Source organism: Lolium perenne, chromosome 7 (genome assembly GCF_019359855.2).
Source record: "Lolium perenne isolate Kyuss_39 chromosome 7, Kyuss_2.0, whole genome shotgun sequence".
Lineage (NCBI taxonomy): Eukaryota > Viridiplantae > Streptophyta > Magnoliopsida > Poales > Poaceae > Lolium > Lolium perenne.
Window position 1 is genome coordinate 218,333,950 of NC_067250.2, and position 72,089 is coordinate 218,406,038.

Here is a 72,089-nt window from a genome sequence, read left to right on the forward strand (position 1 = left end):
CATCCATAGCAATCCTTTGAGCATGAGGTGGCATAGCTTGGAAAGCAAGTCATGTAGATATTTTCATCCCATGTGGTATGATGATTATCCTCTCATATGATTTATCTTTGGATAGCCAAGTGGCATTTGTTACTAAATATCTTGTGGATGGTTTTATTATTGTGGATGAGTCACTATATCATATTGGATTGGATTTATATTATAATATTGATCAAAAGATCAAGGTTGAAGGTTATTTCTCAAATTTGGATAGTTGGTGTTTGATTTCACCAAGGCATGATCATATAAGTTTCAAAATACTCATAGTCAATTTGATTCAAATAGTTTGAACTATAAATCGTAATGTAAATGGATTTAGTTTTATGATATTCCATATACTTAATAAGTTATGATTTAAATAAGAATGTGTGGCTTTTATGCACTTTAGACCCTGTGGTTTGCCTTATTTATAAGTGAATTAAATTACACACCAAAAGTAGTTGCTAACTTTTAAGTGTTATTAAGTTAGGGTTTGATTCTTAAAGAATGTGTTGTTGTAAATATAATTCCATTTGATCTAATCCATAGATCAAATCATCTCTACCCAAAACAAGGTTTTAACAAAGATCACAGTGAAGTTTATAGCGCTTGACTTGATGATCTACTTTAATTCCAGCAAGTCAAGTGAAACTTCAGTTACTGTGGTAAGTTTTATTTGAAAGCGCGAAAATTCCCCGGATTTTCTATGCATGGATGCAATGCACACTTTGGTGTTCTCTCATTTTATAGCCTCTAAACCTGGGATATTACAGCCTCTCCCCCTTAAACTGAACTTCGTCCCGAAGTTCGAACGCTCTCATGTTTCGGAATGTTGAAATGTCTTGAACAGATCACCATCCTTCAAACTCCCTAGTGATCTTATTGGATATAATTGAATATATCCCTTGTCCAGATCCTTCATGTAGTCTTCTGATGTCTGGCACTGATACTTTCTTTACTTCTATGATTTCTTCCAACACTCTAAGCTTATAGGCTTACTCTCCAAAGATTCTTGGATTAGGACATCTTATTGCGTTAATGAACTTTACTAATGGTTGTGGTGACATCTTCTTATTTGGGTACTCAAAGCTTGGTTCTACCATCTGCGGCAATCCAGCTGCGGTGTAATATGGCACTAGGGTGTACCAGTTGTGGTGTCCAAACCTTAAGTCTAAAGGATTTGTTTAAAGTAAGGTATTGTTTTCCCTTACTACCATAACGAAAGTAATGGTACTTCGTAAGGTATTTACAATAGGCATGGTCCTGGTAGTTTAGTCCTACGAATGGATTAGACTCATTTAGTCCATCCAATCATGGCTTCTAGTTTGTACTAGTTATCTTCCTTTTGGTTTCTTTAGGTTCCATGAAAGGAATCTTTCTAATAATCATTAGTTTTGGTATGGTCAAACTCCTTCGGTCTTAAGCCTTCTTAAGCTTTGATTGTCCTCCGACATCTTCTTCATCCAACTTCATTATTTTAGACTTACTTGAGCTCTTTTTACTTCTGAGTAATTATGAATTACCCACTCAAGTTAGAATCTGCTCTTACTTCCTCGAGATATGAACCTCGGCTTCTGGTCTGACAACCTCCTGAGAGTACTTTTATATGGGTAGTTCCCAACAACCTTATAAAAATAAGATCGGACTTCCTCTCAGTTCAGACCTTCTTCTTGGTCATTCATACTTCAAATCATGTCCTAATACTTCTCCTTCAGCCTTCCTCTCCCCCTTGGAGTTTACTAATGATCTTCAAACTTCCTTTCTTCTAAACATCAAACTCCAAGGTTAGAAGATTAGTTTTGGTTTGGCTTAAAGTTTGTACTTTTCAAGAGTCTCACGAAGAATTCTTTGTGGTGTATCCACACAATTGTGGATATCCGATGTGAATCTTCCAACTAAATATTTACCAGCTACGGAATACCAGCTGAGGAATCCCTCTTTCCTTTAAAGTGAAAGAACGATTAAGTTGTGGACTATCTGTTACCAGCTGTAGACTATCTAGTACTAGATGTGGCTTATTGAATACCAGCTGTGGGCTATGTTATGGTTCTAGTCAACATCTACCTACCAACTGTGGCTACTTACATAGTTTTAGTTAAGATTTACCTCACTTCACATACTTTCTCTTCATAATTATCCTATATCAGCTGCGGTCTTATTATATCAGCTGTGGTCTTATGATACCAGCTACGACTTCACTTGTCTATTTTCCTTCTTCCAGGGTTTGTTTTGCAAGAAAACCACTTGTTGACACCATGAAAATAGTATTGTAAGTTACTTCACTTGCATTCCCTGCTTCCATAATGAATACGGCTCCACTTCTACTACTCCATATTCACTATTTTTCTCACTTTCATGGTACTTCTATATTGAAGTACTCCTTGTTTAAGGATAAAAGTGAGTTCGATTGGTCATTCCTTTAGAGTATTGTGGTTGCTTCCCACAACTGTACTTCCTTCTTCCAGTGAACCTTCATCTTGTCTCTAAAATCTTCAGAATTCGTCACTTCCTTACACGAATACCTTTACCCTCTAGACCTATAACATCAAGTAAGAGCTTGATATTGCAACATGCATTTGCATATCAAAGTCAAACTTCATGTATGGATCTAGTCAATCAATGAAGATTCAAGAAAATCCAAGAAAATCCAGCTTTGTGCTTATAATACACATCCTTATATGCCTGAATATAATAGTTGGGTAAGACATCCCTAAACATCAGACTCAGATGTGTAATATATAACACCACATAAGATAGGTTTTGTTTGTGATACTTAGCACAAATACGTGAATTTCTACTATTTGTCTCAACATTTATCTTAATTGCACATTTGCAATCAAATAAACTTGAGCAAATTGGGCTAGGACAGTTGTGATTGATCTAATTTCCTTGGGAAGTGCTAACTTAACTTTAATTCAATTGAAACTAAACTCACATGATCTCTCGAAAATATAACATGGCTACTCTAAACACATGATTGTTTAGAATATACCACCTATAACTCTAGGATTTCTCTATGTGATATGCTCTAAATAAGCCTTCTTTAAATTAAGGACTATGGTTCTAACCTACTTGGTACAGCTATTAGGATTTTAAGGCCTAAGCTTTCGAACTATTCCTTAAATCCTACTCCTCATCATACTTCTGTTAATTCACTTATGATGTTCTACTCCCTCACATCATGATTCTCCAGTGAATCATATATGATGACCAACTTTACCATGAAAAGTAGACTTAAATACTCCTATCACTCTTCCTTACCTCCTATGATTGACTCATCATAGACATATACTATCTCATACTACTTATCTACATTACTTAACATCAGTCATTTGACACTTTAAATGACTCTTACTTAATCATAACATGACTTGGTATACATCTTCCAATAGGATATCTTCCTTATGGTGGTATCCTCTCTTTGGACTACCATGTGTTGTATACCAACTGTGTTCTACTACCACCCATTATCTTAAGCTCCAATGGTGTTCTATGAATTTGGAATGAAGCAAGATAACTAATTAACTTTACTTAAAAAAGATAGATAAGAAAGATTGACTCAAGTGTGTCAGGATTATTCTCAAGTGAATACCCATCTCAAGTCAAAAGAATAGTTGGTTTAGCATAGTTGACTTAGCTAAGAAACTTCCTATAGACACTACCAAAACCTATAGGTCTCCTTTAAAGGGTTTTAATCCTAGTGTCAAAGCATTTGCTCTGATACCAGCTGCGGTGACCCAGCGTACCACTGCATGGTGTAGTACACAAGTCGTTGACATAACACAAGTGAAACACCGTTCCACTCATATTACATCCCTCAGAGTGGTACAACAGAAACATATGCGAGTCCAAGGTATGTCTATAGAAGTACACACGAACTGTTTACATAAGATCAACATAGCCTCCTACTTTACAGTGAGGTAAAACTTCAAATAAGCTCCAGAAGAACGACTCGTAATCTATCTTATTGCTAACTCAAGTTCAAGAGCTACTTGGCTTGCTATAGAAATCTAGCTACTTAGGTGCTATGATTAGGGAAAGGTTCCCTTCTATTACTAGTCTAGGTTTCCACTCTAGCTGATGCAGAAGTTGACTCCATTGACTTCTTTGACTGGATTCTCCATCTTGGTGCAGTTGACTCCTTTGTCTTCGAGTTCCACGGTAGTTTCTCCTTCGGTGCCTTGATCTAAGAAGGGGGTTCAAATGGGATAGAATGAGTACGAGCGTACTCAGCAAGTTCATATTAGGAAATAGGTGTATCATGCACTAGCTACAGCCATAGACCAGAAAGTCATAGGCCAATGCAAGTTTTTGTAATCATTTCTTCAAAAGGTTTATTTTATTCTGAAAACTATGCCCGTCAGTCTTCACAGGTTGACTAGGACTTCGTGGAGTTCCTTTCCTGCCGCGTTCGCAGTTCCCTTCCCGGAACAGGGAGTGACAGTCACAATTCTTGATACCCTCTGCAGAGGTGCGTTACTTTACCCCACAAGAGATCTTAACTTTGTTGCCGGCCGAGAGTATGTCCCCGTCCACACTTCCTTTGGTGTGAGGCCCAGTATAAGATCCAAGCCAATCACTGCCTTCTCCGCGACCCTGCAAACCCACCCTTTTGTCCAACCGTACACCCCCAGTAGACTTCTCCCGATAATACGGCTTTACTCACGGTGTACTCCGGACAATCCATCATAAATCGTAGAGCTTATCATCACTAATGGATGGGGATTTAAAAGGCTATCCCAACCTATTGCGGCAGTGCCTCCAGCACCCCACCGGCTCTACAGATCCGTTGGCGTGCAGAAGGGAAAAGATACAGCTGACTTCCCAGAGCCATTATAGATCTTATGGATAACGCGATATGTACGGCGCTAGAATCACTGGACGGCATTGGTACTTAGTCCTAGATGAGTAGTACCCATGCAATGGAACCTCCACCATATCAACACATACCATGGTTCCATTGCCCACCACATAGTCATATTCATAATTGTAAAATAATACTTTGCTTTTCAATGCATGAGTGATAAGTATAGTACTTTGCATATAGTTTGATACAAATAATCAAATGACATGAGCAAGCGATGAACTTGCCTTTCTTGACTGCAAGATTATGCAGACAAAAGCTTCGATACATGATAACTCCAAATTCTGAAATACCATTATCGTCTGGTAAGGACAATGTTTAAAGAACTGGCAAAGATGCTATAATGCATAGTTTGAGATGCAATCGTCCCGAGCGTAACCTAACCTCGATGATTTAGGATGGATGAGTTGTAAAGATTTCTTTAGGGTGTGTTGCACTTTTAGGATGGTTCTCAAACAAGGTTCTTATTAGGGTTTGGTTATATTAGCATCATAACCAAGTGATATAAGACATCATAACAATCATACACATAAAGAATAGTGGTGGAACAATATGTAAAGAACAATTGCCAATTTTAAGTTCACCGGAACATGGTTGATGATTACTTATACTATACTTCAAAAGAATAACTTTTGAAGAACATGTTGTTTAAGAATTAAGAAGTATTTCAAATAAGAACTATGGCTTCTATGGTTTGATTGAAATTTGTACTTCAAAAGAATAACTTTTGAAGAACAGGTTAAATAAGAATATGAACTACTATACATAGGAGCTATGTAACTCTAGGGTTTACTATTGAGTTCATTTAGTTGCACTAATAGGAACTAGTTGGTTCTTAACTTGGAATGGTTTCTATATAGCAAGTATTGGTAGGTTTATTGCTATGGTTTCTCATATACATCATATCAAAGGATGGTTATTAAGATGGTTCCATAGGTTTGCTATTAGGTTTACTATGGCTTCACATTTGCTTTCCTAAATAATCTCTAATTGCTTCTAAACTAGATGGTTTATTATTTCTGTAATAGGGTTTAGTTGAATAGGAGCATGTGATGTGATTTGCTACACAAGGTTGGTACTAGGGTTTATCATTATGGTTCTACTAGGGTTTGATGATTGAGGTTGATTTTAATGGTGTGGTATATAGAAATAGTGATCAATGGTACTAATTCCATTAACAAGTTAGGGTTTATACCTAGGTGACATTAGTGGATCATATAGGTTTTAATTAAGAATAGGAACATGAAATGATAATCTCATGTGACTTGGTTTATGTTAGTGGATCATAAGCATGCATTCATTGGTCACATAGTACGGTTCTCTATGTAAGGTGAAATTCACATAATCACATGTGATAAGAAACTAGGGTTTTAGGTTTGCACTAATTTAGGTTGATCACATGAAATAATAAAGTTGGGTTTCTATTTATTTTAGAACTAGGTTCCTAAATTGTGGTATTATTCTTATAATAATAATTGTGCTAGGGTTTAATGTGATTAAGTACTTGAAATAAAGTTATTAATAATTTTAACATGCTATTAATTTTTAAAGGGTTTAAGAATTAAAATAATTACTAGTTAGGGTTTAATTAGAAATCAGGGTTTCCTAATTATTGTTAGGTTTTACAATAATTACTTGTTATCTAAAAAAATGCTTAAGTACATAATTGTTGGGCTACTAAAATAATATTGGCTTTTAATATTTTCTTGAGTTATTACTATTTAAAGAAAAATAGAAAATAGTAATTTGCAAATTAGGGTTTATGAATTACCACCAATAATTAAGTTAATGCAAATATGATAAATAAAATTAATCTTAACATTTTAATTAGTTACTGAATAGCTAAAATTTAAATTTAAAACCTCACTAATTATTGAATTAAAATTGTATTTTAAATAATTGAAATGGCATACTTAATAAGATTAAAAATAAGTGAATTTTTATTTTGACACACATTTTTGTTTTATATTTTATTTGAATAGAGTTTATTTTTGTGAGCATTTTGATATATTATTCATAATTTTCTGAGTTGATATGAATTTTATATGATTTTGCAAAGTTGCAGCAATTTACTGGTTTTTAAATTAAACAGAAAATGCTAAACATACCGATTCGTAACCTAGCTATGGTCACTGACCAGTGGGACCTATGGCCACGTCGACTGCCACGCAAGCAAGGACCGGTCAAATTTGACTGAGGCTGTTGACCTCACCGACGTTTAAACGCCGGCGGTCAGCTGAAGGCAGCGCCGCCGATTTACTGCCTCCCGGGACGCGCGACTAGGTGCATTCGAACGAGTACTGCAAGGCGAAACGAATGGTGGTGGTGGTTTCCGCGGGGACTCATCGGAACTACGCCGCCGATGAGCTCTGCGGCGGTGCTACTCCGGCGAGAATCAAATCAGAGGCTACAAGCGATGCTAGGAAGCGAGAGTATGTGCTATAGACGCGTATGCTCACCCTGAAGCTCAAGGTGTGGTCGGATCCGGCGATGGTTGACGGAGACGACGGCGATTGGAGATCTCCCGGTGATGTGCTGCAGAAGGGAACGAGGAAATTGATCCTCCACATGGCTCCCCTGGATGCTGGGCTCCTCCCAGATGCTCCTTGAGTCCAGGCGCTCCTCCTGGACCACGCACCGGAGGCTGGGGTGGCCTCCTTCATCTGCTTCGTCTTCGACTCCGGCAAACAGATGAGGATGAATGTGTGACATAGAGGCTGTCTGAGAAGAAATGGAGTGGCGGAGGCGAACAAGGCGTGCACGGCGATGCCCTCCACCTATTTATAGACCAAGGGAAGCCCTGTGGCCTCGACACGGCGACGGCCATGGTCGGGAGGTGGCGGTCTCTGGAAGCTTCTAGCTGGCAAGGATCTCCTCGTCCACGGATAAGCTCGAACGCGAGAGAGGTTGGTCGTGGTTCTGAGTGTCTGGCAACGTCCGGGGTAAGCTTATCGACGATGAGATCGTGGCCTACTGGCTCCGCCGCGCTGTCGAGCTCGGAGACGACGACGACGAAGTGTTTTCTCCTCTCGCACGATTTTTGATGCACGCGAAACGGTATTTGGACGTGGGCTGGACTGCTCCTGGGCTAACTGTTGGGCTGCTGTGGTGGGCTTTGGGCTGCTGCGGTCCAGGTAAGTCAGGTAAGTTTCTTTCTTTTCTCTTTTTCTTCTTTTCTATTTCTGTTTTCAATTTGATTTGAATTCAGATTTGAATTCTGTTTTGTTTTGCAGGTTTTAAATTATTTGAATAGCAAAACAATTTGATAACCATACTCACTGCCTAGTTTGATTGTTGTAACAGGTATTGAAATATGGATTAGATGGATATTTTGTGAGGTCATTCTAAATTGAAAATATATAGGGTTTATGTGTTTATTTCAATTCTTTTTATTTAAGAACCAAGCCTATTTTGAATGAGTTGAAATTTATAACCAGTGCATGGTAAACATGTTATTAGGTTTTGTTATAACTTAACAATATTAATTGTTCCCATATATTTTATTTATAGCTAAAGTTTAGAATGAATAGTAATGAGGAATGGAATTGAATCATGATTTCATGTGAAGAACTATTTCTAAGGGTTTTAAGAAAATGGTTAGGAAATTCCTATAATCACTAATCTGGTTTTAGTAAACTTTAGCTGGAACTAATTAAGATGGAACCCATGTTTATAATTAGCAATGCATTTGCTAATGATGATTTAATTTTATAGAACACTACTTCATTTGGTCTACTAGGATGGAAAAGTAAGGTTTAATATTTTCTGTGAAGTGATTCCTAGGTGAAAGGTTTAGGGTTTTGGTGATGCTTCACTAATTGAAGTATAAAATAGGCATGAGGCATGGCAGGGTTATAATTATAATCCAAAGTAATCCATGGGTTGGAATTCAAATGTAGTTTAGGGTTTAAGTAGTGATCACCAATATGATACACAACTAGAATTAGGATATGGGCATAAGCTTTGGTTATGTATCACTAATGGAACATGGCTCTCACCTTCAAGATTAAAGGTTGGTTTGAACAAGTAGAATTTAATACTACTCTAATATTCTCTAGGATAGACATGGATATGGTTAGCATCTATAACCTCTCTCACTTCTAAATGTCTTGTAATAGCCTAAGGTTCTACTCAGGAGATGATGATATGATCCTCTAAATATATGGTTTGCCTAGGAATTCTACCTTGGTATCTTCTGTAGCTTGTTGTTCAGGAAATCTAGTAAACCTGCATCTTGTGGTATGCCTCCACCTCCTAGCTTCTTCATCTTGATCCTAGCTAATTCACATGGAGTGGCTCTATGTGTTTGTTCCAATGTATCATGGTACTTGATGAGCAAATGGATGAAGGGTGTGGCTCTATTTATAGGCTTGGGCAAGCTCTAGTATCATGACACCTAGGTGGTGACTCTTATGTTGGTTAGATGACTAAGGTGCTTGGTTGTCATGCCCTCATCCATAGCAATCCTTTGAGCATGAGGTGGCATAGCTTGGAAAGCAAGTCATGTAGATATTTTCATCCCATGTGGTATGATGATTATCCTCTCATATGATTTATCTTTGGATAGCCAAGTGACATTTGTTACTAAATATCTTGTGGATGGTTTTATTATTGTGGATGAGTCACTATATCATATTGGATTAGATTTATATTATAATATTGATCAAAAGATCAAGGTTGAAGGTTATTCCTCAAATTTGGATAGTTGGTGTTTGATTTCACCAAGGCATGATCATATAAGTTTCAAAATACTCATAGTCAGTTTGATTCAAATAGTTTGAACTATAAATCGTAATGTAAATGGATTTAGTTTTATGATATTCCATATACTTAATAAGTTATGATTTAAATAAGAATGTGTGGCTTTTATGCACTTTAGACCCTGTGATTTGCCTTATTTATAAGTGAATTAAATTACACACCAAAAGTAGTTGCTAACTTTTAAGTGTTATTAAGTTAGGGTTTGATTCTTAAAGAATGTGTTGTTGTAAATATAATTCCATTTGATCTAATCCATAGATCAAATCATCTCTACCCAAAACAAGGTTTTAACAAAGATCACAGTGAAGTTTATAGCGCTTGACTTGATGATCTACTTTAATTCCAGCAAGTCAAGTGAAACTTCAGTTACTGTGGTAAGTTTTATTTGAAAGCGCGAAAATTTCCCCGGATTTTCTATGCATGGATGCAATGCACACTTTGGTGTTCTCTCATTTTATAGCCTCTAAACCTGGGATATTACATAGGTTATAGGCACAGAGTTACCACCGGTGCACCAAATAATGGTAAGCCCACGCTATTACCCACAAGCCGTTGGCAGAGCTAGGTTTTAACTAATGGGTGTAAAGTGCTTGAAAAAAGGGTCAAACTTTCAATATTAGGTATGGTGTGTCGTCATGTATGTCATGTATATGCTTATAATACATTGGCAAAGCTTTCCCCTAAAAATACTGGGTGTACATTTGTACACCCAAGTACCCAGCTGGCTCCGCCCATGCCGCTAGCGTACCAATTGGTGCGTCGGTGATGCCCTGATACCTCCGACATACCACTAGATAAGCGCGTCGAGGGTAAGTCTCGACCAGGTCCGGGTTGTGCCCCTAGTACCGTCGGCGCACCAACATAGTGGTACGCTCCTGCCGACGCCCTACGGGATCTCATCGTCGCATCCCATCCTCTCTGCCCCGATGGCTCGCACACGCTGCGGGAGACGACGCTGCCACCTTGAGCCCACTCTCGTCAACACCACAAGGAGGCGCCATGGACAACAACCTACTGCTGGTCCTCTGCTCTCGTCAACGAAGGAAGGAGGCGCCATGGGCTCGAATTTTGTTTTTTGTTTTTAGGCTTTTTTTTTATAAAATCACGTGAACTGCTGGACGCTGGTCCCAACTTTTTTTTGTTTGCAAAAAATGGTAGTGCCGATGTATCAAACCCGGTGTGCCGGTAGTATATCCATATACCGCCAGCGTGTTACCGCTGGCGTGCGCAGGTACATCGACAGTAGCCAATGTTAGTCCAGTGACAGTAGGGTGTTTCCTAGTAGCGAAAGTGTATAGAAGAATTGGGCGGTGATGTACGAGAGGGAGTTTTTGTTTTTTAGATCTGTGCGAGACAAGTTCTTAGTTGCTTTGAGACACGTGCAAGAAGTGTTATTAGTCACTTCGAGATGCGTGTGAGTGACGTGGAGCAATCGGGTGATGATGGGCCCGAGCCGGTATAGCACCAGATGACAGAATATTCATTGCCTGCGACCTGAAGCTGCCATTGTGGAAGATTGCTGCAATCTGAAAATTCTGAACTCGCCTGGTGTCCTTCAGTTACTTTTCCTTGAAGTGAAAGTGTGCTTTGGGTAGAGGTAGTACCACACTACTACCAGCCTGTACCGAATACTTGGCGACTCGCCAAATGTTATCTGTCTGAACATTTGCCAGCAAGTGAACCGTGAATATTATCTGTCTGAACATTTGCCGAAATCAATGGCAATCCGTCAGCAAGTTCGCATCAGATTAGTGTCTGGTCATCGCCCCACATGCAGTTGACATATTCTCTTAAATTTAAGAACCAGAGAACCTTGTTCTATTCTACGTACTATGCCTCGTTAGCCATTTGACAGCTCGCTATGATTATCGTCAACCGCCTAACCAACGTTGTCCATTGTGCTTTCGGTCCAAACTACGCTACCGTGCTAATGGGTTTGTTCCTAATTGGCCGCAACCATGGAAGATGAGTAATCTCTTAATTCGCCCGTCTTAATCGTCGCAGATGAATGGTCGATGCCAGAGGACTCCAGTTCCGCCTAATTCCGCCCGTTTCGTCCAAGAAACGCCTAAGCTGTACAACTTAAATTGCCAGTATACATCGCAATCTCAGGACCTTCTAGCTGTAATTTTCAAATTGTAGAGGATCTGCAGCTTACAGAATTCTTCAGTACAGTATACCAGAAACAGAATTACATATATCCCAGGCCAAAAGCACAAGTAAATCAAATAAGAAAAACTTTGAACACAGTGCCCCAACAGTGAGCAAAAGAAAAGCAGTATCCAACTGTATGTAAAACCATGTACTCTGAATCTCTGATCTAAGTGAAACACTGCCGGTACATATTGATCTTACAAAATAGATATAACTATACACAATAATACACAGCAGCATCACACAACTATGATGCTCATCATTTGTGCATACCTCTGAATCAAAAATCAACGCTTGATATGTTCGCTATTTTATCGCAGAGTACCCAGCTTCTTTTACTGTAATTTACTCATTTCTTTACCGAATTGCCGGAAGCAGAAGAAGCAGAGGCGGAGCTCTGATCGTCGACCTTGTGCACCCTGCTCCTGCTCTTGTGCGCGACGAACAACTTCTTCACCGCGCGCATCATCACCACCAGCCCCGGCGATCTCCGCCGGGAGCTCCTCGACGCCCCAAGGACCGCCTCGCGCTCCTTTGTTGTGGGCATCGGCATCTTCACCTCGACGGGGCGGCCCGGGCCACCGACGGATCGCCGGCGCGACACGTCGAGTGAGGCAACGAAAAGATCGGTCTTCCCTCCGCTCGGCGCCTCGTCGTCGTTGAGGTCCTCCCACAGACTGTCCATCAGCTCCTCCTCCTCCTCCTCGAACCAGCCCGCGTAGTCGCTGAGGGCGGGGGAGCGGCACGCGCCGGGCGTCGCGCGCCACGGCGACCCGCCGCAGTCTGCGGCGGAGAAGCTCCGGCGGATGGGCGATGAGAGCATCCACGCCGGTGGCGGGGACGACGGTGACACCCTGCCGTGGTAGCGGTGGTGACCGTTGAGGAGCTGCGGCGGTGGCGGCGTGGGGAAGGTGAAGTCGCCGTCGTCTGCTTCTTGCGGCTGCGGCATCGGCTCCTCCCCGGGGTTTGGAGTTTTCCTTGCTCCGCTCTGCTACTGCTGGATGCTGCCGACCTCGTCGAGTCGTCGCCTTCTTCTTCTTTCCTCGGGAGACGAGATTTCTGGGGGCGCGAGATCGTCGGGATCGATGAGGTTCGAATGGAATGGAATGGAACGACAACAGCAGCATGGATGGTGGCTGTTTTTATACGCCGTTAATACTCCACTCTGACTTCACTTGTCTGCGTGGCCTAAGTTGAAACTGACGCGATTCTTGTAGTAGCTGTAACGTTAGGTGATCACGCGATTCTTGGAGTATCACTGAAGATTACTGTATCATACCCAGCTGACAGATGTACTCGATCACTGGAAAAGAAGTTAAATACTCCATCCATTTCAATGAATAAGGCATTCTTGTTTTTTTTGTGTAATCAAGAAATATTTTAAATATATAAAGATTTTGCTATAAAATTAGCATCATTACAAAGTACTGTATTTTTTTTTGCGAATTACAAAGTATATTTTTTTTATTAAGAATTACTCATGTTCAGATAGCTGCACTGCATCGCAAACATGTGTCTCGCCATACCTAGTTGCTCCTAGCTCCATGTCGTTGTTGTCTCCAAATACCAAACCCTACTTAGGTCCGATCAATGAGAGAATAGGGGGGAATGAGGAAACACGGGATTTTTTTTTTGTTGTGGAACACAATATGTACGCACACCCCTATCCCTATGAGCATTTTCAGGAGAATGCGTCCACGAAACTTTATCCGACATGTCTTGAGATTGACAAAGTCATCACAGACGTCTCGATGAAACGTCGCCTCCCACTGAAGAATATTCTGCCTTTAATGAAACATTAAAGTGTTAAACCTGAAGGGCGGGGGTGCCACTGTCCTCCTAACCATCCAACTACAGGTTGATTTTTGGAAACATCAGATTCAATACTGATTTCGGTGACCAACTAGATGATGGTCAAGTGTGCATTTTGGGCATGTTAGCGGCCACATCTAACTTGGCATAAGACTCAATAGACTCAATATGCACGTCAACCAGATAGGCGTGGGCAATCTATAGGAATAGGTGAAAATGGTTAAATGGGGTAAAAACTTCATACACCGTATGTTTCGAGCTGACTGTAGTGTAGCTTCTGCTGAAAAACTGTAGTTGTAAGGGCATGTACAATGGTAGGGAAAGCATGCATTTCCTCACCTCGCCACATCAGTTAGAGAAGGCATTAGACATAAATCATACAATGCATTATCTCTTACATTCATATCTAGCAATTAATATTAATAATTAAATTTTTGTAGGAAATTTGTTGCTAAGGGAAGACATATGTGATTCAATGGAGAAAATAGTCTTCTCTTATTCCCTAAGAGATGATCCCTTAGCTAAGAGAAGACGCCCCTCTCTCTCTCTTCATTATCCATCCTCCAACTAAGCAAAAATCTGATGTGGCATCTCCAAGGGAAGGCTGACATCACCCCATTGTACGTGCCCTAGTAAGAGCATCTCCAACAGACGCTGTATCCAACGCTGTATCCCAAAAAGCGACTAGTTTAGCGCGCGAGAGGCGTAAATTGTTGCTCCAACAGATGCTGTAACCGGTGTTGTAAAGTAGAGCGCGCTGCAAAAGCGCTATCTGGTGCACTATATTTAGGCCGCCGGATAGAGCGCGCTGTAGAAATCCCGCGCAGAAACAACTACCCAATTTTACAGCTCTAAAGTTTAGAGCTTCTGCCGGAGGAGAATATGGCCGCGAAACACGTATAGAGCGTGCTGCAAAGTGCTTTTACATCGCCAAAATTTAGCGCGGCTATTAGAGATGCTCTAAGGTTAGCAGTTTACGGAGAGACCGTTTCTAGTTTCTTGGTACTGAATAGTGTGTTTTTTCGATTGGTACTATGATGTCTTATACTTTTGTATTATCGGTTTCATTTTCATTGAAATCGGAAGCTCTGGCTTCTCAAGTCGGAAAAGACTTCATACACCGTCACATTAACCAAATTTAAATGAGGTAAATTTCGTCACAAAATCACACCTATACGGAGTAATAATTGAAATTCACTCACTAATCTTTCACTCAACGTTAGCCAAGGTTACAATAAGTTTGGTGACATATATATGCTAGAGGTTCTGGTATTGACTTCCGGGAGAGAGAAAAAGATAAGATAGTGTTTGCTCAACAGGTTCTGGTTTGAACTATTGACGTATATATTTTGTTTGATGTTTCCGGTCAATCACGACCTAATTGATGTATCTGTTATTCGCTTCCAACAATTCTGTTTTGTCTTACTATCGATAGGTCCTCGACAAGCTAGCTATAGCGTTGAACTTGTCCCATACGTGTGGCATTTTCAATTGCGAGGATTCATCCTAGCTAGCTACAATATATACGTACCTAATTTTGGACAAACTTGGAACTCTAAAGTCTTGCATCCAAGTGAACAAGAGAACATGTACCATGCATGTGAAAGTTTGACTCCTGAACATGCACGCTTCTGCATATACATATTCTGAATACTCTAGATGACAGCCTGATATAAGATGGTAAAAATGGACAGAGATTTGGTGCTCGCTCCTGCTATTTTAGAAAAAAAATAAAAATCACATTTATTTGTTTCAGAAAAATTAGAAAAAAAAAATCATGGTGTAGCCAATGAATTGTCCCATAAACATGCAAAATTTCAATTTAAAATACAAAAAAATTTGGGCTACACAAAAATAACAAACATGTGGATCTGGGTATGCATATTTCAAATCTCCAAATTTCAACAGATTTTGTCTTTTTTGTGTAGTCTACAATAAAAAAATTTATATTAAAATTTTACACGTTTGTAGGTTACGTCATTTATTATGTCTAGATTTATTTTCAGATTTTTTAAAACAAATATGTATGATTTTCGATTTTTTTTAAACAGTAGGAGCACTGAAGCCCATGAGCCAAAGACACTTTTCGGATAAAAATGCGATATTTTCTAGTACTCCCTCAGTTTCATCTGCATAACGCCGGGAAGTATTATAATTTTGCATTCTTCTTTGTTTTGTTAATATGGTGTTTCGTTCCCTTCATATGTGCAGGGCGGACCCAGAAATGGGCCACGCCCCAGGCTAGCCCGTACGTGTAGGCATTGAGCTGCTATTTTTACGCGAATTTTATCGAAAATTTAAGGGAGATTTAGTGTAGGTTTGGGCCTAAGCCCAGGGCTACAACACGAGCTGTCCTGGATGCATATATGACCCTGCATGTGTGTGCATGTTGCCTAACCTGCTTTTGACCTTAATTAACATACATGTTTTGCTGATTTCCCTAATTCAATGGCCTTTCCTCTCGCAAGACTGGGATCAGACCCCATTCCTATTCACATCCAAACCGGCACTAGTATCCCCAAAGTACTACTATTCAGATAGTGTTACCAAAGATTGGTCCGATGCTCCCATCAATAATGATATTGCACCATCTCTGAATGCTAAATTCTAATGCTTAAGGGCCTCACTCAAAAAATGGAGCATCAATCTATCAAACTTAAACATAATTATTGGAAACTGCAATTTTACACTTGCTATGTTGGATGGCCTTGAGGAACAAAGGGAGCTCTCCATGATGGAAAAAAACTCCGGAATTATCCTCAAGAACCATACTCCCAAGATATTAGAGGCCAAGAGAATTTATTAGAAGATCCGTGCCAAGATCAATCGGGCCAAAGTTGGTGATGAAAACTCTAATTTTTTTCATGATGTTGCCACTCAGAGCTATAGAAAGAATTTCATCTCTTCTATCCAAATTGATGATGGCACTGTCATTACCAACCACGACCTCAAGGCTGCCACTATATGGTCCTCCTACAAAGATAGACTTGGTATATCCAATAATCCAGTCATGCCCTATCATGTTAACCATATGATCCAGCGATACGACCTAGCTCATATTGATGAACCTTTCTCCGATGAGGAAATTAACACTGTTATTAAAGAGATCCCATCAGACAAATCTCCTAGGTCTGACAATTTCAATGGCTTCTTTATGAAAAATTGTAGGGAAGCTATCAAGAATGATTTCAAAAAACTAGCTCATGACTTCGATGAGGGCAACATCAACCTAGCCTCTATCAGCACGGCTTACATTGCCTTGATCCACAAAGTTAATGATCCTGAAACTATGAACGATTACCGACCTATCTCTCTTGTGAGCCTTCCATTAAAGTTCCTGACTAAGTTATTGGACAACATAGTTCAAAAAAGAGATCATCCCAATGCTTCACTAGAATCAATACTGATTTATTAAAGGAACAACTATACATGACTGTCTCATTTGGACTTTTGAGTACCTTCACATTTGTCATCGGTCTAAGAGTCTCATCATTATTCTCGACTTTGATAAGGCATTTAAGAAAGTTGATTGTTATTGCTATGTGCCAAGCCTCAGGATTTGAACCAAAGTTTATGTCATGGATAACCAACATCCTACACTCTGCATCTACCTTTGTCCTACTTAACAGTGTTGCAGACAAGAAGATTATGTGCAAGATAGAACTTAGACAATAAGATCAACTTTCCCTCTATTATTTGTATCCACTACTGAACTGTTGCAATATCATTAATGAATCATCGTATAATGACATTATCAATCTTCCCATTCCAGAAGACTTTGGCCAAAAGTACCCCATTCTTCAATATGCTGATGACATAATTCTTATTATGCTACTAGCTTAGAGTCAACTTCAGTAAAACTTCACTAGTACCTATTAATACTTCTCATTATCATGTTGTATCTCTATCCACTTCATTTGGCTGCAAACTTGAGAGCCTCCAATTTACATACCTTGGTCTTCCTCTCAGAACTACCAAACCTTTTGTGGATGATCTTATGCATGTTGTTTCTAGACGTGATAAGCAATATCTTGCATTGCATGCCTCCTCTCATACACTGGCAAACTCACCCTATTGAACTCAACCCTGAATACTATTCCCATGTTCACCATGTGCAGTCTCAAAGTGCCAATTATTATCTTGAGTCACTTTGAAAAAAGTGGCAGACATATTCTATCACCCAAAAAAGAAAGCAAGAAACATGGCATACGATTGGTTAAATGGGTCCTGGTATGTAAACCTAAAGATCAAGGCGGCCTCAAAGTACTAAATTTCAGGCTTCAGAATCAAGCCCTTCTCACGAAAAATCTTCACAAGTTATACAAAAGGGTTGATATCCGCTGGGTAAATCTGATATGGTACTCATATTACAATAATAGACATGCTCCACACACTTGATCCCCCATAGGATCTTTCTGGTGGAAGGATTGCATGGAACTTTTTGCAAGCTTTAAAGATATGACTAATTGCTCCATTGGTGATGGTAAAACAATTACCCTATGGCATGACACATGGAATGATGAGATTGATAAATTCACATATCCTCAACTGCATTCCTTTGCACTTAACAAAGACATCTATGAAAGAGCCCTGGCTGAGGATTCTATCTATAATTTGTTCCAACTGCCACTCTCAATTGAAGCAGATGATGAGCTTCATAATCTTCAAGACGAAATCAACGATATCGAGTTAAGCTCTCAGCCTGAATCATGGGACTTTACATGGAGCAATGCTACCTTTTCTACCAAGAATTCTTATAGAGCTCTGATTGGCGAGCACCACCTGACAAGGTATCAACTTGTCAATGCCTATGGATTGTAGGCTAGGGTTTAGTTGGAAGTAGAGGGCAAGTAGATCTCGAAGGTTTCAGCCGAAAAGTACTCGACGATTATGAAAACTAGGGTTTGTAAACAATAATTCGATGATCTCTGCGTCCCTCGACTCCCCCTTATATAGGAGGTGGAGCCGAGGAATTCGTGCTGTACAAGTTACAGAGTCCGGGGAGGTTTCTACCTCTTCCCGTAAGATTACAAATAAGACTTTCTATTACAACTCTAGCTTTCCTTAATAATATCTTGGGCTTCCGAATCTTCTTATTCTTCGGGTAGTGGGCCTTCAGTAAACCCCGGGTACTATCTTCGGCAGGCCCATTTGGGATGCCTATGTCAGTAGCCCCCGAGATTTTGCTTGAATCGTAGGGTCAAGGAAAATCTCCACTGTTTATTTTTTTTCGACAACTTTAACTTTTTTATATTTCTTCTCATAAACTTCTATATTGTACAGGGATAACGATAATTGGGGCTAGTTCATCTGACGGATCAGGTACTAGTTAACTGCTCTAGTGGCAATCCGCAAAAACCTACTTCAAGATCACGTCCCTGGACATGATCTCGGGATACTGGTGTAAACTTCGACAGGTGCCGCTTAAGGTCTTACCATTCTGTCGAGTCCCAGCAAAATTTATCGGGTACCTAACGCGTCCGTTAGGATTTTTCTTCGTATATGTTGATACGGATAAAAGTAGCAGAGCGCAGTCTTTGGCGATGCCACGCCCAGCAGAACGGATCTGGGGTCTTACCTTCACAAATTTGCGGCATTCAGAAATTGATCGCAACTTTGGCGTTCTGAGAATATATTGTCGAGTGCTTTTTCGGCTGTTGGAATGACACATTTTATCGAGTCAAAGATGACTTATATTGCGCTCCCGATGGGAGTATATGTAGAGTTAGTTATAACTCGAAATATACTTTTTTGCTCTTCTATCTTTCTTTTTCTCTTTCTTTCTTTCTTTTCTCTCTTCTTTTTTTATGATTTCATCGGGCATGCGAGCAGCGTTCCCGATGGGAGTAGCCCCCGAGGCTACAGCCAAGGACTTGTACTTGGGTGTAGGCTCCACGCCTTATGCCGCTATACTCTCTTTTATCTCTCGAAGTTTTATAATTTCTCGGGTGCGCGAACAGCGCTCCCGATGGGAGTAGCCCCCGAGGCTATGAACAAATATTTGTATTTGGTCATAGGCTCGCGCCATTTCTATCTTGTACTTCTGGATCTTTTCCTTTTTTCCAAAGTAGCCCCCGAGCATTTGATCAAAAACTTGTCTTTGATCAAAGGCTCAGCATTATTTTTCCATGTCGCTTTTTATGAAGCTGTTGAGTCGAAGTTTTTCTTCTGCCAAGATGACGTTATTGCTGACGATAGCCACGATTGCTAGTCAAAAATTTGCGACAAGTCTTCTCCTGCTGCCATGCTGGCCCAATTGATCCACTATCTTGACACGTCGTGCAAGTGGGGGACACACGACCTCCGCTTTTTCTGGCGCACGCACCGTAACTTCCCCAACGCTTGAATTACTTTTTTACCCTTGTTGCCACGTGGCTATCATCTGCCACACATTTTCCTTATCCAACGGTTCGTCGTTTCACCGCACCCCTATATAAGATCGTCTTCTTCCTCCTTGAGCACTTCCGCTCGCGCCGTCCTCCTGCTCTCATCTGCAAATTTCCTCCTGCGATCCACAGCCACCTAAGCTCCTCGCCTCCAAGCTGCAAACCCTGCGCCATTGTTGATGCCACCTCGTCGATTGACAAGGCACAGCACGCCGGAGTCCTCCATGGCCGCCGTGGATCTTGGGGCGGCGGAGTGGGAAAGATCGAAAATTTCCACTCAAGACATCAACATGCTGAAGAAGCTGGGGATCAGCAAGAAACCCAACGCACTGTGCTTCCCCAGTGAAGAGAGCTACCCAACCCCTCCAATGGGGTACCGGGTAAGTTTTGTCGACCACCTCATCCGCGGTCTTTCCGCCCCCATTCATCCTTTTCTCCGCGGACTGCTTTTTATTTATGGTCTGCAACTCCACCACCTCACGCCAAATTCAATCCTCCATATCTCCATTTTCATCACGCTTTGCGAGGCCTTCCTTGGCGTCCAGCCTAACTGGGCGCTATGGAAGCGCATTTTCTTCTGCCGCCGTAATGGCTCGCCCAATGTCGCCTATAATATAGGCGGCGTTGTAATTTCCGTTCGGCCCACTGTCGACTACTTCGACGTCAAGCTTCCTGACTCAGTTCAAGGGTGGCACAAGAAGTGGTTGTACATTCAGGAGGAGAACCATGGATGTGCGGAGGACAACATCCCTCCTTTTGATGGCACCGAAAAAATCTTTCGCCGCCGCTCCTGGGACGCGGAGGCTACCGAAGAGGAAAAGGCGTCGACAGAAACCTTGATGGCTCGCATCCACGAGTTGCAAAATACTCGCGGCAAAGAGTTATCGGGTATCCAAATCACTGCATACTTTCTTAGAACTAGAGTGCAGCCGCTTCAGGCTCGCAAATATCCTCTCTGGAAATATGCTGGCGACAAGGACGCAGATCGGCTGTCGGTGGATTTGGAGGTCAAGGACTTAGAAAAACTTGTCTGAAAAATCTCGTCTCTCAGCAAAAAAGATCCTATCCCTTCTTCTTGTTGTGTAAAACCATTTAGTGCCACCAATCCACTTCCCAAGGTAATCTTTGTCAATTGTCTTATTATTGCTTTACTGTCTTTGTTGTAACTCCATTTCTGATATCTTCCCCTGTTTTAATTTTATTTTGTACACACTACAAGAAATATGGTGACTTGCGACCCTCAATATTGGTCACTCAAAGGTCATTGTGTGTCATCTATGACCACGTCATGACCAATAACTGTTGGTCGCCAGTTGAGCGTCACTGACGGCGCACAACGACCTTATTATTTAAATAGTCATAGAGGACTATGACCAAAATTGATGGTCATAGATTCTATGACCAAAATTTTGGTCGTGAGCTTGCCTCCCTGTCCACATTAGATCCAACGTGGCAAATCCTACGTGGCATATATGTGACCAAACCAAACGGTCGTGGATCAAAATCAGCCCAATCCAGTTTTGGCATGTACATGGGCCGGAGCCCAACAATTTGGCCTATTCATAATTTTTTTCCTCTCAGTTTACGTATGCTACATGGGCCAAAGCCCAACATTTCAGCCTTTTTTTGCCAAAACCTTGTACCATTAATTTCATTCAGCGTTTCAGTTCTTGATTTTCAGAAGTGTATACTGCTCCGGTCAAATATTGTTTGGGCCTTAGCCTTTTTAAGCCCAATTATTACTTCGTCCAGTAGAGTTTGCAGCCAACTTCACAGATTTCATTAGTTCACGTTTTGACAACACACAATGAATACTTACATCAGTATAGAGAAAGCACAAGCTATTTTCAGATAAGCAAGAGTAAATCTATCGCTCTCTTCATAGTTATGAACAATCACAATATTACAAGCCACAAAAAATACTAGATATTAGTTGCTAACTTGAGCTTTTGCAAAAGAGGGGGAACACCATTTTCTTCTTGAATGAAGGTAATATATACACCTTGGAGCTTGTCACGGGTGGCCAGATCCAACAGCGATGTGTTGCCCACAGTCTCCTTGCCCTTGCTCCACTTCTGCAATCTACAACATAGAATCAGTGAGAAGCCGTGACTGTTTTTTGACACAGCCAGGCAGCCAAATCCAGCACAGGCACAGTAGAACTGACTGTAAGAAATTGTTCCATTGAAATAAAGCAAGTTGTTAGTTTTGATACTGAACAAACGACATATTATATACTGAGAAACCACAAATAGAGCAGGTCTGATTTTTTAACTGAAATCAACTTCAGTTGAGGATAAGAACTGATTGCTATGAACAAGCATCACACAGTTTATAAGGATTTTGCTCACAGTTCTTCATGCACACATTATCAGTACAATTCAACTTGCGAAGTGTAAAATTATAACAAGAGATATCATCCAGATTATCAGCACAATTAAATTTACCCAGTAGTTACATCAACAAGTTTGCAACAGAAATAAAGAGCATTCATATACACAGGATCGGATGGCCTCACCAGAACCACTTGAGCAGATACTTTGACAGCAGAAAATCTCATGTAAACTTGCCCCCAACGATTCTTTACTTGTTCCAATTGGAAGGACAAGTAAATGTTGTCAGTTTATGGTTACCATTCTGTGCAAAAAACACAACTCCAAAAGAGCACATGCTACAAAATCATGTGTTGGAAGCCAATCTCTAGCTCTCTAAGAAGACAGTAACTGAACAACAAGCAAAAACAGCTGCAAGTATGCAGTACTAACAGACAAGGAAAGGTTATAGATCGCCACCTTTTCTTGTAGAGAACCACCTTTTCTTGTAGAGAACGTAGATGTACTTGTCGAAAAAAATCTTGTGTGGGTTGGCATTCTCTATCACCTGCGAGATTCAGATCAGACGACAGTGGTGGAAAATAAGCCCAAGCTATCAGCATCAATACTGTCTAGAAGGTCAGACAGAAAGTCAGGTTAGTTGTTCACAGCTACAACTCATATATCTTAAGACCCTTAACTAACAACATACAGAAGTAGAAAGGAGGTACGGCTGGAAACTAAATAGCACATTGGGTGGTAGAAAAAAATGAACAAAAAAAGGTGTAACATATAAGCAACATGTAGTTTAGTGTGAAACAATTACTGCCAATATCAAGCTATATATTGTTGTAAAGCATTCAAAGATAACCTTTTAGCATTCCATAAATTAAGCAAACGGAATAATATGTAAATAGCTCATGAGAGTGCACATTTTAAGTAGAATAAAGATTGCTAGTAAGTGAGTGACAAATATTCATTACAGCATTGGTACTTCGACGTAATTCGAACACCCTACTGGTAGGCCCTATCTTTCACGGTGCGCTGATCAAGAATATAACCATTCACAATAAAAATGTCCAGAACTAGTACTCAAAACACAACACGGTCAGGTAAATAACCAGCAGATGGATTTGTTTCACCTAGTTGAATGCCACTAGCAGATCGGGACAGATCAGTACCTTACTTGCACAACTGAGTACTGGATTCATTCCTCTCTCAATCTCAAATGCAGTAATTCAATTAACAAACAACAGCAGTACATCACTAGCTCATCAACAGCTTCAATCAATTAAAGTAGTATCAATTAAAGTAGTATCAGGCAGAGAAAATCAATAGCTTGGGTTACCAGCGATTGAGGCAAACCAAGCAGATCAACACGTCAACCCTAATAGCAAGGGAAAATGTTGATGATGACTGATGGATAGGCAACAGATTAGAGCCAAATTGCCTTCAATCTTCCGGCTTAGAAACACAAAACCCAGGTCAGTTCTTCAACATAAATCAACCACACATATTTCAATGCTGCAAACATGACAATATTATGTATATTTCTCAACTACAAAATAACTTGTCTCACCCTAATACATGACCGGCAGGCCTATAAATAGTGCACGCACCCAACTAATTGTACTCTGTAACCTGGTTCGACTCCAATCTGACTGAAACCAAGAGACCTAAACAAATCAGCCTTTTTTTTTACTAAGGCCAAAGCTTGACACTTTAATTAAAGAAAACACTACATGTATAGCTAGCAACAAAAAACAGAACTAGGCAACTGATCGGTGGCAACTGAACTGTAAACAATAAGAGGTTCACGTAGAGCTTGTGCTCTCTTTGTTTGTGCATGTTCTATTTTGTATTTACCAGGAAAATAATGAACTATTGAACTCAATGCCAGTGCACTTCTTTCCTTAGCCATATTCTGCCACATACGTTTAGTTGAGTTGCATATTTTATTTAATTATAAGGTTGATACTAAGTAAACAAAAAGCAGTAACTATTATATTCTAATAGCAGGACGCCTACAAAAGTCAGCAGCTAACTGTTCATTCAATTTGAGGTTTTGACATGTAAAACAGTGGTACAGCTATCATTAGTTATGTTCTAAATATGATAGTGAGATACAGAGTGCGATGTCCCAGAACTGGGAGGACAGCTGCGCCTCGATCTCCTTGCCAAAAACTTGGAGCTTGCCTTTCTGCAATATCTGACAGAACATAACAGCAACAGCAACAATAACAAGCAATTGAATTGGAATTCAGTACGAAATTCGTAGCATCCATTACAATCCATGGGGCAAGATAGAGAACGCGAGAGGAGCAGGGGGAAGAAGAGGGGCTGACATGTCGGTCTTGTTGGCTACGTTCTGAAATGCTTGGAAGTATTACTCGCAGTAGAAGCGCTGCATCTCGCGCGCGTCGCTCTGGTGCAGCCTCCCCTTGAGCGTCCTGTCGTACTCCTGCAGCGGTCGGCAAGCCAGTCAAAGATTCCCATCTGTCGAAGATTTTAGACTCCAGGACTGGTAATAATGCGGGGGGAAGTAGAGGAGAAGGAAAGATGGGCGCATGGTGGGGATTACCCTTTCGAGTTTCTGTAGGATCCCGAAGTCAGATCCAGCGACCCTGAGGCGTTGACCAAGAGGCCAGCTTCGGCAACCTTGAGGTCAGATCCGTCGGCCTCGTGGATTGATCCACCCCAGGATCTCATGCGCGCTGACGACGGCGGGGCCGTCCATCCGCAGGTCACGATGTCCTCGACGTAGAACTCGGCGGTAGCTCGAAATCACAGTCTATGAAGGCCAACGCCTCCTCACTCTCCGGATCAGACGCAGCGGCGGCCATGGTGGGTTGCCTCTACTGCGAGGTTGGAGGAAGACCAATAGGCAAATGACTTGGGGAACCATGTGTAGGGCAGGGGAGAGGCGAGGCGAGGCGGCGGTATGCTTGACGGTGGGGAGTGGATCAGAAGAGAAGGGTTGGTGGGTGGCGGCGGGGCCGCGGAGGAAGATAGTTAGGGTTACATAGTTTTGGTGGGGTGTGGGGGCGGTACTTACCGAAATATTCGTTTCGCGGCGAGCGTTTCGCGCGCGTTCAGTTTTCGACCCCACGGGCGTTTTTCGTTCACCAAATCGACTCCCGCCTTATCCCACGAATGTAACTGGTAGTGGGACCCACATTTTGAGATACCATATTAAAAATAAGTTTGTTCCAGCTGGGTGTTTTTATTGTTCAGTATCTTTCTGCACCGTTTCTTAGTCTAAAATCTTAGCAAAGTGGTACAAGTTGAAGTGTACCACCCTAATAAATTTCTAAATTTCCTATCCATGTATATTTAAGCAAACTACATATTATACTGGCAAAGTTTAACACTACATATGAGTGTCATGGCATTTATTTTGCATTATCTAGGCATTGAAAATGAATTTGTTTCTCGAGCATGTACCAATAATCTAATCAAAAAATGGAACGGCCTATTTTTCAAAAATACTAAATCACATTGCACGTAAAAATCACCACCAGTTTAGTGGATCCCAATTGGTACACCCTCCATGCTAAAGTAAGTGTCTTAATTTATTTCAGATAATGATATATTTAGACGCATTTTATGTGTACACATACATTTGTATGTAAAAAAGTTGACACACTTATATTAACACGGTGTGAGTACAATCCACATACATAAGAGAAAGTTGACACATGGACATGACACGTAGGCATAATTGCTGAGGTGGCCGACCAATCACAATCATGATGACCAGTTAACTTGGTCGTAATTAGATAAAGATAAGATCGTAGATCGTATCATCTTCTCTATGACCATTTTATATAAGAAAATCATGACCTTTCTAACTAGAATGGTCCTAAAAAATTAGGGATTGCACCCTCCTAGACGGGTTACGACCAATTGCTGAGAAATAGTCATAGAGTCATGACCAATTTATTTGTGGTCACTGTAAGAAGGTCACTAGTTAACACATTTCTTGTAGTGACAGAACCATCCAGACCTTGTCTCGCTTCGTCCTCTTCCTGAAGGTGGGGAAGTCGAAGAAAGGGCCATTGTCACTGATGACAACCAAGAGGCCCCCTCTTTTGTGAATGAACCCGTGGATTCTCTAAAATCTGCGGGGTCTTCCGAAAAAGATGGTGCTTCCGAAGGTACTGCATCAGTACAATCTCCTCCTCCTGCTGTTTCTCCAAAGAACAAAAGGAAGAGGAATGATGTCGAAGATTCCGGCACCTCCAAAGCCGAAGAAGTTGATCCTTCACGTCAGAAGGCAACTTATGATCCATATCTCGCCTCCCTCGTCAGCTCGTAAGTCACCTTGATTTCCCCTTATTTCTGTACTCGAAGATTTTTGTCTCATCTTGCTTTTTATGCTGTCGATCTTTAATCACAGTGATGATGAGGAGGAAGTACCAACTCGTGACGTGGCTCCTCGGACGAGCACGTCACATACTTTTCTTGTCTCGGAGACGCCAGTTGAGGGAGAAGAATCCTCGCCTCCTCAACAAAACGTCGTCACCACCACTCCTCCTTCAAGCCCTCTTGCTCCTTCACCAAAAAGGACAAGGGTTGAAACGATCGTTGAGCCTGCCCCTCAATTGGGTAGCTCTTCTACTCCGCTCTTGGATGATGCAAGTTTTTAATTTTCTTGTCAATATGTATGTTTCCTCTGTTTGCTTCTTTATGCCTTCACATTTTTCTTATACCGACGTTTTTCTACCTTCGTTTTTCTTTGACAGCCCATGATCAAAGAGCTTGTTCGCATCGGGTCCCAATTTATTGGGTACCGTGAATATGTCAGCAGGACTGAAGGTAACAACTTTTTTGCTGCCGCTATTTCTAACTTCTTGCTCCTATTCTTGTCGCAATCTTGACTGTTCTTTTCTATTTTGTCAGAGAAACTTGCAGAGGCCAACAAGCTTGCCGACACTCTTGCTCAGAAACTGGAGCAAAGTGAAACGGCTCGCAAAAAAGCCGAACTTGATGCTAGCCAAGCCAAAGCAGAGGCTGATGAGGCCAAGGCAAAAGCTGCTAGTGTTGAAGAACTGCAGAAGAGACTTGAGGATGTCGAAACTGCTTTAAACGAGCACAAGGCCGCACAGGCTACTCGTGAAAAGGGAATCCTCAAGCGCTTGAGCACGCAAAATCGACGCTTCCTCGGTAACTTTGTTGATCCTTTCTTATTTTTCTTAGGACTTGCTTCCTTTTGCTTTTACTTGCTGTCGACTAACATATATTTTCTATGGCAGGTCAAACAAGCCAAGAGTTTGATCTTGAGAATCCCACCAATGATCCTCTGCTTGACGCACTTTCTTATCTGGAGTTTCATGGCCAAGAAATTCGCGAAGGCGTGGTGAATGCTGACGCAGGATTGTCGAAGTTGTTCCCCTACTTCTTCCCGAAGAAAGAGGAGCCTAAGACTTTCCTTGCCCTTGCCAAGGACTTCAATCCACCGGAGGATCTTGGACTGAAGATGCGCCAGGAGAACATGAAGGTTGCTATCGAGAACACTATTGCCTTGGTCGCTGACAGTCAACAAACTGTTGACTGGATGAAGGTGGCGACACCGAGTAGATAGAACAATCAAAATGGAGGTCGTTGATCAAGGCATCCAAGCCCAACACGAAGAAAATCCTGGCCTATCTCGGGATCAAGCCATCTTCAACTCCTAGCTCATCGAGGCCGGAGGTCTAGTTGCATGCCTCTTTGTTTTTTACTTTCTCTGTCTCTTTTGCCCTTGTCGCCAATTTAGCTGTGGCGACAATTATCCTGGTTGTCCTTTTGGAGAAACTTGTTTTGTAATGTCTATGTAATTTTTTCTAGAAATTAATGAAATTCCTTCTGGCACTATCATTCGACAAATCTGGGGGTCCCGTGTTTTGTAGCTCCATCCACTCTGCAATGAAGTCTGGCAGAACTTGCGACTTGATTGCCTTTCTTTTTTCATACGTGATGTCCCGAGGGGAAAGTTCTATTCCCCAAAGGGAGACACGCCCTGTAGCTTCTGGATTGTTCAGTATATTTGAAAGAGGTGCTTCGTTGACTACTATTATCGGGTGTGCCGAAAAATAGTGGCGCAACTTCCTTGCCGTTGCAATTACTCCATATGCTAGTTTCTCTGCATCTGCGGGTACCGCTGTTTGGAAGGCGATAAAACTTCACTGATGAAATATACTGGCCTTTGCACTCCATGTAGTTTTCCTTCTTCTTCTCTTTCAACAACTAGCACCGTGCTAACCACTTGGGGCGTGGCTGCAATATACATCAGGAGAGGTTCCTTTTCCTTCGGCGCCACCAAGATTGGTGGTGTCGAGATTGTGCGCTTCAAATCCTCGAAAGCTCTGTCGGCCTCTTCGTTCCACTGGAATTTATCTCCTTGCTTTATCAGAGCGTAAAATGGTAACGCTTTTTCTCCCAGCCTGGCGACGAATCTGCTCAAAGCTGCGACTCGCCCAGTTAGCTGCTGTATTTCTTTCAACTTTGTTGGCTTCCTCATTGTTACGATAGCTTGTATTTTGTCGGGATTTGCTTCAATCCCTCTTGCTGAAACTAGAAACCCCAGAAGTTCTCCTGCTGGAACGCCAAAAGAACACTTCGTCGGGTTCAGCTTGAGGCAGAATTTGTCGAGGTTGTCAAAGGTTTCCTTGAGATCCTCGATCAGCATTGCCCCCTTTTTTGACGTTATGACGACATCGTCGATGTATACTTGAACGTTTTTCCCAATCTGTGTCGCCAAACACTTCTGCATCATCCTCTGATATGTTGCTCCCGCGTTTTTCAGACCAAAGGGCATTGTTCTGTAGCAAAACACGCCATAAGGTGTGATGAACGCTGTCTTTACTTCATCTTCTTCTTTCAATCTGATCTGGTTGTAACCAGAATATGCGTCCAGGAAGGAAAGACGTTCACATCCAGCCGTGGAGTCGATAATTTGATCGATCCTCGGGAGGGGAAAGTGATCCTTTGGACAATGTTTATTGAGACACGTAAAGTCGACGCACATGCGAAGGACCTTAGTGTTTTTCTTCGGCACCAACACAGGATTTGCTACCCATGTGGCTTCTGTGTGCAACTCCTTGATAAAACCAGCTTCTCGTAGTCGATCGATTTACGACAGATGGCCTTGCGGTTTGGTTCCGAAAAACGCCGCAAGGGTTGTTTGATTGGTCTCGCTAGTGGATCCAAGTTTAGGTGGTGCTCGGCAAGTTCCCTGGGTACTCCTGGCATGTCAGCTGGACACCATGCGAAGATTTTCCAGTTCTCACGGCGGAACTCAACGAGCGCGCTTTCCTATGCGAGGTCCATGTCGTTTGCGATGGACGTCGTCTTTTTCGGGTCTGTCGGGTGAATCTGTACCTCCTTTAGAATTTTTCTCGGTATTGAAAGTTGATTCTTTATTTGGCCTTCCAACGTCTGGCAGCACGTCGTAGTCAGTCATACTCCTTGACGCCAAATACTCAGCCTGCATCCCAAAAGTTTCTGATATCCGATGAAAATCCTTATCGCACTTATCGGCTAAGGCGAAGCTTTCTTTGACTGTGATTGGTCCCTTCGGTCCAGGCATCCTCCACAACAGGTATGTATAGTGTGGTACCGCCATGAATCTAGCATATGCTGGTCATCCCAACAGAGCGTGGTACTGCGACAGAAAATCCACAACTTCAAATTCCAGCTTCTCGATTCTATAATTCTCTCGGGTTCCAAACTGAACGTCGAGATTGATCTTCCCCAATGGATAACTTGGTTTCTCCGGTGTGATACCATGGAACCTCGTGTCTGTTGGCTTCAAGTTTGCTAGGGATATGTTCATCTTCCTCAATGTATCTGCATACATAAGGTTTAAGCTGCTGCCGCCATCTATGAACACTCGAGAGACATCAAATCCCGCAATAACTGCTGGTAAGATAAGTGCTGACTGCCCTGGTCGAGGAACTTGCTGCGGATGATCTGCTATGGTGAAGCCAATATCTTGCCCTGACCAATTAAGATACTCGACTGTTGGTGGAGGCATTTTTTCTGCCATGAACACCTGTCGTGAGATTACTTTCTGAGCTCTATTGGATGGCCTTCCCTTCTGAATCATCGACACCGCTCCGTTGGAGTTAGGATCAACGTAAGGTGGTGGTGGAGGTGCTGCCGCTATTCTGAGCTGATGTCGATTGTCTTCTGTAATCGCGGGAGGAGGTGGCAAGTGAATCTCGCTCCTGGGTTCTCGAGGATTTCTCTGTGCTGCCCGAGCGTTAGCGTGCTCTGCCCACCTTAACATTGCTTGGAAATTGCGACAATCTTTCTGCAGATGTCCTGACTATCTTTTTCCGTTGCTGTCGAGGAAAAAGTGCATCTGACACGGCCCATTCATCATCTCTTCAGGAGACACGAAAGGCCTCGGGAACCTAGGCCCGCTATTTTGCCTGTTGTTTCGAGAATCGTCTCTATTATCGCCTCGCTGCTCATTGCTTCTCTGATAATCATCTCTGTTGTTTCCTCCTGTGTTTGCCCGAAAACCTGCCGAAATTTGTCCTGGGGCATCATAGTTCGGGTACTGCCGAGGAAATCGTCGCCTCGGTTGATAATTTCGACCACGGTCCTCCTCTGGCGACCTGTGCCGTTTGTTGTGGACAGCATCTTCTCCATCTGTCCATCTGTTTGCTATTTCCATTAACGCGGATACTGTCTTTGGATTGGTCCTTCCCAAGTCCTCGACAAAGTCTCCACGCCTGATTCCTGCGACAAACGCATCTATCGCTCTCTCGTCAGATATATTTTCTGCCGAGTTTTTTATGATGTTCCACCTTTGGATATATTTTCTCATTGGCTCGTCTGGCTTTTGTTGACATGCTCTCAACTCCTCTAACGATGCAGGTTTTTTGCACGTGGACCTGAAGTTCTTGACGAACACGTCCTCGAAGCTTTCCCAACTGTCGATAGATCCTGGAGGGAGTTTCTTTATCCAAGATCGTGCGGATCCACTCAAATGCACCTGGATGCTTTGCATAGCTGTTGCTCTGGTTCCTCCTGTGAGTTTCACCGTCTCGAGATAATCAACTAGCCAATCTTCTGGATCTTGAAGGCGATCGAATTTTTTGAAATTATCAGGCAACTTGAATCCCGAAGGTACTCGAGTTTTTCGCACTCTCCTCGTGAAGCACGGCAAACCGCACATATCCTCGTCGTTTAACTCTGGGGACTGCCGATGTTCTCTTCTGCTTTGTCGCGCTCTGTCGACCCTTGCTTGTGCTGCCGTATCTCTTGCTCCACTTGGTCCTTCAGGAGCTGCTGCTGCTGCCGCAGGTCGTGGACTATTTTGCCTTGCTGTTCCTTCGGGAGGTGTTGATACAAACGCCGTCCCCATGGCTCCAACTCCTGCTATCGCCATGTTGTAAAGTGTTTCCCTTGGATCCCCTGGAGGTGGTTTAGATGCGAGGATAAAAGCATGTGTCGTCATATACCCAGCCTCTGGTGTCTTAGGGATGATGTTTCCTCTTGTATCTATCGACATAAAGGACATGTCGAGGTTTTGGACCAGGTGCTCTCTTTCTGCTTCGGGTATGTGTTGTAACCTTGATCTTGCTCTGTTCCGAGCTTCCCTGTGGCTATCACCCGAAGTTCTAGATTGTCGACTCAACTCTGCCCTTCTCCCCGCTGGATGCGTAGCTGCCTCCTTTCTTCTGTTTAACTCAGCTGCCTGTTTTTCCAATTCTCTTGCAGCTCGTGCGAGCCTATATTGATATGCTTGTAATTCCTCTGGCGTGGCTGTGGTGGCCATTGGTTCTGAGCCGTCCATAGCTCTCGCGGCTCTATCCCATGCTGCTTGCGGGAGTCGAACTCTATGTCGCGGCTGTGGCCCGACGTATTTATTGCCCAAGCCTCGTCGCAGATCGGAGGGATCGACGTATGGATTTCCCAGATCGTCGAAAGCCTCGGATGTTTCCTCTTGGTCATTGCTTGGCTCTCCAATGACATAAATCTGATGATATTTTGTATTCAGATCTATGTTGGGTTTGGTGACACCATCGTTGAGATTGGTGAAGACCTTGCCCACTGTAGTAGATTTGTCGATGAAGTCGTAACTGTCGACACTGCTTGAGCCATCGCTTATATATGAGTCCGCAGATGACTCAAACGACATATCGCTGAAGATCTTGGCGAGTTTCTCTCTTGCCCAGATGCTGATGTAGCGTGACGACGAAGTTTCTTCTTCTCCTGATACGGTTGACGATGTATAGCTTGAAAAATCGAAATCGACCGCCGATGATCCCGACGAAATCGGAATTTCGACACGATACGATCCTTCTTTCTCGACGCGAAAGTGAAACCTTCCGAACGTCATCTCCATAGGCTCCGCCAGATACGCATATGCATCCAAACGGGAGGGTGGGTGAGGAACAAAATCGACAGGACCAGCAGCGATCTATTTACCTCGATCCATTGCGTTGCTTGCGGTTGATGATGTCGAAGATCTTGAACGTGCCATCGAGATCAGATCCTTACGCCTCTAGTTCCCACAGACGGTGCCAATTGACAAGGTATCAACTTGTCAATGCCTATGGATTGTAGGCTAGGGTTTAGTTGGAAGTAGAGGGCAAGTAGATCTCGAAGGTTTCAGCCAAAAAGTACTCGACGATTATGAAAACTAGGGTTTGTAAACAATAATTCGATGATCTCTGCGTCCCTCGACTCCCCCTTATATAGGAGGTGGAGCCGAGGAATTCGTGCTGTACAAGTTACAGAGTCCGGGGAGGTTTCTACCTCTTCCCGTAAGATTACAAATAAGACTTTCTATTACAACTCTAGCTTTCCTTAATAATATCTTGGGCTTCCGAATCTTCTTATTCTTCGGGTAGTGGGCCTTCAGTAAACCCCGGGTACTATCTTCGGCAGGCCCATTTGGGATGCCTATGTCACCACCCTCATAAACCAATTCTTGACATATATATATGGAAGACACGCAATATTCCGTGCCAAAAAATAATTGCTTGGTTACTGATGAATCAGAAGCTAGATACTAAAGATCTTATGATCAGAAAAAACTTCTATGTTGAGTTCAAAGGTTGCATCCTATGTGACTCATGCCCTGAAAAAAACTCTAATGAACATGCTTTATAAATGCTCTTTAGCCAAAGTTTTTGGTGAGCGCTTGGAATTGAATGGAACATTGACTTACATATCCACCAAATCATTCCGGATGCCAAAATCATGTACAACTAAGATTTTATAATGGAGATCATCATCACAAGATGTTGGAGCTTATGGAATCAAAGAGATAGTTTTATCTTCAACAATGTGGAGCCATCAATACAATTCGTCATTATTAGCATTACAAATTATTGTACCATTAATCTCCATATAGATAAACGCAGTCTCAAAGAGGGCATGCGATCATGGTTAGATACTTTACGAGCACGGGCTCCCTCCAGATTTGTGTAAAAAAAGCCAAACTATTCTTCATGATAACTTTTCTTTGAGACTCTTACTTGCCGCAGCCAGCCAACTAGCTAGGTATTCCCTCCATTCCATAATAGTTGTTGCTGATTCGGATATAACTATATACCAAATGTAGGGATTCGTTGCATAGAAAACAAAAAATTTCCTACCGCGAGAACGCAATCCAAGCAAAGATGCAATCTAGAAGACGGGAGCAACGAGGGGATGAACGAGACTCACCCTTGAAGATTTCCAAAGCCTACAAGATGAGGCTCTTGTTGCTGCGGTAGACGATCACTTGCCGCTTTCAAAAGCGCGTAGAAGATCTTGACGGTGCCACAATCGGGCAGCACCTCCGTACTCGGTCACATGTTCGGTGTTGATGAAGACGACGTCCTTCTCCCTGTTCCAGCGGGCAGCGGAAGTAGTAGCTCCTCCTTGAATCCAGCAGCACGATGGCGTGGTGGCGGTGGCGATGGAGATCTCCGGCGAAGCTTCGCTAAGCGTTGCGGGAGAGGTGGAGGAGTGGGGCGGCTAGGGTTTGGGGAGAGGGGGTGGCCGGCCTCCAAGGGGTGCGGCCAAGGTGGTGGCTTTGATGTGACCGGCCCCCTCCCCTTGCCCTTCATTATATAGGTGGAACCCCCAAGTGTTGGACTACAAGTCTTCGAATAAGACCCCAACCCAAAACCTTCCATGTGTAGGGAAACCTACCCAAGGTGGGATTCCCACCTCAAGTGGGACTCCCACCCTTCCATGAGGGGGGGGTGGCCGGCCCCCTTGGTGGAGTCAACCTGGGACTCCGCCTTCCAAAGTGATTTCTTCCGGACTTTTCTAGAACCTTCTAGAACCTTCCATAAATGCACCGGATCATTTTCAAACTTATAAAATGACTTCCTATATATGAATCTTATTCTCCGGACCATTCCGGAACTCCTCGTGATGTCTGGGATCCCATTCGAGACTTCGAACAAAACTTCGAACTCCATTCCATATTCAAGTTCTACTAATACGACATCAAACCTTAAGTGTGTCACCCTACGGTTCGCGAACTATGTAGACATGGTTGAGAACTCTCTCCGACCAATAACCAATAGCGGGATCTGGAGATCCATAATGGCTCCCATGCATTCAATGATGACTTAGTGATCGAATGAACCATTCACATACGATACCGATTCCCTTTGTCACGCGATATTTTACTTGTCCGAGGTTTTATCATCGGTATCTCTCTATACCTTGTTCAACCTCGTCTCCTGACAAGTACTCTTTACTCGTACCGTGGTATGTGGTCTCTTATGAACTATTCATATGCTTGCAAGCTATTTAGACGACATTCCACCGAGAGGGCCCAGAGTATATCTATCCGTCATCGGGATGGACAAATCCCACTGTTGATCCATATGCCTCAACTCATACTTTTCCGATACTTAATCCCACCTTTATAACCACCCATTTACGCAGTGGCGTTTGATGTAATCAAAGTACCTTTCCGGTGGAAGTGTTTTACATGATCTCATGGTCGAAAGGACTAGGTAACCATGTATCGAAAGCTTATAGCAAATAACTTAATGACGTGATCTTATGCTACGCTTAATTGGGTGTGTCCATTACATCATTCATATAATGATATAACCTTGTTATTAATAACATCCAGTGTTCATGATTATGAAACTAATCATCTATTAATCAACAAGCTAGTTAAGAGGCTTACTAGGGACTCATTGTTGTTTACATTACACACATGTATCAATGTTTCGGTTAATACAATTATAGCATGGTATATAAACATTTATCATAAACATAGAGATATATAATACCCACTTTTATTATTGCCTCTTGGGCATATCTCCAACAGTCTCCCACTTGCACTAGAGTCAATAATCTAGATTACATTGTAAGGTACCTAACACCCATGGCATTCTGGTGTTGGTCATGATTTGCCCTAGGGAGAGCTTTAGTCAACGGATCTGCTACATTCAGATCAGTGTGTACTTTGCAAATCTTTACTTCTCCATCTTCGATGTACTCGCGAATCGAATGATAACGCAGCTTGATATGCTTCAGCCTCTTGTGTGACCTTGGTTCTTGTGCATTGGCGATGGCACCCATGTTGTCACAGTAGATGACTAGTGGGTCCAATGCACTAGGAACCACACCGAGCTCTACAATGAACATCTTCATCCATACCGCTTCTGATGAAGCCTCTGAAGCCGCTATGTACTCCGATTCTGTTGAAGACTTTGCCACCGTGCACTACTTCGAGCTTGCCCAGCTTACTGCAGCACCATTCAATATAAACACGTACCCAGACTGAGACTTAGAGTCATCAGGATCAGTGTTCCAACTTGCATCGGTGTAATTGGTTACAACGAGCTCTTGGTCACCTCCATAACAAAGAAACATATCCTTAGTTCTTTTCAAGTACTTCAGGATATTGTTGACCGCTGTCCAGTGTTCCATTCCTGGATCATTTTGATATCTGCTAGCCAAACTAACAGCATGTGCTATATCCGGTCTAGTACATAGCATGGCATACATGATAGAGCCTACTGCCGAGGCATAGGGGATCTGACTCATCCTTTCCCTATCTTCTGCCGTAGCCGGACCTTGAGTCTTACTCAAGACCTTGCTTGGTAACATAGGTAAGAACCCTTTCTTACTTTCGTCCATTCTAAACTTCTTTAGAATCTTGTCCAGGTATGTACTCTGTGATAGCCCTATTAGACGTCTTGATCTATCTCTATAAATCTTGATGCCTAATATATACGATGCTTCACCAAGGTCTTTCATTGAAAAACTATTATTCAAATAACCTTTTACACTGCTTAATAGTTCTATATCATTCCCAATCAATAATTTGTCATCTACATATAATATTAGGAATGCTACAGAGCTCCCACTCACTTTCTTGTAAATACAGGCCTCTCCATGACACTGTATAAACCCGAAGTCTTTGATCACCTTATCAAAGCGTCGGTTCCAACTTCTTGATGCTTGCTTCAGTCCATAAATTTGCACACCTTGTCAGCATTTTTAGGATCGACAAAACCTTTGGGTTGTACCATATACAACTCTTCCTAAATGTCTCCATTAAGGAACGCCGTTTTGACATCCATCTGCCAAATCTCATAATCGAAAAATGCAGCTATTGCTAACAAAATCCTCACAGATTTTAGCTTTGCTACAGGTGAGAAAGTCTCATCGTAGTCACCACCTTGAATTTGTTGGAAACCCTTTGCGACAAGTCGAGCTTTATAGACAGTAATATTACCATCAGCATCTGTTTTTTTTGAAGATCCATTTATTCTCGACAGCCTTGCGGCTATCAGGTAAGTCTACTAAAGTCCATACTTTGTTATCATACATGGATCCCATTTAGGATTTCATGGCTTCTTGCCATTTGTTGGAATCTGGGCTCATCATCGCTTCTTCATACGTCGCAGGGTCTTCATCATTGTTATCCACAATCATGACATTTAGACAAGGATCATACCAATCAGGAGTGGCACGTTCCCTTGTCGATCTGCGAGGTTCAGTAGCTATCTCATTTGAAGTTTCATGATCATTATCATTAGCTTCCTCTGTTACCGGTGCAGGAGGCACAGGAACAACTTTCGGTACTGCGCTGCTCTGATCAACGAGTGAAGATTCAGTAATCTCGTCGAGTTCTACTTTTCTTCCAGTCACTTCTTTAGTGAGAAATTCTTTCTCAAGAAAGGTTCCGTTCTTAGCAACAAAGATTTTGCCTTCGGATCTGTGATAGAAAGTGTACCCTATAGTTTTCTTAGGGTATCCTATGAAGACGCATTTCTCCGCTTTGGGTTCTAGCTTGTCCGGTTGTAACTTTTTTACATAGGATTCGCAACCCCAAATTTAAGGAACGACAACTTAGGTTTCTTATTAAACCATAATTCACACGGTGTCGTTTCAACGGATTTAGATGGTGCCCTATTTAAAGTGAATGCAGCTGTCTCTAATGCATAACTCCAAAATGATAACGGCAAATCAGTAAGAGACATCATAGAACAAACCATATCTAAGAGAGTTCGATTATGACGTTCGGACACACCGTTTCGTTGTGGTGTTCCCGGTGGTGTCAATTGTGAAAGTATTCCGTATTTCTTTAAATGCATGCCAAACTCATAACTCAGATATTCACCTCCGCGATCAGATCGTAGAAATTTAATCTTCTTGTTACGTTGATTTTCTACTTCACTTTGGAATTCCTTAAACTTCTCTAAAGTTTCGGATTTATGTTTCATGAAATAGATATACCCATATCTACTCAGATCATCTATGAAGGTTAGAACATAACGATAACCACCGCGCGAGGCTACACTCATTGGTCCACACACATCGGTATGTATGATTTCCAATAAGTCTGTAGCTCGCTCCATAATACCAGAGAATGAGTCTTAGTCATTTTTCCAATTAGACATGCTTCACATTTATCAAGTGACTCAAAGTCAAGTGATTCAAGTAATCCATCGGTATGGAGTTTCTTCATGCGTTTCACTCCAATATGACCAAGACGACAGTGCCACATATAAGTAAATTGTCATTCAATTTAATTCGCTTAGCATCAATGTTATGAATATGTGTATCACTACTATCGAGATCTAACAGAAATAAACCATTCTTTTCAGGTGCTCGACCATAAAAGATATTATTCATAAAAATAGAACAACCATTATTTTCAGACTTGAATGAATAACCGTCTTGCATTAAACAAGATCCAGATATAATGTTCATGCTCAACGCGGGTACAAAATAATAATTATTGAGGTTTAAAACTAATCCCGAAGGTAGATGTAGAGGAAGTGTGCCGACAGCGATCACATCAACTTTGGATCCATTTCCAACGCGCATCGTCACTTCATCCTTCAGTAGTCTTCGTTTATTCTTTAGTTCCTGTTTCGAGTTACAAATATGAGCAACCGAAATAGTATCAAATACCCAGGTACTAGTACGAGAACCAGTAAGATAAACATCTATAACATGTATATCAGATATACCTTCTTTCTTCTTCTTGACAAGGCCGCTCTTCAGATCAGCCAAATACTTGGAGCAATTACGCTTCCAGTGTCCCTTCTCCTTGCAGTAATAGCACTCAGCATCAGGCTTAGGGCCATTCTTAGGTTTCACAGGAGGCGTGGCAGCTTTCTTGCCACCCTTCTTGAATTTACCTTTAGACTTGCCCTGTTTCTTGAAACTGGTGGTCTTGTTGACCATCAACACTTGGTGCTCTTTCTTGATCTCAATCTCAGCAGATTTCAGCATGGCGAAGAGTTCAGGTAACTCTTTGTTCATGTTCTGCATATTGTAGTTCATCACAAAATAGTATCAAATACCCAGGTACTAGTACGAGAACCAGTAAGATAAACATCTATAACATGTATATCAGATATACCTTCTTTCTTCTTCTTGACAAGGCCGCTCTTCAGATCAGCCAAATAGTTGGAGCAATTACGCTTCCAGTGTCCCTTCTCCTTGCAGTAATAGCACTCAGCATCAGGCTTAGGGCCATTCTTAGGTTTCACAGGAGGCGTGGCAGCTTTCTTGCCACCCTTATTGAATTTACCTTTAGACTTGCCCTGTTTCTTGAAACTGGTGGTCTTGTTGACCATCAACACTTGGTGCTCTTTCTTGATCTCAATCTCAGCAGATTTCAGCATGGCGAAGAGTTCAGGTAACTCTTTGTTCATGTTCTGCATATTGTAGTTCATCACAAAGTTCTTGTAACTAGGTGGCAGTGATTGAAGGACATGATTAATCTCCAGTCTGTTAGGAATCACTATTCCCAAGTCACTGAGTTTCTTCGCATGCCCGGTCATGGCGAGCATGTGCTCACTAACGGAGCTGCCTTCTTCCATCATGCAGCTGAAGAAGTGTTTCGATGCTTCATAGCATTCCACGGCCGCATGAGTTTCAAAGATAGCTTTCAGCTCATTGACCAACTCATGAGGATCGTGGTGCTCAAAACGGTTTTGAAGATCGGCTTCCAGACTGCATAGAATGGCACACTGAACTTGAGAGTACCGAGTTTTCCGAGTCGCGTAAACATTCTTTACTTCATCGGTTTCAGTTTCTGCAGGAGAGTCACCTAGCGGTGCATCAAGCACATATTGCAGGTTTCCACCAGTGAGGAAAATCGTCACATGACGGAACCAGTCGGTGAAGTTGCTACCGTTGCTCTTAAGCTTTTCTTTCTCTAGGAACTGGTTAAAATTGATTGGGGACGCCATATCTACAACATATATTTGCAATAGTTTAGACTAATGTTTATGACAAATTGAGTTCAAATTTTAATTCAACAAAATTAAAAACTAGGTGAACTCCCACTCAAAACAATATCCCTCGAATTGTCTTAGTGATCACACGAACCAAATCCACCACACCAAGTCCGATCATCACGAGACGAGATGTAGCTTCAATGGCGAACACTCAAAGTGTTCATCATATCAATCATATGATTCATGCTCTACCTTTCGGTATCACGTGTTCCGAGACCATGTCTGTACATGCTAGGCTCGTCAAGGCAACCTTAGTATCCGCATGTGCAAAACTGGCTTGCACCCGTTGTATGCACTTGTTGATTCTATCACACCCGATCATCACGAGATGCTTCGAAACGACAAGTCTTGGCAACGGTGCTACTAAGGATGAACACTTTATTATCTTGATATTTTAGTGAGAGGGATCATCTTATAATGCTACCGTCGCGATCTAAGCAAAATAAGATGCATAAAAAGGATTAACATCACATGCAGTTCATATGTGATATGATATGGCCCCTTTGTCTTTGGGCCTTTGATCTTCATCTCCAAAGCACGGACATGATCTCCATCATCAACGGGCATGATCTCCATCATCATCGGCGTAGCGTCAAGGTCAATGGCGCCGTCTTCATGATTGTTCTCCCATGTAGCAACTATTACAACTTCTTTGAAATACTACTCAACATGAAATTTAAAGACAACCATAAGGCTCCTGCCGGTTGCCACAATACAATAATGATCATCTCATACATATTCATCATCACATTATGGCCATATCACATCACCAAACCCTGCAAAAACAAGTTAGACATCTCTAATTTGATTTGCATATTTTACGTGGTTTAGGGTTTTCGAGTGAGATCTAATCTACCTACGAACATGAACCACAACGGTGATACTAGTGTTGTCAATAGAAGAGTAAATTGAATCTTCACTATAGTAGGAGAGACAGACACCCGCAAAGCCACTTATGCAATACAAGTTGCATGTCGAACGTGGAGCAAGTCTCATGAACGCGGTCATGTAAAGTTAGCCCGAGCCGCTTCATCCCACTATGCCACAAAGATGCAAAGTACTCAAACTAAAGACAACATAAGCATCAACTCCCACAAAGTAATTGTGTTCTACTCGTGCAACCATCTATGCATAGACACGGCTCTGATACCACTGTAGGGATTCGTTGCATAGAAAACAAAAAAATTCCTACCGCGAGAACGCAATCCAAGTCAAGATGCAATCTAGAAGACGGGAGCAACGAGGGGATGAACGAGACTCCCCCTTGAAGATTTACAAAGCCTACAAGATGAGGCTCTTGTTGCTGCTGTAGACGATCACTTGCCGCTTTCAAAAGCGCGTAGAAGATCTTGACGGTGCCACAATCGGGCAGCACCTCCGTACTCGGTCACACGTTCGGTGTTGATGAAGACGACGTCCTTCTCCCCGTTCCAGCGGGCAGCGAAAGTAGTAGCTCCTCCTTGAATCCGGCAACACGACGGCGTGGTGGCGGTGGCGATGGAGATCTCCGGCGGAGCTTCGCTAAGCGTTGCGGGAGAGGTGGAGTAGTGGGGCGGCTAGGGTTTGGGGAGAGGGGGTGGCCAGCCTCCAAGGGGTGCGGCCAAAGTGGTGGCTTTGATGTGGCTGGCCCCCTCCCCTTGCCCCTCATTTTATAGGTGGAACCCCCAAGTGTTGGACTACAAGTCTTCGAATAAGACCCCAACCCAAAACCTTCCATGTGTAGGGAAACCTACCCAAGGTGGGATTCCCACCTCAAGTGGGACTCCCACCCTTCCATGAGGGGGGGGGGGGGGGGGTGGCCGGCCCCCTTGGTGGAGTCCACCTGGGACTCCACCCCTCTAGGGTTGGCCTGCCATGGGAGGTGGAGTCCCTCCGGGACTCCGCCTTCCAAAGTGATTTCTTCCGGACTATTTTAGAACCTTCTAGAACCTTCCATAAATGCACCGGATCATTTTCAAACTTATAAAATGACTTCCTATATATGAATCTTATTCTCCGGACCATTCCGGAACTCCTCGTGATGTCCGGGATCCCATCCGAGACTTCGAACAAAACTTCGTACTCCATTCCATATTCAAGTTCTACTAATACGACATCAAACCTTAAGTGTGTCACCCTACGGTTCGCGAACTATGTAGACATGGTTGAGAACTCTCTCCGACCAATAACCAATAGCGGGATCTGGAGATCCATAATGGATCCCACACATTCAACGATGACTTAGTGATCGAATGAACCATTCACATACGATACCGATTCCCTTTGTCACGCGATATTTTACTTGTCCGAGGTTTGATCATCGGTATCTCTCTATACCTTGTTCAACCTCGTCTCCTGACAAGTACTCTTTACTCGTACCGTGGTATGTGGTCTCTTATGAACTATTCATATGCTTGCAAGCTATTTAGAAGACATTCCACCGAGAGGGCCCAGAGTATATCTATCCGTCATCGGGATGGGCAAATCCCACTGTTGATCCATATGCCTCAACTCATACTTTCCAGATACTTAATCCCAACTTTATAACCACCCATTTACGCAGTGGCGTTTGATGTAATCAAAGTACCTTTCCGGTATAAGTGATTTACATGATCTCATGGTCGAAAGGACTAGGTAACTATGTATCGAAAGCTTATAGCAAATAACTTAATGACGTGATCTTATGCTACGCTTAATTGGGTGTGTCCATTACATCATTCATATAATGATATAACCTTGTTATTAATAACATCCAATGTTCATGATTATGAAACTAATCATCTATTAGTCAACAAGCTAGTTAAGAGGCTTACTAGGGACTCATTGTTGTTTACATAACACACATGTATCAATGTTTCGGTTAATACAATTATAGCATGGTATATAAACATTTTTCATAAACATAAAGATATATAATAACCACTTTTATTATTGCCTCTTGGGCATATCTCCAACACCAAATGTGTCTAGATATATCTAAATTAGAGACAATTAATATGGAAAAGATAGAGCGTGATCGAGATGACGCATGTATCCCGAGAACATTATATATAGTTGATCGAATATTAGTTCGAGCATGGGTAACCCGTACATGTAGGTATGTATATATATATGCGCATGTAGAAGAGTTCACGCATGCATCATATCATATTGTCGAAAATACTTACTTGGTTCTTGGTACTCCCGAACCCAAATTTAAGAAGGGCCCAAAATGGGGTTCCCTAGTCTCTAAGTTTCTGAAGACCAATATTTGCATGTAGAAGTCGTACATATGTGTGTGCGCGCGTACTTTCATACTCAAAACCGAAACTATGTGGATTAGACAAAAATGAGGAATCTCGAATGGACAGTATGAAAGAAATCTCTCCCTCCCAAATTTGTGTGTATAACTAGAGGTTGAAACACTATGTAACTTAAGCGTAGGGTAAGTAAGATCGGAATCATATTATCATGTTTTACTGCTACTTTATTTCTTTTCTAACATTTTTCTATTGTGATTCTTGATCGCTATTTATTTATTTTAACTAGAATCATAGAGATACAAAGACCTTCAGAGGGTACAAACCACACCCTTCTATCAGTTTCTCGATCTACACAACTACAAGCCAACTTCTCCACTGGAGCCTCACTTTCATGCTCTCTTTTTTAGAAGAACTCATTTTCACGCCTAAATGCTGATGATTTTTTTAGCAACGCCTAAATGCCGAGTTTTAGGAGCGGTAATCCCAGACTTATGGAAATCTTTCTACGGACAAACCTTACGGGCAGACGTGGGATTAGTTGGTTGGCTTAAATCCCAGTCCCTCCGTGATTGTAGGGGCTGTGAATTCTGTGTTGATCGCCACGTCAGTCCGTAAACCTAATTCCGTAAAAAATATTCCTTAGCTGTAGCATCACTCCTTTAGGACAGCCCAGGCCCAACACTAGGTTCTGAGGGCCCATGTTTATTAGTTCCTTGCGAGTCGGTTAATCCGGTGATTCTGTTTAAACTTTTCCACGGAAAAAAATCCGAGTGATCGCCAAGAGCGCACGTTGGTTACGGTAGGTAGGGCAAGAAAAAAATCGATCGATCTATTAATATTTAGCGATCCGGAATTAATCGATCAATGTCCTCGTCGGCGAACTGCAAGCGCCAGCCGGCCATTACCGCTGCTTCCGCCGGCATGCCTCCTTTGGCGTCTATGTACGCGGATCTCCTCCAGCTGGTTGGCTGGCGGCTGCTGTCCGGAGACTTCTCAGACTACGTCCGGTTCCGTGCGGTATGCCGGCACTGGCGCTCCAGCACCGACAGCCCGTCCGGCCGGGGTATCATCGACGCGCGCTTCCGCCCTCGCCGGTGGATGATGCTCCCGGACAGCCACGGCCTCCACCCTAGAGACGGGAAGAGGCGCTTCTTCAACCTCTCACTCGGATCATTCATCTGCTGCCGAGTTCCTCTTCTCCAGGACCACACCATCCTCTGCACGGTTGAAGGCCTCCTCCTCGTTCAGCGGCTGACAGACGATGTAGATGGCACCACCGTCCGCCTCCTCCACCCCTTCACCGGCGACGTCGCAAAGTTCCCCCCAATCACGTACCACACGATATGCTTGGCATTGACTGGCTATAGACTACGCGACGGCCACGGACGGCATAATTTGCTGCCCAGCAGCGTGACCGCCGCCCTGAGCGTTGGCGCCGATGGAGTACCCGCGATCATGATCATGCTTTCAGACGTGTCGCGCGTGCTCTTCGCTACCACAGGGGACAAGCAGTGGAGATTCTCTGCCTGGAGCTTGTGCCCAAAATGGGGCACCGTATCATCTCAAGGAAAACTATACGTGCTGCAGAACCTCATGTCTGCTGAACACGACGATGATGGTGAACTACGGATTCTGCAGATTGACCCGCCTCCTCGGCACGAGGGGATGTCCGGGTACATTCCGTATTTGTTTCCTGCACCCAAGGTGATCGCCGTATGTCCGTCCAGTATGCTCCGCAGGCCCTTCAATCTAGTAGAATGTGATGACTCGGAGGTCCTGCTGGTTGGCTACGACGATGCCGTGCTCTCCAAGCGCGTGATAGTCTACAGAGTTGATGATCTTGTCCTCGGAAGCGTTGTCCCGCTTACAAGCATCAGGGGCAATGCTCTCTTGATTGATATTCCAAGGAGCCTGAGCGTCGGTTCCAAGGCTATGCCTCTCATTATGGGTGACACGGTTGTGCGTCGGGATCCCATGTGTGACAAGAGCCTCGAACAATATCACCTGGGTACTGCCACTTGGTCGTCGAGAGCAGCAGGATGCGACGAACCTCCTGCTGCTGATGGACCGTGTTTATGTAACCTCCTTCACCATATCTATGGTGCATGCCATTGTGCTGTTACTCGGTGAGCTAGTAGTCTTTTCATCTCTAATTTACTTCATTTGGTAGTTAACTTAAAGAAAAGCTGATTCGCTGCCAGCAAATAATTCTTTTGTAGCTAGGGAAGGCCCGGAGATTATGATGTTGCAAGACACACATGTATGGTGCTTCTACTTGTTTTGTGTAGATTTGCTTTCTTTTCATCTGAAGATTCTTCACCTCAATTCACAATTATACAAATGCATAGATACTTCCTTTACATACAAGATGTAGGAACCGAAACATTGATCTTGATTATTGCATCATATACATATGAGGCGAATTGATGATTTGTTATCTCCAGCCCCTCGGAATTGTTAGGCAAGCATGTAACAAAAATCTGCACCGTCCACGGCCTCCTCCTCCAGCAGCGGACAAACAAACAACGAGCAAGACGGTAACCATCTCTTTGGAAGTTTCGTTGATCACGTATCACTCGATATGCTTGGAATCGGGCTGCTGGAAATCACCCGAGAGACGTCATTATCTGTTGCCCAACTGTAACATGGTGGCCAACCTGAGCGTCGGCGCCGATGGAGTCCCAATGATCATGATAATGATGTCCGAAGTGTTGCGTGTGCTCTTCGGTCTTCGCTACCGCAGAAGCAATGATGTTTCTCGGCCTGGATCCTGCATTGTATCGTCCCAAGGAAAACTCTACATTCTCGAGAAGCCCAAGTCTAGCGAAGGTGATCGGCGGATTTTCGAGATCCACTTGCCTTGGCACGAGACGACGATGCCGGGGTTCATCACTTCACTTACGTTCCCTCTGCCGAAGGTGATCACCGTGTGTCCATTGGACAAGATCCATGAACCTTTTAGACTAGTAGAATGCAACACCGAGATCCTGCTGGTGGGTTTTTTTTAGGGAAGCAACAGAGGGCGAACGGCCCACCTGAAATTTTCATTAAAGCGGCGCCATCGGCATTTTTTACAAGATTGCAGGTCAGCACACACACCGGAAAGAGAGTACAATAGGGGTCAGGGGGAGAGGGACGCACATCAAGTGACTAACGTGCTACAGTCGACATGACGGGGAGCACGTACTAGCCACATAGTCAGATGCTGGCAGACGGTCGCGAAGAACACCCTGTCATTCGTGCGATCACCGTCAAACACCATCCAGTTCCTAGTCTTCCAGGTGATCCATAGAAGCAGACATGAAGCCATCATGCGGAGGGGGAGCGGCCACGAAGGGTGGTCGGCAGAGAAGGATTCAATCAAGGTCTCCAAGGATGCTGCAGCGGGGGTGCTGGGCACCACGTATGCATGCCCCAGATTGTCCTCAACCTTGGGCATGATGCAAACAAGTGTTGAATGTCTTCCACGACGCCGGGGCAGAAGGGGCAATTAGGGGATCACAGTATACCGATGCGGTGCAAGCGAGCTCTCGTTCTAGTCCGCCGGTAATGAAGGATCCACAGGAACACTTTGACACGAACGGGGGCGAAGTTGGCCCAGTTGAGATCATGGAGTGGTGGACTGCACCCCGAGCTGTGTAGGATGCGGTAAACGTTCCTGACTTTAAACCCCTTCACATTGCTGGCGATGAGGCGACGCTCGTCAGGGAACCGGCTGGGCGAGAACCGCGACACGGCGTTCTCAAGGGGATCGAACTCGTTTAATGCCGCCATCGATAGACGCTCCTGGCGAGCGACGGTGGCGCCGCCAGCACTCAACACGTCCGCCACCGTGGCATGGGGGACGAGGTAGTCCGAGAACACCGTGGGGAGTGCCGCATACAAGGGACCGAGCGACGTCCAGTTGTCAAGCCAGAGCGAGGTGGAGGCGCCGTCGCCGACACTCACATTGGTGAGCGAGCGCAGGAGCGGGATCAGGTCCTGGAAACATTTCGAGGACGGTGTTGCTGGTGGGGCACCCTTCGCCTAATCCACGTGGCCCATGGGTTGTCTGAACCAGAGAGGAGCTTATACACAGTTTTCATCAGGAGACATGTATTATGGACTCCAAGATCGATCAGGCCGAGGCTGCCCTCCGAACGCATCCTGCAAGCCGTTTCCCAAGAAACCAGGCAATGGCCACCCGAGTAGGTGGCCGATGCGCTCCAGAACATGGCACGACGGGCTGGTCCATCTTGACGACGGTCCCCTTTGGAATGGGCAGCACTACCATGGCGGGAGTGCCGACATGACAGCAGAGGTGAGTGTCAACCTACTTCCAGGGTCGAGGGTGCATAGACGCCAGCTCAGGATCCTCCCGGCGATTCTCTCCACGAGGAAGTCAAGCGTGCTGGCTGGCAGCTTCCGGTCAGAGAGTGGGAGCCCAAGGTAGATCTGCGGGAAGGATGATACGGGGCTGCCGAACATCACGGCAAGAGTCGATGCCTTCTCGTCAGGGACGCATATGGGGACGAAAGTGCTCTTTTGTTAGTTAATGGCAAGGCCCATAGGGGCAGAAGATAACCGGGCAAGGGAGATCATCGACCAGCGGGTGCAGAATCCTGGAGTCGCTAGACTCAACGATAATGAGTTGGTGGAGGAGCCCAAGCACGGTGAGGTACAAATTCGGTGACAAAGGGTCACCCTGGCGCAACCCATTTTTGCACTGAATCCATCTTCCCGCCACGCCGTTTAGGAGGACTGAAGACTTCCCAGTTTGGAGAATATTACCGATCCATGATCGGAAGAGGGCACCAAAACCTCGGGTGTCCAGAATCGCATCCAACGCGCTCCAGCTGGCAAAGTCGATTTTTTTTCCGATAAAGGGAATATATTAATATCAAGAAGATACCAATTACACCCAGCCTCTGCAACAACGCGCCACCCTAATGGCACTACAGATGCACAAACAAAAGTCCCGCTACAGTATCTCGGGCCTAACAACAACAATACATCCACCGCCAAGACAACACCTGAATTACAGACTCTCCAAAAAACGACGCCTCCAAGAAGGGAACAATGCTCAAATACCATCGTCGCCCGATCAAAGATCTTAGGTTTTCACCCTGAAAATAGTCCCCGCTCTCAAAACAATGTCTCCACCAAGGCCATTGCCAGGCACAACCAGTTAAGGCCAGACCTTGGGTTTTCACCCTGAAAGGTAGGACTCTGCACTTCACCTGTGTTGTCGCCCCCACTTTCATACCGCTGCTGTGAAGCCCGGAACACCAAGCAAGTCTCTCAACAACGCGGAGACTTGAACCTGCCTTACCTAGTCCTCCCCTCCAGCCTTCATGAAATTCTCTTCTTCCGACTTTCATCATGGATCCATAGTCACTTGATGTCAACACAGAAAAAGAGCTTTGCGCCGCTCTCTCTAGAATCAATCAGTCGGAATAAAAGCATGGGTGTGCACGACCGAATACCTCCGATCCAGCAAACTCCAGGCAAAGCACTGTTCCATTCGCTGGCGGAGCCTTCCCGAACTCAACCCACCGGCCAGATCGCGAGTCCAGGGCTCCGGTAGGTCCTCCTCTTCACGCAAGAGAGGCCCTAGAACCGCCGCCTTTATACAGGTCGGACCCCCACGTCGGCGACCATCCCGGGCTGGCCAATCCAACCCTCCACCGGCGACACCATCGCCGGCTTCCATGCCCCTCCATCTCGCCGCCGGATCGCGGTGATAGATCAAAAGATCCACCACCACGATCGGGTTGGGGAGGGGTTCGGGAGAGGAGGGGGTTATGCGGTTCGGCGATGGAACCGAAACGGTTCCAGCTGACAGAGTCGAATGCTTTCCGAAAATCGAGCTTCAACACGATCGTTGGGGTCTTCCGCAAGCGGCAGCACTGAACCAACTCGGCAGCATATAAGAAGTTGTTTGTAATACAAAGACCAGCAATAAACCCAGACTGCTCAGAAGCCACAAGCTGCTCAATAAAACGTTAGCTTAGCTTGGACGTGAGGATGCGGGTGACTATCTTCATAAGGCAGTTCTGGAGAGAGATTGGCCTGAACCCCTCCGCTGTCACCACGTTTTCAGTTTTTGGGAGCAGCACAATGTAGGCTTGGTTGATGCCTGGGAGGTGCGAGTCACCATGATGGAATTCATCCAGAAAGGCGATAATATCCGAGCGAACAGTGTCCCAGAAAATCGTGAAGAATGCTGGTCCGAAGCCGTCGGGTCCTGGCCTCCTGGGCTACTGTTCGATCGCATGGACCAGATCGCTTCTTTGATCTCTTTCTCCGTGAAAGGCGATTCGAGAGCAGAGAGGCCTGCTACTGAGGGAAGTGCAGCAGCAAAGGCAGGGTCCCAGGAGACAGGCAAGGTTTTGGATACCGGTTTGAAAAAAATCTCAGAGGGGACTGGGATTTCCGGTAAGCACGGTTACCGGAGATAACCGGTCAAATACCAGATGAGATTTTCAAAGAAAATTTGAATTTCAAACTGAAAAATATCTAAATATTTTGAAAATAAGGTTTGGAGGAGAAGGAAGTGAAAGCTTCGGACAAATGAATTGGGGCATGGGGATATAATGGAGAGGGAACACATACGATTTAGGTTGGACAAACTAATCTGTCTAAATTCAAACCAAATTCAAATGAAATGAGATTTTTTTGACCGATAAGTTCATTTACCGGAGGGGGCTGAGAACTCCGGTTACCGGCCGGTAACCGCGGTATTTCGTCCGGTAACCAAATACCTGGAGACAGGGGTGTGCAGCCCAGCAGCGACGTGTAGAACTCATGAAGGATGCGTTCTTTGTCGCCATGGTTGGAGAAGGGGTGGCCTTCCGAGTGCAGGATTTTAATTTGGTTTCGGTGCAGCCTGGCATCGTCGCCAAGTTTACATAAATGGAAGGAGTACCGCTGCTTCCAATAGGCATCCAGGTATATAGGATCTACAACCATACTGTCATTGCATGCATGACATGTCAGCATTCTCAAAGATGTACTAGAGTGTCAGCTCGGCTAATCTCGAGAGAAAGACTTGGAAAAAAAATCTAGGTAGACTTGGAAAAAAAAATCTACAAAGAAGACTGGCTTGATGTAGACATGCAGGCGGGCTTTGGCGCGTCAAGCGGTCTTCGTGGATCGGATCAACGAGGACTATACGAAGAAAATCATGGCGAGAGGACCATTGACTGATTGAGTACCGAAGCTGGTTCGTAGAACTTCATGTATATATATATAGCTCAGACATTACTCCTAACGCTCATTGGCCGACCGTGGCGATGAAGAGATGCAAGTGCTTTATCGTCCTTGGCTTGCCCTACTTGCTCCTCCTACTTATCGTATCTAGCTATCTTCCTCATGCCACCTCCCTTAGCTTCAACTACAACTTCTCTGATCCTGCCGTCCTCGCCGGCGCCGATCTCAAGTACATGAACGACTCTGTCCGTGCTTTCAACCGGATCGACCTGACCAACCAGTCGAGGAGGTGGAGCACAGGCCGCGTAGCACACGGGCAGGCGGTGCGCCTCTGGGACGATAGCACCGGCGAGATCGCCAGCTTCACCAGCAACTTTGTCTTTGCCATTAAACCTGCCAATAGTACTTACCCCGAGGCAAGTAGCTACTGTAGAACTCTTCTGATGGCCTGCGCGGCATTCTATATATCGTACTCACCGCATGAACCAGATTTATCTAAATTTGCTTATATCTTGACGTATTTTAGTGCGTATATACTTGGAAATTGAGATATATAAATTTGAGCGATTTTTTTCCAACAGATGTTGTACGCGTCTGTCGTTTCCTTAACAACACCTTTGCGATACAGAGAGCTGATGGTATGGCGTTCTTCGTTGGGCCTTACCCGCCGACCATGCCCACAGGCGCGTTCGCCGGCCACCTCGGGCTGTTCAACGACCGTGACAACCCCTTCTTCCCGCCGACTGTCGGTGTGGAGTTCGACACGTTCAGGAACCCCGAGTGGGACCCCAGTAATACCACCTGCCACATCGGGGTGAACGTCAACAGCATCACGTCGACTCAGTACACGGCGCTGCCGGACCAGAGCTTGAACGGAATCATGGCGGCGTCGGTCAGGTACGACGCAAAGGCGGCAACGCTCTCGGCCACCCTGCGGTTCATCGACCAGCCAGGACAGAGTACATACACTGTCAGCGCCAACGTCAACCTGCGGGGCGCCGGTCTGCAGCAGGACGTGGCGGTTGGGTTCTCGGCGGCCATCGGGGATTACATCCAGCAGCATCAGATTCTTTCCTGGTCATTCGAGTCCACCATAGCCGGTAAGTGGATTCCCCAGTGTTTAGCTATGTTCAACTTTCCCATGCCATGAAATTTCTCAGTCATTTGTTTGACTCCACGTATTATGCATTTTCTATATTTTCTGCATGTGTTCCTTTTCAGAGACTTACAATCATTTTTACACGTACATTCGATAGGGATTACACAGCCGTGTCACTAATATGCAAACTTAATTACTATCTAGTTTCACCACTGAGCTTGTGAGTTTTTTTTTTTCAAAATGGGGGTATACCCCGGCTTCTGCATCATGACGATGCACACAGTCTTTTATTATTAAAAAGATCCAAAAGTAAAGTTTACAACTCACGCATCACCGAGGATTGATACAAAAATCAACCATCGAAAAGTACACATACTATGACTACACATTAACATAGCCTTCTAGTATGTCGCCAACCAGCCTGACACAAGATATCCTGAGAAACCATCAGGAGCCGTGTGCAACCAGTAGCCATAGCATCCCGCTGCCCCTCCAGTGAGAGTAGAGCCCAAAGCTGGACCCAATGGGACACCATATGGATAACCTGCAACAAATGAAAGGAGGTATTTTTATTAAAAATTATATCATTTCTAACCCTCCAAATAGACCAACATAAAGTAGAAACCCCTATCCGGATAAAAGCCTTAGATTGTATATCTACTCCATTTAACCAATTACCAAACATATTGGTAATATTGGTCGGAGGTGGAAGGTCGAAAGTAAAATTAATCGTTCGCCATAAGAGCTTAGCTAAAGGACATTCAATGAAAAGATGTTGAATTGTTTCCTGTTCCCCACAAAAAACACATTTTGTACACCAATTCCAATGCCGTTTATATAAATTATCCTTAGTTAATAAAACCTTATTGCTCAAAAACCACATGAAAATTTTAATCTTAAGTGGAATTTTAACCTTTCATAAGTACTTTCGCAAAAAAGGGGTGTGATCACACATGAGATCCTCATACATTGACTTTACTGTAAACAAACCATTTGATGTCAAATTCCAAACAAATCGATCATCAACTTCAGTCAAATTAACCATCATCAATTTCCTACATAATTGTAACCATGCTATCCATTTATTACCACTAAGCACCCTTCTAAAAGTAATATTCAAAGGTGTTTGGGCTAACACCTGTGCAACTGTGACATTCTTATGATGTACAATATTATATAAGGATGGATATTGATGAGCCAAAGAAGTAGTTCCTAGCCATGTATCTTCCCAAAAGTGGGTGGTCATACCATTACCCACCTTGAAAAAACCCCTACAAAAGAACTCTTGTTTAACTCTCATTAATCCTTTCCAAAAGGGGGAATCGGTGGGTTTAACTTGCACCTCCGATAACGTCTTCTGTCTTAAGTATTTATTATGTAGCAATTCTTGCCACACCCCGTCTTCATTAAGAAGTTTGAAGAGCCATTTACTCAATAAGCATCTATTTTTGATTTCGAGAACCTCAATACCTAATCCCCCTTGATCTTTAGGTCGGCAAATAATATTCCATTTAGTGAGCCGGTATTTTCTTTTGTTTTCGTCGGACTGCCAAAAGAATCTAGATCTATAGAAGTCCAGACGTTTCCTTACCCCAACCGGTATTTCTAGGAATGACAACAAAAACATCGGTAGGCTAGTTAACACTGAATTAATAAGTACTAACCTATCACCATAGGATAGTAACTTCCCTTTCCAGCATCCTAATTTATTCTCAAACCGTGTTTCTACCGGATACCAATCTGAATTCCTGAGTCTTTTGTAATGGATTGGAATACCCAAGTATCTAAAGGGGAGGTGTCCAGCATCACATCCAAAGATCTGTTTATACTGTTCCTCTTCCTCCTTTGCCTTACCAAAACAAAAGATCTCACTCTTATGAAAGTTAATCTTAAGCCCCGATAGCTCTTCAAAGAGGCATAAAATTAATTTCATATTAACAGCCTTGTTAAGGTCATGTTCCAAAAAAGGATAGTGTCGTCAGCGTACTGTAGAATAGAGAGTCCTCCATCAACTAGATGTGGAATTAACCCTCCGACTTAACCATCTTCTTTTGTGCTTTCAATTAAGATGGCAAGCATGTCTACTACGATATTAAAAAGCATCGGTGACAGAGGGTCCCCTTGCCTTAGACCTTTTTTTGTCTGGAAATAATGACCAATATCATCATTCACCTTGACCCCAACACTACCACCCTGAACAAATTGTTGCACTATTCTACCCCATTCTGGAGCAAAACCCTTCATTCGCAAAGTTTGTTGAAGAAAAGGCCATTTCACTTTATCGTATGCCTTCTCAAAATCAATTTTAAACAACACCCCATCCAATTTTTTAGTATGCAACTCATGAATTGTTTCGTGTAATATTACCACCCCTTCTAAGATATTTCTTCCAGGCATAAATGCCGATTGAGTTGGCTTTATAACTCTAGGGGCAATCCCCGAGATACGATTTGTACCAACTTTAGTGAAGATCTTAAAACATACATTGAGCAAACAAATAGGTCTATATTGCTGAATTTGGACCGCATTTTCCTTTTTAGGTAATAATGTAATAACTCCAAAATTTAGTTTATAAAGGGGCAATTCCCCTTTGGTAAACTGTGAAAATAAAGCCATTAGATCATCCTTTATGACAGTCCAAAATGTTTGATAAAACTCAGCTGGAAAACCATCTGGTCCAGGAGCTTTATTCAGTTCCATTTGAGAAACTGCCTCAAAGACTTCCTCAGCTGTAAAGGGGGCTGTTAAGATGTCATTCTCCAATGATGAAATTTGCGTAATATCGTGAATATCACCTTCTACTAAAGAAATATTAGTAGGAGCCGGCGCCCTAAACAGTTTCTTATAGAATTCAGTGATATAAACCTTCAAATTATCTTCCCCAACAATAGTCCCCTCTTGTTGCTCTAGTTGGAAGATTTTCTTTTTTCTGTGTTTACCATTAGCTATTAAGTGGAAATACTTTATATTATTCCCTCCTTCTTGAATATGCTTGACTTTTTCTCTTTGTGCCCATTTAGACTCTTCTTCTCTTCTTAATTTGTTCAAGCAATCATTTGCCTTTTTTAACTCTTCTCTTTCATTTGTATCCAATATATTTGTTTCCGCTTTCACATCAAGATGATCAATAATATTTAGCAATCTCTCTTTTTCTTTCTTATACTTTCCACTTTGATTTTTTTCCCAACCTTTGAGGAATCTTCTTATATGACGTAGTTTATTTAACTAAATTTCCATTGGATTAGCTCCACCTATAGCTGAGTTCCACTCCTTTACTATCATATCAAAAAATCCCTCTTGATGCAACCAATGTAGCTCAAAAGAAAATTTTGCTTGATTACCCAAATGTGCTTTCACTGAGCTTGTGAGTTGTTGGCTGGAATTGCTTCACAACTCCAGAAACAATTTGCCAGGTCAACAACTAAATTTTGAGGAAGAACCAATAAAACTACTGACCTAGGCATAATACGTACTCCATGCATGTATGCCTATGGTGCATGGATTCGCATTCCCCCTTCCTCTTGGGTCATGAGTAGTCCGAAGTGTCTTGTTCTGAATATGAAAATATGAGTTTAGCTAATTTCGGTATGCTAATGATGCAATGGCTTCTATTCAATAGATGCCATTTCAACTGTCACCCTGATGGAATGTTTGCCCAGTATGCGAGGCGATGCAAGAATTGTTAGTTAATATACGAACAAATAATAAGTGATGGCGTAGAACTTGAGCTATACACCTACTACGACCTGGCCCTCGACCCACGTCTCCAGATGTTCCGTCGCCGCTGGTGACGACGACGTCGTCCAGCGGAGGAATACACCGCGCGCGTGAGTCACTTGACTAGAGAGTCACTATCTTGACCGCTAGCTGCTGAGGCTGCAGAGCATGTACAATGGAAACGCTAAGCACAGGCACTAGGGTGTTAATAATAATACCGGTAGTTATTATGGAAAAATCCCTGCCTATCCTGGGAATAGAGCTTGCGTCGACGCTTATCCATGCGTTGGGCGCTCCAAGCCTTTTTCCCGTATCTAACCCATCCGCAGGTCCGATCTATGTGCTAAAGAATTCGCTTTTGGGGCCTTGATTAGCGCCCAGCGCTGTAGGAATAGATGATTGCCTATATATATTTAGGATAATTTATTATTTTTTTGTCTGCACAAGCGTCTTGGTAAGAGCCTACCATTGGAGAGCGGCGATTTTAAAGGAGCCGGTAGGTGTAGGTGTCACATCTACCATCCACTCTCTGCTTTGAGATTGGTAATTGAAACAGAAGTGAAACTTTTTTGAAACTAAAGTGATACATGGAAAATATTGTGAAACAGTCAGACAAAAAGTGAAACTGATGACATTATTGCTGATGTCACTATGGTTTGTTTCACAAAAATATTAGTGTTTCAGTTATGTTTCAATTATGTTTCAAATTAGTTTCATAATTTTGTGAAAAAATTGATCAACACATGGCTGATGTCATTATTGACATCACTCCGATACGTACCGGCGGCGTCTGTAAAAACAAGTTTTCGCCTACCATTGTACATGCTCTTATCAGCGAGCGAAGTTTCCATTTTTGGCCAACCTTTTTTCTTGTGAAAAGTCACCAAGCTGGTTTTACAGACTAGAATGGAGATACAACTTTTTTTTCTTGTGAATACCGTCGCCATCATTCTGACCTAGCCGCGTTCTTTTTCTACACACGTCTGGCTGCATGCCTCGTCTCTCTCTTTGTGCATGGAGAGACGAGATAAATAAATTGCGTAAAAAACATTCCTGCAGGACCGAGGAGATCATCAAGACATGCCATTGTCCTTGCAGCCACTCTCTCAGTCGGAACACTGCTCGTGCTACTCTTCGTGCTCGTCTGTGCTTACACGCAGAGGAGAAGGATAAGGGCGAACAAGACACCACGAGGTACATATATATACACTTGCGACTTTTGCCCGTACGGATTTTAGCATTTCTTCAAATATCGGATCCACAGATGCTGCTAGAGAAGAGAGTCCGGAGCAATTTACTCTGGCATTGCTAAAGGCTGCGACGGGCAACTTCGCCGTGGAAAACAAGCTGGGAGAGGGAGGTTTTGGGCAGGTTTTCAAGGTAATCGATCAGGTATATATATGTGGTCATAGGCTATTTCTGCTATCTGCTTACTGTTTCCATAATTCTCGATTCACAGGGCATACTGCCGAATGGGCAAGTGATAGCAGTGAAAAGGCTCTCCCAGAGTTCGGCGCAGGGATTCCACGAGCTGAAGAACGAGCTGTTGCTGGCCGCCAAGCTTCTGCACAGGAACATCGTGAGACTCCATGGGGTCTGCTTGGAGGAGCGAGAGAAGCTCGTGGTGTACGAGTATCTGCCAAACAGGAGCCTAGACACCATCCTTTTTGGTAGAATTTTTTCTCACCATCTCTTCCTCTTCTTTCTTTCTAATCCCAACTCATAGATAGTTAAGTGTGTGATCGTGTGTATGGCATGCAGATAACAGGAGGCCGCGACGGTATGGCCTGGACTGGGAGAAAAGGTACACGATCATATGTGGGATCGCTCGTGGCTTGATGTATCTCCACGAGGATTCTAATCTGAGGGTCATCCACCGAGACCTCAAGCCCAACAATGTCCTGCTGGACGAGAACATGCACCCCAAGATCTCAGATTTCGGTCTGGCTCGAGCGTTTATGGGAGACCAATCCAAAGATGTCACCAAACGAGCAGCTGGTACCCTGTAAGTGCATTAAGTCAACTACTGCCCTGTTCATAATTCTTTCCGTGGTTTTAGTTTAAATTATGGAGCAACGGAAGTAATACGTTTTCGAGTTAAGAAGCTGAACTTGATGCACACGTGCAGTGGGTATATGTCGCCGGAATACGCCTACAATGGGCACGTCTCCACCAAGTCGGACATGTACAGCTTTGGAGTCATCGTGCTAGAGATCGTCACGGGTCGGAGGAACAGCAGCCCATGCCAAGACGCTAACACCAACAACTTGTTAAGTGATGTACGTATGTAAAGACCACTGTGCGACGAAGAACAAAATTTCGTACTCCAAATCCAAATTCATGCTCGGTCTTGCTTAATTAACTGCAGGTGTGGGAGAAGTGGAGGGCCGGGAAAGCAGCGGAGATAGCGGACGTGTCGCTGGGCGACCACTACCCTCGCTCCGAGATGCTCAACTGCGTGCACATTGGGCTCCTCAGCGTCCAGAAGAAACCGGAGATGAGGCCCAAAGCGTCGGAGGTCATGCTGATGTTGAGCACCCAGTCCATGTCACGTCCGACGCCCTCCAGGCCGGCGTTTTACTCCGGGCACTCCACCAGCGGTGCCGTCTCATGTGTTAGTAGCGGAAACGTCTCCAAGAATGGTGTGACCATGTCTGAGCTTGAACCGAGGTAGCTGGATTCGCAAAAAGCACTAGTGGAAAACAGGCCTTTTGATCCGGGTGGTTAGGGCCTTTTGTCGCGGGCGGCCAGCCGCGACAAGCAAGGCGCGATAAAAGGGTGGCCTTTTATCCCGGGTCACTTACGACCCGCGACATAAGGTCCACCACGTGGCAGCCGCGGGGCGCGCAGGGCACAGGCCCTTTTGTCGCGGGCGGTATTACCACCCGCGACAAAAGGCCCTCTACGTGGCGCGCGCACAACGCTTCTGCTTTAGGGTTTGAGGGGTGCAGCACCCCTCCCCCCCGCCACCGACCGCCTGTTATTTCATTTTTTTCGTCCGAAAATAAAAGTTGCATATATTTGTACGCTACTAGAAGTTGTACACATTCATTCATTATATATATATATAGATCGATCAAACAAATATTGGAAGCAGAAGTCGATTCCCCTTACACATATTCGTAGGTTCCCTACATATATACATGGAGCTCACGATCGACAAACGGTACTAACGACCGTCTATTTGGAGGTAGAACAACTATCTGGACTAAACAAGCCTTTGTTGTTTATTACTTCTCTAACCAAAAGTCCCGCCAGTTCCTCCGCGATTCCTAGTGCGTGTTCCTTTGGTTGGAGTCTGTCCCGCATGAAGTCGACCTATATACGAAAATGAGATGAGTATGACTATATCAGTCTTGATAACGAAATATTGATGATAATAAATAAAGTTGTGAATGTTATTGCTTACGTCGAATTTATTTCTGTTCTGCTTCTCAGTGGTTAACATGCGAATGGACTCGCAAACGTAGTATCCACATAGATTCGTCCCTTGTGGCTGCTGGGGGCACGGTACAGGATTAAATGTTAGCTTCTTTGCAAAGGTAATCTCCTTATGAACATTCTTCAAAGCTTGCCAAGCCCTGCCATGCAAAAGAATGATTGAATGAGTGGATAATTAATTGATATCTCACGAAAGATAAAGCGCGGCGATGAAGGAAATTACACTTGGAGCAACTTCTGCAAGTCCTGGAACCCGTCTGTGCCTCTACTCAAAGTGGGTCTTTTACTTCAACTATTCCCTTATCAAAGTTGAATGTCTAGTAGAATCCAGTGGAAGCTGCACATGTTATGCATATACGTCAGAATTACACTTAACATCGAGTAAGAAAAATTGAATGTGCATATATAAAAGATCATTAAGACCCTCACTCGTAGTTGTAAGGAAACAATATTGAATCACATAAATATTGCTGCCCCAAAAACCTTAGTAGGTTTCCCCCCGTTTCTTCGCGTTTATGCTTCACCGTTTCAACATGTATTTTATCTGGGTCAACAAACCCAACATTGATAATATTATTACTTTTGCACTCACTGATCTTCAGTCTGCAAAAGAGAACCCATAAGATATAATGAGTATATATATGCAATGAAAACGAACATGAACTGAATGAAAATGAACTTATATGTAGTTAACAACTTACAAGCAATAGCAACTCATGAGAGATTTGTCGAGGGCTTCTAGATTGAATAACTGCCGTAGTTCATTCATCTCAATATGGATCTCCTCCTTTCGGTAGTAATATTCCCATGGTATACTCGCCACGATGTACATTTTTTCTCCTTGCATGCATCAAGGTACCACTGATGCAAATTCCGCATATGTGTTGGCAGTTTATGCAGCTGCTCTCTGCTGACCAAGTCGGCCCCGTAGACAAATGTAGGAGCTATATCAGCAGTGGGTAGTGCAGCATCTGCGGCACCAAACAATTCGTCCACGGTAACTCCACATTGAGCCGCTAGAGTTGCAGCTTCTTCCATATTGACACCACCACCATGTTCCTCGTACACCTTGGGAACATTAAACACTTTGAGTGCTGGGATCGATTGTTTGGGCTGAGCACCGAGGAGGGGAACTTCCTTTCTCTTTTTGCCTTTTGTCGTTTGCTTGGCCTTGAGGGGTGCACTTGTTGAACTTGACCTTTTCTCATCTGCACTTCTAGCTGATGATTTGCTCGTGCCAGCAATGTCCTTCTCCTTAGCCTTTTCATCCTTCTTTTGGTCAATTACCTTCGCAAGAGTGCGTGTATAGTCATCCTTCTTCTCGTGTAACTCATACTGCGATGGTGTGTTCAGAAAACTAGTAGCATATTCTATTTGCTTCTCTGTGTATGGCTCTGGCGCTGGAGGTTTTGGCTTATGGAAATGATCATAGTTGTGTTTCGCAACAGCGGCCGCATTTTCCTCGACAGTAAGATCCCAAGGACGGGGGGGAGGAACCTTTGGTACTTTTGGGAGGGGCGACTTCTTGGGGACAGGACTCTTGAAACGCTTCCGGCTGGGTGCATTCCGAGTCTTAGTGGGCGGAGGCGGCGGCGCTGGAGATGGAGATGGACTATCGATGTCGTGGTCGACGTCGTACCCACGGGGTGATGGTGGCGACATGTGATCAGTAGGAGGAGGTGATGGTGGCCTGCGATCACCTGGAGGAGGTGATGGTGACCTGCTGGGACGACCGGTACTAGGTGCTACCCAGCCTGGCAGCCCGATGTTCTTCTTTTCCCGCAGAATGATTTCTCCCAGCACCTCTCTCGAGTGTAAGCCCCCATCACCTCCAGTGGATATGGAGCTCCAATGTCTCCCATCGGGACAACTGAATCCACCCCGACACGAGCATAGCCAGCTGGAATCGGATTGCCATGCCATGTTGCCGGCTCACCTTCAGGTCCAAATGCCGGTAAGACATAGCCGACCGCCACCTTAACAGAAACCTTCCTGAACACCTCATGGAGATCACAAGGTGTTGTCTCCTTGATTCCATCCAAGGGGTCGCCAGGACCGGCATCTATCATCATCCGTGTAGGAGGGGCCTCCGAGTCGGCCACGCTGCTGTCTCGTCGCTGAGATATTTCAGCGGTATTATCGGCGGGCGCTGTCCTTTTAGTTCATTTATCTCCCGCTGCTGCTGCTGAAGCTCCCGCTGCTGCTGGTCAAGTCGGCGTTGGAACTCGGCCATCCGGTCATTCTGCACCTCCAGCTGGCGTTGTTTAGCTCTCGCTCGGCTTCTATAAGTCTCCGCGTCGGCCGAAAACCCAAGCGACCACGGAACACTAGGGCCGAAGCCTCTTGTTCGTCCTCCCTTCTCAGGATTACCGAGGACAAGCATCAGCAAGTCTTTCTCTCTATCGGGAGCAAACTTTAGTTTTCCCGCCTTTATATCTGTCGTCACTTCAATCCATTTTTGCCTGGGTACCCTAACCCTGGTGTCACTTTCAACAATGTTCCCTGTCTTCATGTCATACTCACAGCCATGCGCGAGGAACCAATTTCGAGCCCTTATGTCCCATCCTTCTCGCGTGGGTTCTGGAGTGATCCCGTTCAGCTCCATCTCAGCCTCTTGTGCATCCCACTTAGGCATGGCTCTTCCGTAGCCCCCTCGCCCCGTATGATGGTGATATTTCTTCTCGCTTGCATTCTTCTTGTTTTTCACGACAAAGTTCACAGCCTCCTCTGATTCTTTGTACCTCACAAATTCTTCCCAGTTATGCTCCTGCTTCGCTAGGTAGTTCTCGAATAATGGAGGCTTCTTGTCTTTCTTATAATTTTTCCATAACCGGTTCTTATACGCCCGGAAAAGTTCCCCCATCTTCTTAAGAGCCCATTTCTTCACTAGCTCTCGCTGCTTAGCATTCTCAGACTCCGATCCCAAATCTGGCAAAGTGAAATGTGCCATCAGGTCTCTGAAAAGTGTGTCTTTGTACCTATCGGCAACCTGATTTTCGGACAGATTCTTCGTCTTGTTCCATTCTCTGACAGTGATCGGGACACGATCTCTAACCACAACTCCGCACTGATTTTTGAACTTCACTCCGACATTCTCGGGTACCACCGGTTGGCCTTCCGGTGATATAGCTTCAATTGTGAAGTGGTCTTTCTTGGTCAACTTCTTTGCCGGGCCTCGTTTCTCTATCTTATCTTCGGAGGCCTAAGAGAATACATATAGAATTGCATTAATGCCTCTATACTAATGCCTCAATACATATGTACATATAGAATTCCATTAATACCTCGTCACCGGAGCCGTCGTCGGCTTCTCCGTCACCGGAGCCGTCGGCTTCTCCGTCACCGGAGCCGTCGGCTTCTCCATGACCGGAGCCGTCGGCTTCTCCATCACCGGAGCCGGCTCGGTCGGCTTCTGTACCATCGCGGATTATGTCCGCGAATATGTCTTCCTGTTCCAAGTCCCGTTCGAATTGATCCATTGTTTCTGCAAAAGAATTAAATCGATAAGTAAATGTTCAAACACAAACCAAACCCTAACCCTAATCGGCGACACGTGTTTGCGAGAGAGAGAGAGAGAGAGAGGGTGTCGGCGACGCGTGTTTGCGAGAGAGGGAGAGAGGGTGTCGGCGACGCGTGTTTGCGAGAGAGAGAGAGAGAGAGAGGGTGTCGGCGTCGGTTGTTCGCGAGAAGGGAGAGAAGAGGGGAGTTGCGGCGTCGATGGTTTTCGCGAGAGGGAGAGGGGTGTCGGCTAGTGTTCGCGAGATGGAGAGGGGTGTCGGCGAGTGTTGTTCGCGAGAAGGGAGAGAAGAGGGGAGTTGCGGCGTCGATGGTTTTCGCGAGAGGGAGAGGGGTGTCGGCTAGTGTTCGCGAGATGGAGAGGGGTGTCGGCGAGTGTTTTTCGCGAGAGGGAGAGCGGTGTCGGCGAGTGTTGTTCGCGAGAGTGTTTGCGTCGGTTGTTTACAAGCTAACTAATATAAAATTTAAATTAATACAAAATTTAATCTAACTAACTACAAGATTTGAATTAATACAAAATTTAAACTAAGTAACTACGAAATTTGAATTAACTATCTACAAAAATTTAAACTAACTAACTAATACTAAATTTAATCTAAATACTAATACTAATACTAACTAACTAATACTAATTAAAACTAAATACTAATACTAACTAAACTAAACTAACTAACTTAATTAAAAAACTTAATGAAAAAACTTAACGAAAAAAAGGGGCATGGCCGGTCAAGACCGGCGCGCGCGGGGCGGCGGAGGGTGGCGGCTACCTGCTTCTCGAGGGTGGCGCAGAGGGGGCGGCGGCGGCCGGGGTGTCCCAGGAGGAGGCGGCCGGAGGAGGCGGCGGCCGGAGGTGGCGCGCGCGCGAGATCTCGTCGGAGGTGGCGCGCGCAGAGGCGCGGCCGGCGCGCGCAGGCGGCGCAGAGTGGCGGAGGTGGCGCAGAGGGCGGGGGCGGCGAAGAGGCGGCTCGAAGTGGCAGGCGGCGGCCGGAGGCGAAAGATGGCCGGTGGCGGCGGCGGTGGATTTCGGCAGCCCGACGGCGCGATTTTTGCTAAGGAAAATGGCCTCCGGGTGTCGCGGGTGGGGCTCCGCCCGCGGCGGTAGGTATTTATACCTAGGGCCTTTTGTCGCGGGTGGGGGCTTGACCCGCGACAAAGACCCCCTTTGTCGCGGGTCAAGCCCCACCCGCGACAAGGGGGGGTCTTTTATCGCGGGCCGTGGCTCGACCCGCGACAAAAGGGGGTGGGAGGGGGAGGCGGCCGATCCGCGTGAAGCGCATCCAACGGCTCCGGCCGTTTGAATCCAACGGCCTGGAGCCGTTGGACGCGGATCAGGCCTGGACCGTTTTTGTTTTTTTGTTTTTTTTTGTTTTTTGTTTTTTTGTTTTTTTTTGTTTTTTGTTTTTCTCGTTTTTTTTAATAAAAACTATTATTTCAATAACTTTTAAATGGTAACTCAAAAAGAAAAGTGTTATATATGAAAATTGATCAGAAAAATCCAATGAACATGAATATGACATCCATAGAACTATTTGCATCTCGCATATATAAATGCTGGCACGTGCCTCGCCCCGCCGACGCCGGCGTGCGACGTGTAGCCACCGCTGACACGTGGCTCACCCCGCCGACGCCGGCGTGCGACGTTTAGCCACCGCTGACACGTGCCTCGCCCCGCCGACGCCGGCGTGCGACGTGTAGCCACCGCTGACACGTGCCTCACCCCGCCGACGCCGGCGTGCGACGTGTAGCCACCGCTGACACGTGCCATGCCCCGCGTGCGCTATATAGAGCGACGAGTGCGGGCGCAACCACACGTCGCCACCACCTCCGCTCATTCATCTCCGGGATGCCTCCATGTCGTCGAGGGGCGTCCAGTTTCCGTGGCGTTCGAGTGCATCCGAGCGGTAGGTTCACCGCCGAGATACGCGCCGGTGGCTTCCGCCTCACCCTCGGCACGTACAACACGCCGGAAGAGGCGGCGCGCGCTTACGACGCGGCGGCGTGGCGCTTTCGGCGGCCAGGGCACGACATGAACTTCCCGGATGTTGAATCGCTAGAGGAGGCGGAGTTCCTCGCGCCACCGCCGTGCCTCGTCACCGACGAGGACCGTCACCGGCATCGCCAGGTGCAGCGCAGGATCGCCATCGCCGAGCGCGACGAGCGGTTGATGCGCCGGTGGAGGGCGCGGTCCCCGACGCGTTCTTTGCTAACCTTAGGGCACAACGCAGGTCCAACAGCGCCACCGTCGGGCCGTCGCCGCCTTCGAGCTCGAGAACTCGAATACAACTTGGACCGACAACGACCCTCGGTGGGATGACCTTTGGACGGAGACAACCTCCGACGACGAGTAGAGACTAGACTAGTAATTTATCTATTTTATTGTAATTTCAATAAAGTCGTTGTCGGTTCTATTAGTTTAAATTTAGTTTATAAAGTCGTTGTCGGTTGTTTTTGTTCAATAAAGTGGTTGACACGAAATTTATTACGATTGAACTGAAATTAAAGTACAGAGCTCAACTGAAAAATAAGATACATGGCCAGATTCGAATGTTGGAGCCATTCAATCATAGTCGTGCCTAGTCCTATACACGTCGCCACTGTAGTCATCAAAGTCGCCGACGTCATCGTCGCTAGCATCGGGGTCGCGGTTGTCGAACCTCGGCGGATGACCACGCGTGGGCTGGGATTGAGGGTAGCGCAGCGGGGGCCACGATAGGCCAGGACGCTCTGGAGAGTCCGGCCGCGCCACCACATCCGACGGCCGGCCTCGTTGAAGTTCGAAGGAGGCGGGCCGTCCTCCTCGTACCGGCAACCGCCCTCTCACGCCGATTGATGAAGAAGCTGTCCCAAGTCGGGCTGTAGTCGGGATGCCACCGGGGATTCCTCCGCTGCTCGTGCGTGAGCTCGAAATAGTAGTGGTTCGTGATGGCCATCTCGCGTGGCACACCTACAGGGATAGGAGGGACCGGTACGCCTCCGACGCTCAGCAACCAGCCGGTCGGGACGCGGTAGCCGGGCGGGCAGGGGTAGTTCGAGGCGCAAAGCGCCTCCGCCTCCCGGGGTGTTAGACATACGATGGAAGCCATGGGAGAGAGTGATGAGGTTTGCAGATATGAGAGTCCAAGCCTACATATATATAGTGGAAAAATGGCGGGAATGCGGGAAGAAAATAGGCGGGAACGAAGTGGCGCGCGAAACTTTCATCCCGGGTGGAGGCTCAAACCGCGACAAAAGACTGGGGGAGGCTTATCTAGGAGGGCCTTTTGTCACGGTTGGTGGCTGCAACCGCGACTAAAGATGTCGGCAGGATAATAAGGATGTGTCGGTAACCTTTTGTCACGGTTGGTGGCTGCAACCGCGACTAAAGCTGTCGGCAGGATAAGGATGTGTCGGTAACCTTTTGTCACGGTTGGTGGCTGCAACCGCGACTAAAGGTGTCGGCAGGATAAGGACGCGTGGGTGGACGCACTGCTCGATGAGATAAAGCATGTAGCGCACGACGGCCTGTCGAAGGAATAAGACAAAGTAGAAGCGGTGCCGTGCCTATAAAAGGAGTATCGATACGCCTTGCCAAGCAGATCAACAAGCCAAGCACAGTTTAATCTTCATTATTACATAAATGTAGAGATTGTCTTGGGAACTATATATGAAGAATACATTATTACATCGCCATCTAGTGTTGTGATCTTCTACGCCGTAGCCATGGAGAATCTTCATCATTTAGCCAGATGCTTGGGTCAATTTTCACCGTGAAGGGCGGAATTTCTTTAAACTTATTATAATCTTCTGACATGTCTGTCTTGTCATCCACTCCCACGATGTTTCTTTTCCCCGAAAGAACTATGTGGCGCTTTGGCTCCTCGATTGATGTATTCTTTTGTTGATTTCTTTTTCTTGATTTGCTAGACATGTCCTTCACGTAGAAAACTTGAGCCACCTCGCTGGCTAGGACAAAAGGCTCGTCTGTGCACGCAAGATTGTTGGGATCCACTGTTATCATACCGTACTTATCGTCAATATGTATAGCGCTGAGCTTCACCCATTTGCACCGAAACAAAGGGACCTTAAAAGTGGGACCATAGTCAAGTTCCCATATCTCCTCTATGTATCCATAATATGTGGTGGTCTGCCCATTCTCGTCTGTTGCATCGAAGCGGACACCGCTGTTTTGGTTGGTGCTCTTTTTATCTTGGTCGATCGTGTAAAAGGTTTTCCCATTTATCTCGTACCCTTGGAATGTACACGTGTTTGAAGATGGTAACCTGGCCAACAAGTACAGCTGCTCCACCGCAGATGGGTCATTAATGAGATGTCTTTGCAACCAACTGCCGAAGGTATTCATGTGTTGACGTGTAATCAAGGACTCGGGCTGGCCCGGGTTTATTTCTCGTAAAACATTCTTATGTTTCTCGATGTACGGAGCCACCAAGCTGGAATTGTATAGAACTGTGTAGTGCGCTTGATTGAAAGAAATCTTGTCCCTCCACACCGTTGCTTTCCTTCCTAGTGTGCCTTTTCCAGTCAGCCTCCCCTCATACCGAGATTCAGGAACACCAATCGGCTTAAGGTCAGGAAGAAAGTCAACACAAAACTCAATGACCTCCTCAGTTCCGTAGCCCTTTGAGATACTTCCTTCCGGCCTAGCTCGGTTATGAACATATTTCTTTAAGACTCCCATGAACCTCTCGAAGGGGAACATATTGTGTAGAAATACAGGACCGAGAATTCTAATCTCTTCAACTAGGTGAACGAGGAGGTGCGTCATAATATTGAAGAAGGATGGTGGGAACAACAACTCGAAGCTGACAAGACATTGGACCACATCTTCCTGTAATCCTGACAAAGTTTCTGGATCCATTACCTTCTAAGAAATTGCGTTCAGGAATGCACATATCTTCACAATGGCTAGTCGAACATTTTCTGGTAGAAGTCCCCTCAATGCAATCGGAAGCAATTGTGTCATAAGCACGTGACAGTCATGGGACTTCAGGTTCTGGAATTTTTTCTCCTTCATATTTACTATCCCCTTTATATTCGACGAGAAACCAGACGGAACCTTGATACTGAATAGGGCTTCAAAAAAGATCTCCTTCTCTTGTTTGGTAAGAGCGTAGCTGGCAGGCCCTACAAACTGCCCTGGATGATTGCCGTTTCGTCCTTTATGAAGTTCCTGGTCCTCCCGTGCTTCTGGTGTATCTTTTGTCTTTCCATACACGCCCAGAAAACCTAGAATATTCACACAAAGATTCTTGGTCAGGTGCATCACGTCGATTGCAGAGCGGACTTCCAGGACTTTCCAATATTCTAGCTCCCGAAAATAGATTTCTTCTTCCACATGGGCGCGTGTCCGTCATCGTCTTTCGAACAGGTCGACCGCCTGGACCCTTTCCAAAGATAACATTTAAATCCTTGACCATGTCAAATATATCAGCACCACTACGGGGGACATGCTTCGGACGGCGGTCTGCCTCGCCATCGAAATGCTTGCCTTTTTTCCTTAAGGGATGCTTGCGCGGAAGGAAACGACGATTGAACGGGTACACAACTTTTCTGCTTTTTCCCAAATATTTACTTTCAGTCTCATCTAAACAAAGTGTGTGCATGCATTGTATCCTTTGTTCGTCTGTCCGAAATGTTACCGAGAGCAGGCCAATCATTGATGGTTACGAATAGCAACGCTCGTAGGTCAAATTCTTGCTCCGTGTGCTCATCCCACACACGTACACCTGGTTTGGCCCACAACTCCAAAAGTTCATCGACTAATGGCCTTAGGTACACATCAATGTCGTTGCCCGGTTGCTTTGGGCCTTGGATAAGCACCGGCATCATAATGAACTTCCGCTTCATGCACAACCAAGGAGGAAGGTTGTAGATACATAGAGTCACGGGCCAGGTGCTGTGGACCGCAGCTCTGCTCCCCAAAAGGATTCATGCCATCTGTACTTGGACCAAAGTATAAGTTCCTTGCCTCACCTGCAAAATCCGGGAACTCTCTCCCGATGTTTCTCCACTGCCGACCATCAGCGGGGTGCCTCAACATCGCGTCTTTCTTACGTTCTTCCATGTGCCATCGCAACAACTTGGCATGCTCTTTGTTTCTGAACAAACGTTTCAACCGTGGTATTATTGGAGCATACCACATCCCCTACGCAGGAACCCTCTTCCTGGGGGGCTCGCCCTCAACATCACCAGGGTCATCTTTTCTGATCTTATACCGCAATGCACCACATCTCCGGCAGTTATTCAAATTCTCGTACTTCTCACCGCGGTAGAGGATACATCATTAATGCATGCATGTATCTTCTGCACATCTAATCCTAGAGGGCAGACAAGCTTCTTTGCTTCATATGTACTGACGGGCAATTCATTATTTCTTGGAAACAACTTCTTTAATATTATCATCAATTTCTCAAATCCCGAGTCAGTCACACCGACCTCTCGCCTTCCATTTCAGCAATTCCAATATGCTACCCAGCTTTCTATGCCCATCTTCACAACCTGGGTACAACAATTTGTGGTGGTCCTCTAACATCTTGTCGAACCGCAACCTCTCCTTATCCGTGTCACGCCTCTTCTTGCATCAGTAAATGGCCCGACGAAGATCATCATCAACGGGATCATCGATGCCTGTTCTTCACCTCCTTCTTCTTCATTGTCGTCCATTGCGGTATCAAAGCATTCGAGAGAACATAGATCGATAATACTTCTCATCATTATCTTCTTCCTCATCGCCGTCTTCCATCATAACCCCTTCTTCTCCGTGCTTGGTCCAAACATTATAACTGGACATGAACCCAAACCGAAGCAGGTGGCTCTTAATATCTCTTGAGCAAGAGTAATCCTTCTCGTTCTTACATTTTAGACATGGACAGCACATAAAACCTTGCTTCGACTTGTTGGCATCGGCCACAAGCAGGAAAGAATTCACGCCCTCTCTGAAAGCGGGAGCACATCGGTTACCGTACATCCATGGATGACTCATCTGCATCATAAGTACAATTATATATGTATCAGATGCAATCACCTTGCTAAAATTAGTATTGTACGGACTATGCATATATATATAGTCGAGAAAATAGTTGCTAACCTTTTTGGATCAAAAAGAGGAGAAATCTTATCAAATAAACCAAGTGGCATCCCTCTCACAAGCATTCCATCAAACACCTCTTGTGCACATGTAGAAAAAATGAGCTAGCATACACCTCCACCTTCACCACCAAGGAAAAAATGAGGTGGGGGGGTGGCTGGCTGCTTCTATATATATAGGGCGGGGACATTTTGTCGCGGGCCGTATTACGACCCGCGACAAAAGGGGTAGCCACGTCGCTCCTACCCCTTTTGTCGCGGGTCGTAATACGGCCCGCGACAAAAGGCCGCGACAAAAGCCTCCGCGCGCTCCACATGGTTTCGGGGCGACGTGGCCAGGCCATTTGTCGCGGGTGCAGGCGCGCCCGCGACAAAAGGCTCCCACGGAAGCCCTGTTTTCCACTAGTGAAGAAATCTTGATATGGTAGAAAAGTTTCAAAAAAAACGAAGGTCGCAATGCACTTGATACCTGTACAAGAGTAGATCGTAGTACAAAGGAAAAAAAAAACCAAACGAATGTCAAGTTATTACGACCAGGTAGGGTAGTTTCGTCAGTTTTTTCAACTTATAATGGTTTAAAAAACAGGGCGATCATATATACGCACAAATACACGTACATAAGCAATGAACTTCTGCTTCATGCACAACCAAGGAGGAAGGTTGTAGATGCATAGAGTCACGGGCCAGGTGCTATGGCTGGAGCTCTGCTCGCCAAAAGGATTCATGCCATTTGTACTTAGACCAAATCTTATGTTCCTTGCATCAGCTGCAAAATCTTTGAACTCTATGTCGATCTTTCTCCATTGTGTTCCATCAGCGGGGTGCCTCAACTCCCCGTCTGACTTACGGTCCTCTTTGTGCCATCGCAACAACTTGGCATGTTTTTTGTTCCTGGACAGACGTTTAAACCGTGGTATTATAGGAGCATACCACATCACCTTGGCGGGAACCCTCTTCCTGGATTTCTCGCCCTCAACATCGTCACCAGGGTCATCGCCTCTGATCTTATAACGCAATGCAGTACATACCGGGCATTCATTCAAATTCTCGTATTCACCGCGGTAGAGGATGCAGTCGTTAATGCATGCATGTATCTTCAGAACCTCTAAACCTAGAGGGCATACAACCTTTTTTGCTTCGTACATACTGACGGGCAACTCGTTATTCTTTGGAAATATATTCTTCATCATTTTCAACAAATTTTCAAATCCCGAGTCATATAGACCTTCCTGTGCCTTTCATTTCAGCAAATCCAGTGTGCAACCCAGCTTTTTCAGACCATTATCGCATCCTGGGTACATCGACTTTTTGTGATCCTCTAACATGCGATCCAAATTCTTCCTCTCCTTTTTAGTTTCGCAGCCTCTCCGTGCATCAACAATGGTTCGACCAAGATCATCAGCAGGCTGATCATCACGTGCCTCTTCTGCACCTTCCCCACCTTCAGCATCCTCCATGAAAGTATCACCGAAATGATCAGGATAGTTGTCATTGATGATATCATCCCTTTCTTCATCTTCTTCCATTCTAACCCCTCTTTCTCCATGCTTGGCATGAAACCCTGCCGAAACAGGTGCAGGTGAACGTCTCTTGAGGAAGAGTAACCCTTCTGATTCTTACAGGCAACACATGGACAGATAACAAAATCCCCCTGCTTGTTCGCATTAGCCACTGCGAGGAAATCTTTCAAACTCGTAATGAACTCGCCGGAGAGTCGGTTACCGTCCATCCTTTGCCGATTCATCTGCATTATTATTATATAAAGTATATAATTAACCATCATGCATTTGTTAAAGTAACTAGCTACAAATAATGGAAATTAAACAATGAACTACACACATGCATATTTTATCAATGACACATGAAAGGTTCAAGTTGCTAACCACGATCTAGGAGGAAAAAAAAGACAAAGCTCAAGTGTGGCTCAGACACTTCATATCATGTTTGTTTCATACTCTCGGGAATTTCATCGAACACCTTATGTGCATAAGAGGAACCAAAAGCAAACCCACCACCCCCTTGTGAAGATTGTGAAGAGAGAAGTGGCACCAAATGGCTAAGTGAGTGTGCTGAACCGGATTTATAGGGATGGTCCTTTAGTCCCGGTTGGCCTGGCCAACCGCGACTAAAGGCCTTCGGGCCAGGCATGAGGACCTTTAGTCGCGGTTGGCCTGGACAACCGCGACTAAAACCCCTCCCGTCCCCCAGCTGTCGACCGAGCCCGCTGGGCCCAAACCTTTGGTCGCGGGTCGCCTCCCGAACCGCGACTAAAGACCCGGTTCGAATATTTTGGGGACTAATGGGGGTGGATGGAAGCCTCTTTTTCTACTAGCGTCTTTATGTAGTATTTTCAAAAAAATGTTTTTGCAATATTTTCCCCGTACTGTAGACCATTCATAAAAATAGAAAAACAAGATTTTCTTCACTTGTGGTAGGAAATGTCATCAACTTCGGTAAGTTCACATTGGTGCTCTCCTATAATGATCCATTCTAACTCCTTGATGACATGTTATGTTGTCAACATAGGCCATCGAATGAGGTAATTCTCCCAACCTTGCGGCTATCATGCTAAACTTCAGTTCGTCCGACCTCCGATCTCATGAAAGTGATGCTCGCTACGACATAAACCATATGTCGTAGCTGTGTCCTTGGGCATCTTGAGGATGTGGCACTCATTTTCCTAATGAGTTGCTCTCTCGCAATATATGCTAAGCACTACCGCACAATCATTCGCCATGTGCCCAGCCATATCACAACGGAAACAACGGATTTTATCTGTCTTCTTTGTCGT

At 44.6% G+C, this 72,089-nt stretch overlaps 2 protein-coding genes across 2 annotated transcripts; one reads left to right on the forward strand and one right to left on the reverse strand.

The window, feature by feature from the left end:
• Window positions 1-11,882: 11,882 nt before the first annotated feature.
• On the reverse strand, window positions 11,883-12,898 carry LOC139833270 (uncharacterized). Its single transcript, XM_071823491.1, has one exon. It carries the CDS (start codon window positions 12,744-12,746, stop codon window positions 12,147-12,149), a length of 600 nt encoding a protein of 199 aa, XP_071679592.1. The 5' UTR covers window positions 12,747-12,898; the 3' UTR covers window positions 11,883-12,146.
• Window positions 12,899-50,522: 37,624 nt separating this feature from the next.
• Window positions 50,523-58,225, forward strand: LOC127315555 (cysteine-rich receptor-like protein kinase 44). Its single transcript, XM_071824647.1, has 7 exons — window positions 50,523-51,542; window positions 56,318-56,452; window positions 56,523-56,638; window positions 56,718-56,928; window positions 57,020-57,263; window positions 57,387-57,537; window positions 57,627-58,225. Exons 1-7 carry the CDS (start codon window positions 51,083-51,085, stop codon window positions 57,930-57,932), a joined length of 1,623 nt encoding a protein of 540 aa, XP_071680748.1. The 5' UTR covers window positions 50,523-51,082; the 3' UTR covers window positions 57,933-58,225.
• The last annotated feature ends 13,864 nt before the right edge of the window (window positions 58,226-72,089 follow it).

Coding starts and splice junctions, on each gene's coding strand:
- LOC139833270 (XM_071823491.1), bottom strand. CDS start 12,746: ATGCCGCAGCCGCAAGAAGCAGACGACGGCGACTTCACCTTCCCCACG.
- LOC127315555 (XM_071824647.1), top strand. CDS start 51,083: ATGGCGTTCTTCGTTGGGCCTTACCCGCCGACCATGCCCACAGGCGCG. Junction 56,639..56,717: donor GTTTTGGGCAGGTTTTCAAG/GTAATCGATCAG, acceptor CTCGATTCACAG/GGCATACTGCCGAATGGGCA. Junction 56,929..57,019: donor CCTAGACACCATCCTTTTTG/GTAGAATTTTTT, acceptor TATGGCATGCAG/ATAACAGGAGGCCGCGACGG.